This window comes from Oenanthe melanoleuca, chromosome 1, assembly GCF_029582105.1.
Source record: "Oenanthe melanoleuca isolate GR-GAL-2019-014 chromosome 1, OMel1.0, whole genome shotgun sequence".
Classification (NCBI taxonomy): Eukaryota; Metazoa; Chordata; class Aves; order Passeriformes; family Muscicapidae; genus Oenanthe; species Oenanthe melanoleuca.
Window position 1 is genome coordinate 26,866,492 of NC_079333.1, and position 68,356 is coordinate 26,934,847.

Consider the following 68,356-nt stretch of genomic DNA (forward strand, 5'->3'; position numbering starts at 1 on the left):
TGGGACCACGGAAGCTAGCAGCTATCTCCAAGCACTGAGCAGAGCAAGTTCAGGCACCAGCAGCGAGACCTCCCCACACTGCGTGATGGCCAGGGCACACCACACCTGTATTTATCTCAGTGGCCACGAACAGCCCGGAGTTCATGGTCCAAGAGGCAGAGATGCAGTCATTACTGGTTTGGCAGCAGGAAGCATGAACCCCGGTGTTGGTGAAAAGGGGTTATGTATATGCCCTGCTGTATTCGGCTGGGTGGGGACAGGGAAAGGGCAAAATCCCAGAGCAGATGACCCAGGGAGACAATTCTGCTGCAATCGGAGGAGTTTTGGCAGCTGGGACTGTGAATCCGAATGCTGGTACCCTGGGGTGGAGATGCCAAGCCCATCCAGGGAAAAAGTTCCTGCTATGCATGGGGCTGGGGGCAGCACCTCCCAGAGCTGGCTGAATTTGGGGGCTGGTAGTTGGAATGCAGCGGCTCACGTCAGGCTGCTCTAGCTGATGTCTGAGGCTGAGAAGGTTGGTGGCAGCACCCTGGAGGATCCAGCAGGATCCTGGAGGGGCTGACACTGCTCGCCCTGAGTCAGTGCAGGTCCTGCAGCGTTCAGTGGCTTGCTGATAGGAATTCCCGTGCCAGGCTGCGAGGGTAAGCACTTATGGTAATTCTAGGCTGGGGCAGAATGCAGGGCTGTAAGAGTGATGCTGCATTTGGATGTTTTCATAGCAAAGGAATGGGTGTGTGAAAGCCCATCAATGGTCCTCTGAGCTTAAGTCTCCCTGCATTTGGGAACTGTAAATGTGGCCCCATTCCAAGAAGCACTCTAGGATGCCGGTCCCCTGCCATCTAGTGCCTGCCTGCAATACATGTCATGAGTCTGACAATCTTCTGCCTCCCAGTTTCCTACTGTTCCCGGGCATCCAAGTGCTTCAAGTGCTCAGTCTCCACATCTGAATTGCTCTCTTTTGCAGGGTGCACCCTTGGCCAGGTAGGAGGTGGGATTGACCCCTCTGTTTCCTTTCTCCAGCTGCGCCAATTTGGCTGAAGTCGCCTTCCTCAGCGCAGGCTCCAGTGCTCCAGCACAACAGGTCTGTGATGGAGCCCGGAGCTGGAGGGTAAGAGGCAGCGATCCCTCGGCTGTGCCCCCTCCCTCCCGGCCCCTCAGGCATCCCCTGCCCCCGACTAAAAGAGGAGGAAAAGGAGGGGGGAAGAAGGAGGCAGCCGGCTAGAAGGAGACAGAGCACCCAGATCGGGAAAGGGAAAAGAAAAAGGGGGAGAAAGGACACAGGGAAGGAGACGGGGAGAGATGACTTGGAGACGGGCACGCAGCTCCCCTCCTCCCCGCCCCTGCAGCCCCGTCCCCACTCTGTCCCCCAAGCCCGGGCCGAGAGGATGAACTTACCTTGCGGGGAGACGAGTGGGGCGCAGCCGGGGCGGCGGAGCAGAGGGCTGAGGGAGCACAGCTGCTGCTGCCCGTGCCTCTCATGGCCAGGACGAAGGAAGGAGAGGAGGAGGAGGAGGAGGAAGAGGAGGAGGAGGAGGAGGAAGGTTTGCTGAGGCTGAGCCTTGGCTGAGGGAGAGGGAGCGAGAGATGCCTTGAAATAAACAGCTGCCGAGGACTGGTCCAGCCCCTCTTTCTCTCTCTCTGTCTCTGTCTCTCTCGCTCGCTGCCTCCCGTTAACCCCATGGCTGCTGGCACGGGCGCGCCCGGCCCCGTGGCCCCCGCTGCAGCCCGTGGGAGCGCCGGGGCTCCTGGCGGGGGCAGCGGCCGGGCCGGGGCAGCGCGTCCCCCCGGCCCGGAGCCCCCTGCCCCGGCGGCGGGCGCGACGGCTCCTCCCGCTCCCTCCCGCCCCGCCGCGCTCCCGCAGCCCCGCGCCCGCCGGACCTGCCCCCCGCCGCCGCCCGCCGCTGCCCGCACGGCGCGGCTCCGCTCGGCTCCGCTCCGCTCCGCTCCCCCGTCTCGTCGGTTATTTCGGGATCTTCACAGGAAGCGATTAGGTTGCCATGGAGAGAGGTGTCTCCAAGGGACCCGTCGCTCCAGCTCGCTCCGGCGAATGCCACCCCCGGACCGGTCCGTCCTTGGGGGCGGAGGCCCCCCGGGATCCCCCTCCCCCGGGCTGCCCTCCGGGGCTCATCCCCGCCGCCCCTCGCCTTCCGCCCCGCAGCAGTGCCCTCGGGGAGATGCTACCCCTCGGGCCCGCCCCCCGTCCCCGTCCCCGCATCCATCATCCCCGGGCTTCGGGCCCCCGGGCCCCCGTGGCCGCCGCGATACCGGGAGGGGGGCGGCAGAGCGGCGGCCCCGGCGAGGCGCACCCTCGGCGGGGGCTCGGTCGAGCCTGACGGGCAGAGCCCGTGGGACACATGGGTGAGGTAGGAGCGATGGGGAAGCGGCGGGGGGAGGAGGGGGATCCGTCCAAGGTGTGTTTTACCCGCTGAGAGATCACCCAGGTCTTTTGAGCGTGTCCCCAAGCGCGTTTCTGCCAGGGATCGATGGGATGCGTCTGGAAATGGTGGGGATGTGACAGCAAAATTAAAGAAAGAAGCTGATGTGCCTTTGAGGGGCCCTGTTTCACAGGGAACATCTCCCTCCACCATCAAGAACCAAACAGAAAGCACAGACCAAATCAGAAGGGAGCAGCTGAGCAACCAACGGGCAAGAGAAGAAAGTCAATGACAGAGAGACAGTTTCCACTCCAGGGCCTGAAATATGAGGAAGCAAGAAAGTAATTTCCTCAGATCCTCGAAAACAATCAAACTTGTCATCATAAAGTGATGAGGAAAGACTGTGACTGACCCTGGGAAAAAAAAATACCAGAAAGAAATAGTAGAGACAGCACTGAGCTGTAAAGCAACCTGCCACTGCATCAGGGATGCACGCAGGTGACAAATGGACACACAGTACTAAGCCTGAGCATGACAGGATGGCCAGAACAGGTCATGCCAACTTAGGACAGATGTCTGAAGGGTCTGAGTCTGTTCTTCACCAGGCCTCCTGCGATCTGTGCTCTTGAACCAGGCTGCTCTGAGCTTTCCAATGCCAGGATATTTGAGTCTTGTGTGTGAAATTGTGAACATGTTCAGGAGAGTCAACAGGTTTTTCACGTTTGGGAGTGATGTTGGTGCGTGTTTGGAGGGCTGGCACAGGGATGGGGATGTGTTAAGGCTCGCTGTCACTGGGAGGTCATGGTGGGGGAGGAGGACACTGCGGGCAGTGGTGTCACGGCCGAGGTTTGTGTGAGACACCACTGTGTGTCACCAGGCACGCACACGTCAAACCCCCCGGCTTTTGTCCCGTTCGTGTACATGGGGTTTTATGTCAGAGATTATCCTGGCTCCTGTCCCACTCCAGCCTTTTCATCTCCAGCTCTCAAAGGACTTGTACAAATCATCTGCGCAAACCTTGCTCAGTGATCCCTCACACTCTCATCCCAAGAAACCCCCTGTACAGATATGGTGGAGCAGCACAAGTCAGTGTTCAGCTTCTCTCACTCTCTGCATTTCTTTTCCCTTTCTCACCTGGGAATAGCAGAGGATAGAAAGCTCTGGAAGGGGCTGCATCAGGCACATAGGCTCTCTCTGACCTTTTCAAATCCTGACGAATGTGTTTAGTATAATTGGGAAGCACAAAACAGAGGAGAAATTTCAACCAGGGAAAGGTCAACTAAAGGGTGAAAATCCAAATGACGCAAACACTGAAAATCCCCCTGAAGAGTAAAACTACAGAAGGAAGCAAAAGGAGTCAGAAATGTGAGAGAGGACAAGGAGCAGGATTTTTTTAGGGACCAAGGAAACCTTCGTAGATGTCGTGGGGAGAGTCAGGAAAGCCGTCAAGATGATGGGAACAGAGAGCTCAAGGGCTGATGTCACCTGTACCTCACTCTTACTTGATACAAATGGAATGGCTTGTTTAGTTTCCTTTTCAAAGGAAAGCTAATGTGAAATTACATGGAAATTTGAGGGGAGAGATGGAATCAGGTGTTACTGGCTGTTATTTCTGTCTGGCAGTGATCACATACAGATCATTTACACCCAGGAGTCCTGAGCCCAGGCAGGCCACTGCTGCTGGTTTTACTGTTGTTTCCTAAGGGAAGAGAGACCCATGTTGTTGCCTTGCTACCTGCAGAATCCTGTCTGTCTGTCTTTCTGTTAGTTGCCATGGATTTGACAAAATGACCAGATTCTAAAAGGTAAATAAGCTCCAACAAATTGTATGAAAACCAGCAGCCTGACAGAGGAAAGAAATGCTTCCAATGCCTGTGCTGGAATAGAGCCTGTAGCCATGCTGCTGGGCAAAGCCCCACAGGTCAGAGTAGTCCATCCAGCAGGCCAAAAGAATTAAGCAGAAAATGTTGGAAAAGCTGTGTTGTTTCAGAAACAAATCAAAAAGCTATGAACTATGTAAAAAAAGCTGTGTAATGTTAGAGAGTGGAGGGGGAGCCCAGTGATGCAGACTGTAGAAGAAATTGCCCCTCAGAGACGTGGCAAGCTGTGGAAAGGGTACCATCAACAGACTCCAGCTGAGGGTACGGTAGTGGAAAGTACAGAACATACAGGAGAAAAGTCCACAGAGAATCCAGTTTCCTCTGCCCTATTGCTCACCAAACAAGGGGTTAATAAGCTTTGGAATATCAGAGGCATCCCAGAAGACTAGAAGAGAACTGTGCCCTGTGAATATTTGTAAAGAGCAAACAGAAGACCTGAAAAATTCTAGGCAAAGCAACAAAGAGCCGATATGAGATTCTTCAGTTAATGCCAATCAGCCTGGTTTGGAGGAAACTGATCTTGCTGCATAAACTTGTTTTGTTCTTGTCAGTCTTTGATGTGACTACAGGTTTGTTTGGGAAAGGTGATGGCTTAGATCTATCCAGGCTTCTGGAAGTGTTAATTTCCCAAAGCATGCTGATAAGAAAAAAAAAAGCGTTATGCAACATTAACAGAGCAGGAGGTTAAGTGAGCTGGTTAACTCCATTTAACGCCCTGTAAACACAAAGGAGGTCATCCCTGGAAGCCCACCATTAAGTGGCAGTGTTTCTTACGTGGATGCCCAGGAACGAGCCCTGGGTCAGGTATGACTCACCATTTTATTCATGGTGAGCAGATATAGTTCATCCTGACACAATTTACTGAGGGCACAAATATTGTTAGAGTGTTAAAAATAATGAGGATAGGACCAGGACAGAGTGACCTGCCCCTTTCAGTAAGGTGGTCATTCTCATAAAACTTCTTATAAGACTGTTGAGACCAAATTGTACAGCCATGAACAGGAAAAAAATGCCCATGTCTACAGAGAACAACTTCCAGTCTCAAAAAGAAGTGCGCTGAAAAAGATATGGGGATTATAACAGGCAGAAAACTGAACACAGAATCAGTGGTCCAGGATGCAGCAATGAATCTGAAGTGATGATCCCTGTCTGTGTAAAAACAGAAGTAAGGATGGGAAGCAAGGAAACTATTAAACCTCTCTCTGTGTCTGAGTAAGTCTCATGCTGGAAAACTGTACAGTGCTTTATGCTCCATATTTAAAAATAACTTTGAATCAAAGGTGATATGAAGGCTGGAGATCTCAGTAATTTAAAGAGGTCAACCTGTTTAATATATCAAAAGGCAGAACGAGACATGACTTGCTTGCAGTATCACTCCTTTCCTGGAGAAAAGTCTACCAAATATTCTGGCAGAGAATAACAAGAGCCAGTCACTGGAGAGTGATTAATCACAGAAACAAACTACCTAGTGAAGTGCAAGATCCTCTCTATTCTGGAGTCTTTGAATCACAACCAGAGGCCTGTCTGGAGCACAGTTCCTGGTCTGCAAAATCCTGAGGACTGTAAGAGCAGATGAGAAGAAGAATCATTGTGCAGTTACCCTCAAGCAGCTGATACTGGGCTGACTTTAGGTGCAAGCCCTGTGTGCCTTAGCCCAGTACAAACTAAAGGGTTAAAAGCCTTTAGTATCCAAGAGAGTCATGTCCTTTGTCCTTACAGTGATTCTGTCTCAGAGTCTGTGTTACACACAGTTGTGAAAAATCATCTCATGAGATGTGACTCTGCTATGTTTGGAGAAGGACTGGTGAAAAAAAACATCTTCAGCGTTTTGACAAGTTATTTGGATTCTGTGGTGGTGAAGAAAGGAACAACCTAGAATGAGCCCGTACAGCTCTAGAGCTTTAAAGTGGGACAGTGAGCACAGAGGAAAGAAAGTGGATCTATGGCACAAAGAGAATGGAGGTTCCCTTCTGTAAAGATCAGAGCAAGATCAGAAGAGAAGGATGATGCTAGGGGGTGGTTACAGCTAGGATCAGAAATCCCAAACATTCAGAAATAACAACACAGAACGTCTCCATGTCACAAGATTTATCTTAAAATTATGAAATGCTGTACAGACTTGCTTTCATCTGCACTCTTCACCTCCTACTTTCAGCTCTTTTGGTTACATGAAAATCACATTTCACAGTTTCCCTGTGACCATAAAGATAGGTGTCTGCTTTGTGAGGAAAGCAAAAGCATGGAAGTTACTGACTCCAGGAGGCTGAAATTTAATTTCAACACCCAGCACTCCAATCTAGGGATGAGGCCAAAGTTTTGCAAAGTTGTGGAGATGTCACCCATAACTTGCACTCGTGAGGACAGTGACTTTCTCATTTGGAGAGTGCAGGATTTGAGTAGTTCAAAGGACCTTCCCCTTGATGCAGGACAAAAAAGTTGCAGACAAAAACATAGGGACCCTGCACACAGGACATAGGAACTGGGCCTGAAGTGGAGAAGGAGAGAGCAAGCATCATGTAGCTAGGATGCTCAGGCTGCCAGGCTTTATCTAACTAATAATGAAAGGCAGCAAGCGTGTCAGAGAGTGTGAGAGAAACAGATCGATAGAGATAAAACTGAGATGGAAGGAGCTGGCAAGGGGGTGGGGAAGAGAGTAATAAAACACTACAAATCAGCAAGGTTATGTTTGAACCTGATTTGGATGCACTCTGCACTACTGTAAGTGAAGACAGCAGGTGTGAGGCTATGGTGAATCGGCCTAAATACAGGAACAGAGAGGGAAAAGCAGCGAGGAGATGGTGCCCTTGTCAATATTGCCCTGCAACCTGCCTTCATAGCTCTCAGCCAACCTTGCCTGCCTTGCCTCTCCTTTCATTCTGCTGTATGGAGAAGCCCAAATGCTGCTGGCTCTGAGAATACAGACTCATAGACTCTCCGGCTTCCCTGGATCATCATGGTCTTCCTGAAGAAATGTCTGTTGGGTAAAATGTGTCTTGGTCCCATTTTACCTGACTTGAGCGTAGGAAATGCTCCTTACTACTGTATTAATTGAGGACCCAGGGAAGCTTCCAACAAAGCCCACAACATGCTGGGTGTGAGGAACTTTCCTAGGAGAGCTCATTGACTACTGACTCATTGCCTACACTTAGTTACCAATGGAAGATGAAGTTTCTTTGCTCAGCTTCAGATTTTTGAGGCAAAGGAGACTGTGACATCTCAAAGCTAAGATCATCAGAACACATAAATGAAAGTGTGCCCTATAAGAGCAGAGCTGAGGGTTTCGGTACCTTCCCCTCTCAGGGCACATATTTGCTTCTCTAACCCTGCACTCAGAGCTGTTTTGCTCCTTATGCCTGGAATTAGTTTGAAGTGATGTCCACCTAATCTTCGTGTCATGATCATTAATGTTAAAAGTTCAGTTTTTCACACTGACCATTGCTGTCCACATCCTTTCCTCCTTCTGTCAGCAGCCTCAGTGAGGAGAACAAACACTAAAGGAGCCTTAGGGACTGAAGAGGATGACCCTGAGAAGGAGTAGTGACAATCCATATAGTTGTACAAATGAGCTTGGGAGACAACGGTCAAACTCCCCAAGGCAGCCACGGGTTGTATTTTCCAGCTCCAAAATGGTGTTTGGAGCAGAACTGTACCCCAAAGGAACCTTCTCCATGACTCAGCCACAGCAGCTGTGTGACAAGAACTAGAGTCAAAGCAAGAGAAGAGAGTTGTTGATACTGGCAAGTAAAAGCTTAACAAACGTAGACTTTACCCAGATGAAGATTTCAAGATGTTACACTCATTTCAAGATGTTATGCTTACAGAAGTCTGGCAAAGCACAAGTCAACTGCCTTTAATATGCACTAAACTGATACAGCTGAAGACCAAATCTCTCGCTGGCAATCATGTGCTGGAGTGCAAACTTGCCCTGATAGCTCTGCAATTTTATCATGCTAAAACCATACTGCCTGCATAGACTGTATCAGGCTCCTATCAATCTGTTGCCTCTTTTTCTTTCATGGAAAATCATTGTGGATTTCTGAAGAAGCCAGCCATGGGGAAACTCTTGGTCAAACAGCTTAATGTGGCTTATTGAAATGCACACTGGCTGCACCCCTCCCAGTCCCCTCAGACCTCACCTCTGATTTGTACCCTGTGATTTGTACAAGATGAGAAGAATCCAAAATTTTGGGGTTTTCTCCCCAAATGACCCCCACTTTTTATCCTCTCTCACCTGGCACAGGGAACTGCGCTCTCAACAATGACTGCATTGCTGCAGCTCATACACCCACGAAGAGGTACTTAAGGTGCACTACAAACATTTCTATCCTTGTGGAGCGTTTAAACTATCTTTTTATGGCCATACCCTGCCTGCATCAGGGATGCATTTCTTGAGAAGTGCGATGGTTAATGATTCAGCAGATAGTAAAGTCATTTTTTTTGTAAAAATTAATGCAGTAGAGGAATGGAGGCATGCAGGGATTTAAGAAATGCTCAGCTTAAGTACATAAGTACGGTTCTTTGCAACATAAGATTTTTTACATTTACATATCTCCAAAATACTGCCCAAAATAGTGAGATCTTAATGGTGTGAAAGCAAAAATGAGAGTGATGTGTGGGCACACACAAGGTATTCCATGCACCTCTTTTAGTTCTGGTGTGATGCTTATAGAATAGATCATTGAGATGTGAAAAACACCATGCCATATAGTAGTGCATCTCTTTTCTCAACAGTTATTTCATCATTAATCATAGAATCACAGAATGGTTTGGGTTGGAAGGGATCTTAAAAATAATCTTTTTCCATCACCCCTGCTGGAGGCAGGGAGGTGTGCTATAAGACCACGTGTCCCAGAGCTCCATCTATCCTGGCTTTGAACATTTCCAGGTGTATGGATGAAAAGCAGATATTCACCAGACTGGCAAGACCCATAAACACGTGGATATTCATCTGGCACTGATTCCTTTTTGGGACATACCTCACTATGGCTGAGCAGCCTGGGGGAGTTTTGACCGAGGATGGGTCATGAAAAATTAAAGATCCGTGAGCAGACGCTGCTGGTGAGCAAGGCAAGGCATGGAAAAAGTGCAGAACGGAGCTGAGGACTGGCTGCGCCTGTGACCAGCAGGACCAAGGCTGCGATCAGCCGGTGGCCGATGTCTGCCTGGGCAGAGGCTGCGCTCCCCTGGCACACCGCAGCCCAGGCTGGCCCGGGGACATGAACGCTGCCGCGGCAGGGTGACAAGGGCGGCCGGGAGTGGCCGGGAGTGGCCTGGGATGGCCGGGAATGGCCTGGGATGGCCTGGGATGGCTGCAGGACGCGGCAGACGGAGCGGACGCACCCGGGACGGACGAGGCGCCGCCGCGACCCGCAGCTCTCGGCCCCGCCAGAGGGGGGCGCCCTGGCGGCTCGACTGCGCCGCCGCGCTGCGCCCGGCCCGGCCAATGAGGAGGCGGCGGGGGCGGGACGAGCCGCGGCTCCGCCAATGGGCGGCGGGTGCGCGTCACACGCGGAAGCGGCCGCCGTGCGCGGCGGTGTGGGGCGGTGCGCGGGGCCGGCCGGGAGCGCCGGGGCCGCGGCCGGGGTGCGGGGGGCGAGCGAGCGGCCGGGCCGGGCCCGCCCGCCATGGCGGCCGAGGGGAAGCTGACGGGGCAGAGCCAGGAGCAGTTCCTGCTGCTGGCCAAGGCGGCCCGCGGCGCCGCGCTCGCCAGCCTGATCCACCAGGTGCTGGAGGCCCCGGGCATCTACGTGTTCGGGGAGCTGCTGGACATGCCCGCCGTCCGCGAGGTGAGAGCCGCCCGGCCCCGCGGCCCCGCCGGGCCCTGCCCGCGGCCCGCCGGCGCCGCCTGACCCTCTGTCCCCGCAGCTGGCCGACGGCGAGTTCTCCCCCGTGTTCCGCCTCCTCACCATCTTCGCCTACGGCACCTACGCGGACTACCTGGGTGAGGCCGGACCCGGCGGCGGGGACGGATCCCGCGGGGCGGGGAACGCGCCGGAGAGCCGGGGCGCGGAGGGCCTCCCTCCCCCGGGGCACCCCCTGCAGCCGGGGCCCACACACTGTGCCTGGCTGTGCTTGGGCCCCAGACTAGGGAGGTACCTGGCTGTAGTTAACGCTGCCATTTGCCACCTGCCAAAGAGCATCCTGACAAAGACGTTTTTGAGGGACCAGGGGAAAGGCTTAGGTATCCATTGGGATGCACATAAATAACGTGTGGGACAGCTAGAAAGGCTCAGTTGAGGGTCGCGGGAAGAAAAGCTGCTCAGAAAAGGTCTTTTGAGCTGAGAATTGATGGGGACAGCTTGGCAAGACGAAGCACCACTTGGGGGATTGGTGTGCAGACGTTTTAAGAGACGGGTGTGGTACAGATGCTTCTGTGCAGAACTGGGAAACGACGCGTAAATTCTAATATCCCATTCTTTCCCCTGAGCACAGCTGAAGCAGCAAACCTCCCTCCCTTGACAGAGGCCCAGAAGAACAAACTGAGGCACCTGTCAGTCGTCACTCTGGCCGCCAAGATCAAGGTAGTGGCCCTGTTTTTCCCGAGTTCTCCTCCCTCTGGGACTATCTCCTGCTAGTTACCATTGTGTTTCCACAGTGCATCCCCTACTCGGTGCTGCTGGAGCAGTTACAGCTGAAGAATGTCCGGCAGCTGGAAGACCTGGTGATTGAGGCTGTGTATGCAGATGTGCTGCGAGGGAGCTTGGATCAACGGAACCAGCGCCTGGAGGTGGATTACAGCATTGGGAGGGACATCCGGAGGGAGGAGCTTAGCACCATCACCCGCACATTGCAGGAGTGGTGAGGAGGAAGCCCCCAGTACTAACACCCAAAAAAGGTTGCAGGAGTGGCTGGTGGCTTCCCTGGATCCTTTGTGTGTCACTAAGGATGGGTGGTGTTGGGAGGTGACCCACTCGATCCCCTTTCCCATACTCCAATGTGTTTTCCAAAAATAATTTACCCAATTCCCCTGTTTGTGTTTAGAGGCGTTATGGGGATACAGCAGTCTTTGCATAGTGCTGGCTGCTGGCAGAAGACTTCCTGAGTGTTTATCTGTAGTTCTTAACCCAGCATGGCTTTGTTACCTGTCTCCTTCCCAGATAATAACATAATTCCCAGTGTTATTACATCAGACTCCTGCCCCTGTATCTTCCCTGCCTGGCATAGCTGTCACCTCCCAGTGTTTTTGGCCTCTGGAGTTGAAATGTGCTGTCTTTCACATTTCTGTCTAATCTGTGCCAATTCCCTGGCCCGTTCAGTTGTGGGTCTCCTCTCCAGGTGCCAGGGCTGTGAGGTTGTCCTGTCGGGCATCGAGGAGCAGGTGAGCCGGGCCAACCAGCACAAAGAGCAACAGCTGGCCCTGAAGCAGCAGATTGAGAGCGAGGTGAGTGAGTGCAGCAGGGAGCCCCAGTGCCCCTCGCCTTAGAACAACTAGAACCAGTACCCTGTGATTGTTACAGTCTTTGCTGAAGTGAGGCATTGCCTTTTCCCGAGGCCAGAACCCCCAGGGACTTGTGCCTGAAGAAGAGTCCTAAATCAGCTTAATACTCCTCTGCAGTGCAGGGGCCTGGACAGATGTTGGCTCGTTTACTTGATCTGAGCTTGCAGCTCTTAGCTCCAGGGCTTCCTTTAGAAACAAATTCTAAAAAAAATCCAAAGCAAACCTAAAAACACCCTTAGCCAAAAAACCCCCAGCTTTGGGAAACCCATTCATTCTTGCATTGCTGCAATTTGCAGGTGGCAAACCTGAAGAAAACCATTAAGGTGACAACAGCAGCTGCTGCAGCAGCCACATCCCAAGACCCAGAGCAGCACCTCACGGAGCTCAGGGAGCCGGCCCCTGGCACCAACCAGCGCCAGGCGAGCAAGAAAACCTCCAAAGCCAAAGGGTGAGCAGTGTGGGCAGACAGAGCATGTGTCTGGGGAACATCAGTGCACTTTTCTCTGTGCGCTTAGGAAGGAAGTGAGATATGAACCTGAGTGTCCACTTGGAACTTCTATTTTTCTTTTTTTTCCCCTGTGCCCGCAGGCTCCGGAGCAGCGCGAAGATTTGGTCTAAATCGAACTAGTTGGATCTCCCTTCACAGCTGGGAGGGTGAGAGGAAGAGGTTTGGGGGATGGAGGGGTAGCAGGGGTTCCAAGTGTGATGCTTCCGAGCTCTTCTGTGAGATACATCTTGCCAACCAACTCTCCTGCATGTTTGTTCTCTTTCCTGTCTTCCTTACCGGTGTTCCTTTTCATCGCAGCATTTCACACTCTGAGCTTCAGGTTGTACGCGTTGCTGTTTCCCCAACCGCTCAAGCCCCCATCACCACGGCCACGTGTTTCTCTCTTTCTTTCTCCCTGTCTTTTGACAGGTCAATTTCAGGAGCCATAAAGGTGTGACAGTCACCTTGGCACCCCCAGGGCATCACAAAAGCTTGGAAAGAGGGTGCTGGTGCTCAGCAGTTGTTTTTGCTCTATGAGACCCCTGGGATACTTTGCTCCAGGACACCGTCTTTGATTGTTTAATCTTTGTTTTGCTAGGTGGGAGGGTAGTTTTTGAAGGGATTCTTTTAAAAAATATATAAATATATTATAAATATATATAAAATAATAAAAATATAGATCTATGGACATATCTGTACAAACCTGTGCTCCTGTGGATAGTAGTGTCTCTTTGCCTCATACACTGATTCTGGAGGTTCCAAAATAAGCTGTGATATTAAGAGCCTTTGTCCCATTTTGGAGTGGAATATCCTCAAAATACTAGGTCCTCTTTTTAAAGGTAGTGCCACAGTATCTCTATTGGGATAAGAGTCCATAAAACAAATTAATTATAAATCTTATTTAAAGTGTTTCTTGTGTGGTTGATTTTCCTCTAGACTCTTCAGAAGGATTTTCAGGTGGTGTCAGAGGAAGGTGGAGAGACTGAGGAAAAAGTCCCTATTTGTGTCAATACTGTGTGTCCTGTGATCCTGGACAGAATGGGAAGTGATGTGGGGACTTGCCTGACAGGTGAAGGTAGCAGAGTCAATGCCCACATGTGTGAGTTCTCACAGGATAGATACTGCACAAGCTGTTCTTGGGTGGTGGTGGTGTCTGGTTGGTAAAAAAAAATCCGAATCAGTGAAAGTGACTCCTGTGAGATGCCCAGGAAAAAAACTAACTCAGATTCTTCAAAGGATGCCTCCTCGAGGCTGGCTTGGAGCCGAGTCAGATGGATGTCAGTGTCACACTGCCTCTCCACGACGTGTAGCTGATGTAAATGTAAATTGACACCATGACTCCCACCCCCGCTTGGTTCTGTGCCTTGTGCCAAGACTGAAATTTGATTCCCTGAACCTGTGTTTCTGTGTGTGAGCAAACCATGGAAAAAATAATCCTGTGAAGGAAATCTGTGAGCTTTGTCTCTGGAGCCTTGTTGGGTTCACTGGCTGGGGTGGGTTTTCTCCTGGGTCAGCTCCCTGTGCAGACAGGTGAGAGTTGGAGCTGAGGTGCTGTAGGTGTGAGCAAGTCTTGTGAAGGGGGTGGGGAGGGGCGTGAGTCTGTGCCTGTTTTGGTGGTAGCAAGGTGCCATCTCAGATCTTAAGCCCCACAAAATGCAGGTTTAATGCCGTATCACTGCTTTGCTGATTCCAGGCTGCTATAATACAGATCTGACTGTCGATGGAAAGCCCCATCAGCCGAACCCACGAATTCCTAAAACTTGCAAGCAGCTTTGTTTGTTCCTCTGTGTGTGGTCGCAGGGCTGGGCGTGCCAGCTGGCTCCGCTGGGGACAGGATGTGCCAGCCGTCCTGGAGTGATGTTGTCACTGGATGGGGTCTTCCAAGGGCTCAAGCAGCCCCACACCTTGCCCCCTTCTGCTGCATGAGGCATTGAGCACCTTGGCTGTAGTTGCCTGGCACAGAAGTGCCAAACAGGAGAGTTTTGGTATGAAGGTGTCCAGATGGGAGACGCAAATCTGGCTGCTGGAACAGCAGGGGACAGCGGAGCCAGGGTTGTGTACACCCACCTAGAGAGACCTAACGAATTTGCAGCCAAAGGGAGCCTACCTGATGAATCCTGCTCTCCATAAGTTGTTGGGAGGGATTGTGACAAAGCTTCCAGCTTTTATTGAAATTACCTGAACCTTCCTCCTTCTGCGTCACGTCACATCACCTTCATCTCTGTGTCAGGGAGGAGAGGCACTGTGCTTGCGGTTGTCTGCAAGAAACGAAAGTGTCCATGTGTATCAGATCTTCAGCTCCCTGGGAAGGGCTAGTCTGGGACGAGATGTCAACAGGGGAGGAGATACCTGTCAAGCACCTGCCAGATGTCTGGCACCTCGCACCCTTTGAAAGATTTGCTGCTTGCAAAGCCATTGGGGTGTGATGAGGAAGACAGACTGAGGAGAACGGGCTGGGGATGGAGCTGAGCAGCCGGACAAAGCACGTGTCCTAACAGCCGCTGGCTGACGTCCAGCGGGAGCTGGGCTGGAGCAGTGTCACCTCCAGGGAGAGCTGAAGTTGCCAGTAATGGACGAGGATATTTGTGTCCCACAAGAACCTGCTGCTTAGGAAGAGCAGCTGTAACAGCTCTTTGCCTTGAGTGTCTCATCTCCTCTCTGGTCTGTTGGGCTTTGCTATCTTCAACCTAACTGTGGCTATTAGACACAGAGGGTCTGTTTCAGTGCCCTGAACCCACAGTTTAAACCCAGGCTGCAGCTCCCAGGAGTGGAGCTGGAAGCCAGCACTGAGAGTTCCAGGCTGGTTGTGTGTGACAGCGCTCATGTGCCGTCCTGTGCAGCAAAGGCCAGGCAGATCAGTGCCTGAGCTTTGTGCCACACTCTGCCAGCTGCCTTGGGAGCACAAACTCCCCAGGGGTGACAGCAGCCAGCATGTGGACCAGTGTGGGTCTGGAGGGGCTTGCCACTCCAGCCCCAGGCTGTGCTGAAGCCCCAGGCTCGGATCCTCACAGCTCAGTCACAGCTGGCACAAGTCCGGCTGTGTCCTTCTGCCGTAACTTTGTTAGGTGACATCTGGCTCACCCCAATCTCCCAGGGTCAGCTTGTCCCTCTGGAAGCAGCATTTGCCAAGCAGAGCCATAGATAGGCTTTGCTCCCCCATCCCATTTGCCTACCTCTCAAGGCGGGCTGTGCTACGGATTTTAGGAGAGTTTGGGATTAAACATGGCTCTGAAAGTCTTCCATTTTGTTTACTTTTCAAAGGGAACACCTTTTAAGACCTCCATTAAGAAAAGGAAAGCTGGAGGTAGCACATAAAATTACTTCAGACCTTTGGTAAGACTGAAAAATAAATGAGAGGGTTGCAGTGCAGAATGAAAGTATTGCTGCAAATTGCCTTGCTGGATGGCAAACAGAGGGCAGGAGCATAGGTTTGCCTTTGCCCTTCACCTGAAAACCACGCTTTTTATTTTTCTGCTCACTTCAGCCGTGACTTGAAATTCAGTTGGAGAAGATGTAAAGATTAATTAATTAGTTAACATTTATAAATCACTTTGAAGATAGCAATAGTGAGGTAAGTACTGAAGCATTATTATAAGTTTTAGTTTATAGAAGTCTTTGTGTTTTAACCCATTTTTGTCCAAAGGAAAGACTGAGAAAACAGACCCTGAGTAGAGGAGAACAGAAATACCTGGATATATTAAGCCATGCAAAGGAACCAGGTTTAGGAGGCTGTAGAAGAGAGGGTACAGAGAAATGTCCATCCCAAAATGAGGAGCAGATCTGCCATCCCCAGCACAGAAAGTCTAAGAGCTCTTGTGCAGTGATTCATTGCAACCCCCTCTTTGGGTATCTACATGGGGCTTTCACATGGGTTCAGAAGAGGGAGGAGGTAGGAGAGGACTTGAATTGCTCTATCACTGATGTCCAACTTTTGCCAGCCACCTCCAGCTGCCCCGTGCCAAGAGATAACCAGGGATTGGAGTTAGTGATGGTAATTACTGCATTCCTGGGGCACAATTTCTTCTGGAAAGCTTGCTGCTCCCCTTCTTGAAGGTGGTGAAGGTGCTGAAGGTGCTGGACAGCTGCTGCAGTGCCCATCCATACCTGGTGAGTGAGAGGAAGTGTCACAGCCGGGCAAATACCCTGCAGGACTTTTGTAAGGTTCTCCCCACCCTCCACTGCTCTGTGCTGAGGTACCTCTGGAGTCAGAGGTGGTCTTTGTGTGCTCAGGAGTCAATATTTTATTTAGTGGGGCTGCTGAGGCTGCCCTTGCCTCTGCTCTCCAAAGGAGACCTTTGGCAGGGTGGTTTGTTTCCTGATGAATGGCTGGGCTGGTGTGTGCCCAAGTGCTATTACACATCACCAAGTCTCCTTTGCACCAGGACACTGGCTGGGGGGCACATCTCTGGACAGCAGGTTTCCTCAGGCCTGTCTGGGGGGAGCAGGATGTGCCCACCACCTCCATGCTGCTGTGAGCTCTGGTGCCAGCTGAGGAGTGGCGCTGCAGGGCTGTGGCGATGCCAGCCAGACTGCATCTGCTGGTCTGCAGGGTGATCAGCACCTGTGGTCCCCCAGAGCTCCATGCAGGGATGCCTTGGCTCTGCTCCACCAGGGCAGTGGCTCAGTGCTCCTCTGAAGGCCCCTTGTGCCAGGTGGATGCCTGCAGTCTGGTCTGTTGGGAGGGCTGGCACAGATGATGTGTGTCCCTCCCTGCTGCTCATGGGGCTGTACTTTTGCACAAAGACCCCCTAGCAACAGCAGCCACTGAGGGCTGAGCCTGCTGCTTGCCACAGCTGGACCATCCTTCCTGGGATGAGGCCGTGGCTCTGCAGGATTCTGATGCAGAGATAGGTAGAGTAGACAGAAGAATCTCACAGTTCATGTCAGCTGCTGCAAATGTGTCTCTCAGATCTCTGACATCTTTCTTGTCTCCTTTGTATGCCCCGGAATAGCTGCTCATTTTCCTTCTGTGACCCCTTTCCCTTTTTGCCATCCTCTCCATGGGAATCTGTCTGTGTTCCCACCTGCAGGGCTCTTCTTTCCTCATCTCCTTTCCCAGTACTAGTCATTGCTTAGCTGAAATACTCATATAAAAACCACCTGTTTTCTCTACTGGTTCCACAGGCACCCCATCACTTGGGCGTTTTTCTCTCATCTTCTGCAGTTTTCCAGGAGCATCCCTCTTGGTCCAGTGTGGAACTAGGCTGGACTATTGTCTGCCTCCTCTGCTGGTGGCAGGCTCTTGTCCTGCCAAGGAAAGGAGTTCATTTGCAAAATTCTTTGTGCAGTGTGCAATTATATTCCTGTTGTGATGAATTCAATAGGCGGCAAAATGTCAGCTGGATTTGAGAGCTGTGACCCCTTTACAGTAACAGGAATGTTCAGAATTCCTGTAGCACTTGTGCACGTGTTAAAAGCAACCCTGTACCCTCCTCTTCTGAGGACAGTAAAGCCCCAGTCCCTTCAGATCAGGAGAAAAATGTTACTGGGGAGACTTTGCCTGTATCTGCCTCTGAAACATTCAGCACCGGTTTAAGGATATGGGAAGATGGATAATCTCTTTGGTGGGAGTAAAAGCGAGGAGACTCCTGGTGACCAAGTGTGATCTCTCACCACTATGGTCTCACAATTCCTTGCAAAAGATTCTCAGGTGCCAACCCAAAACTGGTTACTTTTATTGTCCCCACTAGTTCCCTTAGCAGGCTGCCCCAGAACCCAACTGCTGTAGTGGTTAAATTTTTTTAATTTCCAGTTTAAATGAATTCCCTGCTAGTTTATATTTTCTTGTGCCTGTGCCAGCGTGGCTCTAGCTGAAGCTGTACTTCCTCCCTGGTGTTTATTTCCCTTGAGTACAGATTTCACTTTGCTTAACTAACCGAATCAGCCCCCTCGTGCATTGTGAGCCCTCCATACTCTCTTACTTGCTCTTCAAATAGAGTGCAAAAGTGCTCTCTTACCTGCACTTCAAATTAAGCTTTCTTGGCTAGAAATGAGCACAGTTCTCTTCCACAGGTGAAGTCTGATCAGCATCTCTCACAGGCACCGTAGCACACACCTACAGCTACCAGAAATGCCTCCTGGATTTCATGTCTTCTCCTCTGGTGATCCAGAGTACTTCTTCTTTTCTGATGGTTATAGTCAAAGAAGCTCCAGTTTATAGCTAAAATCTTGATTTTTAGGTCCTATGCTCCTTTTCCCTTTAACTTTGTGCTACAAAGTTCAGCCCTTTTTTCTTTTACTGACACCTTCAAGGCCACCTACATCCTCCTGCGTGATACCCTCATCCAATTTGGCAATGCTGCTGGGTTTTATTTATTTACTCAAGCATTTATTCTTTTGCAATCTCAGTTGTCCTTTTCTGTCATTAGTAAGGGATAGAGATTGTGAGGCTAGTGTCTAATCTTCCATCTTACCTCTGGACATTACATCACCAGCAGCTGGAGATAGGTACTGTCTGTTCTATTTCCCTTCCTTTTATTACCTTTTCCCCCCATGCTAAGTTTGTATTAAGTGCCCTCAGGATTTAAAAAGCCAACCAGATGTGAGGAGATAGTGGAAGTAATAATAACCAAAGTGAAGTTTCCCCATGGGAACAGTTTTTGAAGTGCTGTCTTTAAAAAGGAAAATTCCCAGGAGGGAAAAAAATTCCAGTTATATTTAAGACAGGGCTGAAAAATAAAATCAAGTCCATTTTTTAGAGTGCTATGGAAAGTAAAAAAAAATAAAATTATTGCAAATCAAACAAGTCAATTTTAAGTTATACACTGGATTGAGGTCTATTTTAAATCCTTTTGTTCATCAGCACTGGAGCCAGTGCCTGTAGGATTTTCCAGGCAGTGCCTGTTTGTTTCCTGAACAAACCATTCTGCCCACAGAGAGCTCTGTTTCCTGCAGCTCTTTGTGGTCCCACCTGCTTTGAAGCCCTCATCAAGTCAAGAGGTCTCTTCTTTGCCTTTCCCACCTTTCCCTTCAGTCTAGCCCTGTGCCAGTCTGTTTCCCTCTCCTGCTCACAGATTTCTGAAGCCCAAAGGGATCGGTATAATCGCATCGCTTGGCCTCTCAATTGGCCAAGAACTCCCTCACCCCGCTCCTTACGCACTCCCCAAATTCTCTTTGGGACACCCCATGGTGGGGTTTGGAGTAGGGAGAGCTGGGAGAGGGAGGTGTGCCCTACTGCTCTCACACAAGGTCTGCATTCATTCCCAGTTCCATCGTGAGGTCGCTGCAGGTTTTCTGCTGGGCTGAAGAGCCCTCTGCTGTCAGAAGCCTCCTTCCCGTTTAGGCAATGCCAGCCTCTGCTCCAGAGGAGTGAACTCAGGCACAGGAGTCTTGAGCTCATGTTAACCTGTGGTGCTAAGGCAGTGTTTCCAGGCTTCCAGTCATCCTTGTTTCACCCTTCTTGAGTCTTCTTTGATTTCATTTTTAGTCTCCAATACCCATACTTCCTACAAGTTTGTAGGAGTTTGTAGGAGCAGCTCTCCTACAAAGAAAGGCTGAGAAAATGAAAGAGAATTTGGATTGTTCTGGAGAAGATAAGGTTTTGGGCTGATGTAATTGCAGCCTTCTGTACCTGAACGGCATCTACAAGAAAGATGGAGAAAGGCTATTTACAAGAGCACATAGTGAAAGGAGAAGGGGAATGGCTTCAAACTAAAAGAGAGCAGGTTTAGGCTGGATGTTAGGATGAAATTCTTTGCTGTGACAATGCTGAGTCACTGGCACAGGTTGCCCAGGGAAGCTGTGGGTGCTCCATCCCTGGCAGTGTTCAAGGCCAGCCTGGGTGAGCTCTGAGCAAACCTGGTCTAGTGGAAGGTGCCCCTGCCTGTGGCAGGGAGGCTGGGACTGGATGATCTTTAAGGTCTCCTCCAACCCAAACCATTCTGTGATTCTTCAAAGAGGAGAATTTTTACCTCTGTTGTCAGTGAACCCAGGCTAATGCATCCCAGTGTAACCCATCTGCACAGAGGAAGAATTATGCAAGTACCATTCATTTCCTTGGTTGTCTTCCAATCGCAATTCCTTTTGGAGTTCTCCATCTTGAAAGAGCACACTATGTTTATGTCCCTGGGTGAATGCCTTTTCTGCATTCAGTGCAGCCAAAAATACCTACTATTTATAAATAAAAACACCAATAGTTACTGACTGTTCAGTACATCTGCTCTTTTTCCAACATTTATTACTTGCATTGTTCTTTGGATCTTCTGAAAGCTTCATCAGCATTGGTTTAATACCTTTTTTCAGATCATTAATCAAGTTACTAATGAGCATTAGTTTCAGAACAACATCCTACTGGAAATAATTTCACATTCTACAGTCTCTTTTCTCCCTCATTACTTGAAATCTATCAGTGAACTAAAATTTATAATATTGGCCCTTTTGTTGTTTCAATAATTACTAGCTTATTTTACATCAGAACACAGTCTTGTGTGGCCAGATAAAATGCCTTGTGCTATTGTAACCTCTGACTCTGGGTTGCTGTAGTGCCTTAGTTAATGCAACCCATAATTTAATCAGAAATTATCACAGTTGTTGGACAGGAACAATTTCGAGAAGTGAGAGCACATATTATAAACACTGAGACAAATATTTGTTTACCTAGTTTAGAGGTGTGGATATAATCTAATTTTTTATTTACAAGTATTCGCACCACATTAACTTTCCCAGACTTGTTTCTCCCCAGTATTCTATAATTCCCCCAGTATTTTACAATACTTCAAAAAGTACAGTGAAAGATGCACAGCCCTTCAGGCCCACCCACAAAAACCTCTAAGGACAAAGTTCCCACTAGCCATAATGGGTTTGATTTTCATGATATATTTTCAATTATGGAAAACTGAATATATAACAAACAAAACCACCACAGTTTCTGGTTTATTTGTGTGTAGCTGCTGCATTTTCACCCAAGGTTATACTATCCATCTTCCTAGTAGTATTTCCAGCCTCCCTCCACCTCATTCTACCCACCTCCCCTTTCCTGTGTCCCTTTAAAGCGTGTCAGGCCCTTCTGTCTCATTCCAGGTGCCTTACTTGCTCCTTAGGAAGGTACTTGGTACCACTGAACTGCACTGATCTGGTGCTTCAATTCGTCTGATATAAAGGTGACAGCTATGGGAGAAGGAGCAAGAAGGGATTTTGTCTCTCATGGAACTATGCCCTGCCCATCTGAAATAAATACTGTTTCATTTTCATGTTGAGAACACCCAACCTTCTCTTTCTCCATCCTGTTGGCATAGCTGATGAAATGGAAAAGTCAGAAATGGAAAAGTCTCATCCCACCCTTTCCCATGCCCTGATACAGGAGGTAGAGTGCTTTTAAGGGAAACCATTTCACTTGAAACTGTAATTAATAGGGAAAAAACTAACCCCAGGTAGGCATGCTCCCTTCTTTGGAAACAACCCTCCTGCTTTCTGAAGTCAGAAGTCCATGCACTATGTCAGCCTGGGACAAGCAAAGGGGTCGCCCTCTCAATAAACTTCCCCTACTTCCTGGTTTGGGATCTCTAAAACTCTCCCCTGGGCTCCTGTCTTAACACAAAGTTCTCCTCTCACTGACCTTCTTTTGCCTATTCCTAGACCACCAGTGCGTTGCTGCCCCGGGAGAAGGCTGAGACCTTGGGAATGGCTGTGCAGCAATTAGCATGGCTCAGGCAGCCAGGTAAATCACCCTCCCACTGTGGAATGGAAGAGCACGCAAGAGTGCTACCTAAATCCGTAAGCAGGACAGCACCCAACAGGGAGCAAAGGCTGAATCCAGATAAAAGGATTTGGGATTAGACCAAGATTAGGAAATCCATGCCCAAAGAGGAATGGATCCTCACGATCAAAGGTCAGTGCTAATCCCCACCACCAACACCTTCCTTCCTGTTCTCTATCTCAGACATCTCCTCAAAATCCGGCCAGGACTGGGCAGCTGGTTACTGCCACCATCTCCCTGCAGTAAGCACCTTTCTGAGCTCAGATGGTTCTCCACTGGGTCAAAGCACCAAGTGTCACATCTTGCACTGGCTCAAGACTGCCAGAGGGCTGCTGCTGTTGCAGTCCCTTCTTTCACAGTCTGGCACCCCCAAGATGACTTCCACGAAACCTCCTAAGCCCTGCTCTTTTCTGTGTTGCTCCTCCTTCAGCCTTGCTCTCTTCAGGGCTTGCCTTGACTATGACACCTCCAGAAAGTCACTCCACTGCCAAGGGCAGCAGGTTGAAGTCTTTGAAGTCCCTTCCAAACCTAACTATTCTATGACTCCTACTGGGATTTGCCGTGGGACAAAACAGCACAGGGGACAGAGCTGGCAGCAGCCACAGCTCTGTTCTGCACTTCCTTGAAGGGTGGAACACATGCAAACTCTGCCCTGAGCTTCCAGACGGTGGATGCTGCATCCATTTTTTAGGGCAGGACAGTCAGTCCCCAGCAAGGTGCGTCTCTCTGTTAGTGCCCACACATACAGGACAGGGATACACCGCAAGATCCCAGCACACCACTTCCAAGTGTCAGTCACGCACTGATTTCCTGCCTTCTGTTCCAAATAAACTGATGAAAAGGTTTGTGTAAGGGTGTGTGCCAAGAGCATGAAACTGGCCAAGAACCCAGGAGATCTTCCCTGGTCCTATATTCCTAATGCCTCTCAATTTTCAGGTAATACTGAAGAAGTTAAGAAAAGGTCATTCATAACATCAGCTGTAGTTGCAGTGATATAATAAGAAAATAATGGAAGTATTCCCTGTCTGTGCAGGAACCCCAGAGGCCTAATTCAGGGCTGCACAGCTGACCAGGCAGCAAGAAAGACCAACCAATTTCCCTTGAGTGCACAGCAAAACTACAGCAATTAGAGGGCATTTTTTGCAAATGTTGAGTTCTTGGGTCTTCTTTCACAATTTCCATGTTGAGCATCATCTTGGTCTGTGACTACAAGGGGAGGCTATCAGGCTATTTTCTGTAAGAAAACAAAGCCTTAGAATCTAACACCAAGCTTCTCAGCAATTTTCCAAGGATGTGAAAGAGGATACTTAATTCCACAGCAGGCACAATTAGGTCGGCTGAAGGTAAAGACTGATCCACCAATTCTTTACAGTTTGTTTCTTTATTCAGTAAACATCTAGTTACAAGTTTCACAAATTAAAAAAGTGGGGAGAGCTGATTGAAGAGGGGTCAGGGGGCCCACAGGCTGATCCAGCTTTTGTTCTGCTCCTCCCTTCTCCAATGCACACATCCTTCTGCTTCTCCACAGATACGCCAAGGAGCAGCAGGGGAATCGAAGTCTCCGTCCCAGTGAGGGGACTGACAGGGGGTTCTAGCAGAATTCCCTCATATTCCTTTCACAGGGGACTAAACACAAACTTCAGAACCAGCCCAACCCAGCACAGAAAGAGTGGAAAGGATGGAAGAGGCAAGGTGGCAGCTCCTCATGCCCAGCACTACTGGCAGAAAGAACAGAGCCAAGGGACAGCAGAGGGAATGGGCAATTAATGCGTTCCTTGCACATCAGTGAGATTTCCCCATGCCCCACTGCAGCACCCAAATGGGGTGAAAAAGAGCAATGCAGAAGATTAGTTGCTTTGTCTTAATTCTTAAGTGGGAGGGAGGTTAATACTAAATTTGAGGAGGGTCCAAGTGGTGCTTTGAAGGGGCTTCAGAGTTTCACTGTCTGTACCTGGGAGGAAAGGAAACAGGAAACATAAAAAGAGTAAGCAGTGCCTAGAAAGCAGAAGACCGATAAAGACATGCTTAAACCTGATGTCTAGACATCAAAAAAAAAGAGGAAAATGTCCCCTTTCAAGCACTAGATCACATCCTAGTGAGCTCTATTCAAAGCACAGGAGAGCAGACACCAGCGCTTACTTGTATTTCAAACTGGATGGACAGTAAATGGTCTCCAAGTTCCATACAATGACAATATAAACACTCCACAGATTGCAATCCTACATCACATCATACTATCTCAGCCATCAGTTAAGGCTGACACCTTCTTTTGTTCGTGACAAAGCCAACTTAAACAGCTTCCATCTTCCTGTTCAGCTCAGCATCTCAAAATTCACACCTGCTCTCTCAGAGTGGGAAAACCCCTTTGCAACCGGAACTTCAAAATAATGTGAGATTAGTGCAAAGAAACAAAATAACCCTATGGCTAAGGCAGCCCCACAGCAGAAGAGAGGGAAGGAACTTGTTAAGACTTACAAGAGCGTGTAGGTCGGTTTGGGGGTGGCCACGCCGCACCCCCCACAGGTCTGCTCCGCCTTCACCAGTCGTACCGGCGGGACTGTCGGGAGGGAGAGTCCTCGGGGCCCTGGATGGCCAGCCGAGTGCCCTCGGCACGCCGGGCGGCGCCGCCCTCGTGGCGCCGGTACTCCAGGCCCCGCTGCGGCCGGAACCGGGACGTCTCCCGCCGCCACTCGTCATCAAACGCGGCCGCGTCGCCTGCAGGGAGACGAGCTCAGCTGGGGAGGGGCGGGGGGAAGGGGCACCCGGCTTTGCGGGAGGAGGACACGGGCACCACTCACTTTCATCCATGTTGATGTAGTCCTGCCTCTCCTCCTGGTCACCCGTGCGATGGTTCCGGGAGCGCTGCATGATGTGGGCCCTCTCCCTGATGTGGTGTCCAATCGACATCTGTTCCAAGCCGCTGTCCGAGTCCCTCACGGTTCGTCTCGTCTCACGGATCTGGGGGCAGAATCCCACGTGGAATCAACATTCCCACTCCTTCTCCCAGCCCCCTAAGGCACCCTGATTCCTGCCTCCAGTATTTCAGCCAATCTGCACTGCCACCACTCCCAGGATGCCAAACGCAATGCTACAAAGAGGGAAGAATGGATTCCCCACTGCCAGCACTTCCCATTTCCTCCCAGGGGCCCTTGGCATGGTTCAGTGAGTCACAAGAGCACAATGTGCTCCTCAAACTGCAGCTGACTGCAAAGCCAAAGTGCTGTAGGTGGCCACCCACAAAGCCACCAAACGAAGCTCACCCTCTGACAGCAAAGCCAGCAGCCTCCTCCTTACCCCGCCAGGTGCTGAACGCATCTCTGAGGTCTCCTGGTAGACTTTGGGCCCATCACCCAGGTTGGAATAAGAGATGACGGTTGAGGAGGTAAATGTCTGGCAGTTAGCACCATTTGTCATATGCTCCTGCAAGAAGGAATGGGGAATGGTGGAAAGAAGGGATGGGAGGGAAGAAGAGATGGCATTTAATTCTCTCTATACAATGAAATAAGAAGAAACACAATAGGAAGAATATAATCCCCATGGGTCCATTTTTCTGGAGAATACATCTTTCTGTTAAATCAATACTTATTTCTTGCTAAACAAGTCTACCTCCGCACTTCCTTCCCCACCCCTCTCCTCTCCCTGCACTCAGGAACAAGCTCTGTCACTGTCACCCAGCAGTGAAGCAAAGCTTACAGCCTCTGCCACCTTGGCAGGTGTGGCTCAGTCCATCCCAAGTAGCACAGTAAGATAAGAGATATTAGAGGGATGGCAGAAGCACCCTCCATAGAGAATGGCTCATGGAGGCCTCTTACCATGTTTCCAATCATGTCATTCATCATCCCAAACATATCCATAAAGCCACCCGCCTGAGAAAAGGGAAAGAGAACAAAGAGTAGTCACTCTGGGAAGAGACACGAAGAAAGAACAACAAAGTATCTGCAAAAAACCTGCTGCCTAAGAAGAACCTTGAGTTTTTTCACATTCTTTCAGCAATGCAGAAAAAAAAAACCACCCAGCATTTAGGGTTGCTGTTCTTTCCACTCTCTCAGGTTGCATTGCCCAACGATCTGGAAAAGGTTGTTCTTTTAGTTTGGATCCAACTGCCGATGCCCTGGGGTTTGTGAGCCTGGGGACTCAGAAAAGTTAGGAGAAGAAATCTCAGCACATGCACTAACAGTGATCTTAAGAAAGTTTCCACTGATAGTTTTTTTTCTGAGCATAACAACAAATTTGCTTATTTTCCCCTACAAACACCTGCCTTTCCCATCCTGTAAACCTGAATGCTGCAGTAACACCCTGGGCCAGCAGGTCTCACAGGTTAATTGTGCAATATGTAAACAAAATTACAATGTCAGTTCAAACTTGCTGATTTCTTTTTTTTCGTTTCCTCGAGTAGCCTCTTGCTCTCGTTTCCAGCAGAGCAGTACTCACATGCAATGTTATTATGCTTTGAAGTCTATGTGTTTGTAGTCTTATTAATCCTCCTCTGAGCTACAAAAATTCCAGGACGCTGAAGTCTCTTTCATTGAGGCAATTCTGCAGAGCAAGGCAGCTGAAGTTGCTGGATCTGGAATAACCTATTTCCACTGTGTTATTTCAGTGGAAGACGGAGACTGGCACGCTCCAAGCACGCTGTTCTCACGTACACACAGCCATTCTCATTCCAGCCCTGTTTACCTGAAGTATTCTGTGGCTTCTCCAGCTGCCACCACTGGAAAGGAGGTGCAATAATCCCCTCTGCCTACTGATGGCCAAGTCCTTTCCTCGCATCCTCACAGTTCCTCCATTACCTCCAGATCTGCAGCTTCTTTTCAGACATATGAGGTTATTAAGGGACTACCTGCTCTTCCCAGATATTAACTGTCCCAATTCCCATGAAATACTGGGCTATAACAGCTTTATGGTTTTTCTCTGGTCAAGGTCCAAATGCAGCTTTCCCCATAGACACAGGGTTAGATTCCCTCTTCAAAAACAGCTCACAGACAGGATTATAACATTAGAGGGGAAACAGGCCTGAAGTCATAAAGCAACTCAATGAGAGGTCCAAGAGAAACCAGATGCTTCCAGTTTCAGTTCAATACCCTCTTCCCTATTCCACTCACTATAAATCTAAAGCTCATCCTAGTCTTCTCACACATTCCCATCCTCCCTACCTGGTAGGAATAGCTGGTCATGCTCACAGATGGCTACATTTTAGCACTGGTTGCAGGCAGTGCTGATGAATCTCAGTATGGAGCCACTATTTGGAAAGCCTCTAATCTGACCCAGAAAAACAGAAAACTTACCATGCCGAGCATCCCAAAGGGTGAAACAGCTCCTGCCTGCCAGGAGAACAGAAAAACAGAACAGAGAATGACATTGCAACAGCCAAACACTAGATCCTCATCAGAACATGCTAATCCTTCTCAGAAACAGAACTGGGAACACTCAGGCTCTACAAACAGATCAAAAAAGCGCCCAATGGATTGCTGGGGGTTCAAGCCACATCACCCCTAACAAACCAGACATGAGGTGATGCTCCTACATTTCTCCCTGTTATATGAATTCACATACTTGAGAAACAACACATATTTATTCCCTTCCTCCCGTCCAACCTAGAATGAAGTTGTATTCAACACCTTAATACAGGTGGAATAGAGAGAAGGACCAGAACACCACTGCCCAAGAGATTTACTCTGCACCTACCACCTGCGTGGAGGCGAGGGAGGTGCCCAACCCAGGAAGGGTGGGAGACAGAAGCTGACAGGGCAGTTTGAGAAGTTCTAGCCTGCACTTAGCCCCTGTGTTACCTGCATCCTGCGGCCAGCCTGGCGAGCCCCTGGTGTGGTCCCGTCCGTGATGCCGAGGAGCGGCCCGAACCCGAAACTCCCAGACAGCATGCGGTTCATGTGCTGCCGGTGGATGGCAAAAGGATCCCTTTTGGAAAGGTGGAGACAGCAATGGTAAGGACAAAGCCCCATATAATCCACTCCTCCCATCTCTTCTTACACAACTGTACATTCCTTCCCAATCCGAAAATTCGGAATCCTGAGAATTCTGTGTTGTCTATGGTGATTACTGGGGCTGGAAGGGACCTCTGGATCCATCAAATTTCTTGTGATAGAAGGTTTTATACCACAGAAGATGTCTCAGGTACTAATTTCTGTACTCAGAACCTATGAAGTAGGTCAGTGTTCTGCTTCCAGTACTGCTCTGGAGCCAAGCATGGCCAAGGCCACTCCAGAACCTCACTGGTCTAACACCTTTTGTAGGGAAGTGCAGGAAGACCTTCCTGGCTGCAAAGTGAGGACTACACTTAACGGCATCAGGGAGCAGGAGACCCTACATCATCCTCTCACCCCTCCATGTACAGAGACATAAAAAGTGACCTGCAAGACTGGAACCTCCAGAATGGACTGCATGGGCTGACATCCCTCTGTCCCCCGGGGTTGAGACCACATACAGCTTTTCCAGATTTGATGGGGAAAGGGAACAATAACTGCAATCCCTAACTGGTTTTCCCTCTTTTGCACGCATTCACACATGTTGGTGAAGCACAAGAAGGAAAAGGAGGGTAAGGACAAACAGTCACAGAATACGGTGGCCACAATAAGAAACTTCTGGGAAATACCATAGATTTTTTCCTGCACATCTTATAGTCTGCAATTATCCCTCTTGAGCATTAATGACCTCTATAGCATAGACTACTCCTGAGATCACAGAAGTACCCACTACAAACCAATACTTTTCTGTCTCTACTGGAAATGCTTCCCATAATAAAAGTTAGACTCATACCTGCCATGTTAATGAGAACACTGTCATTCAGTGACTAACTGGGACATCAAGGTCTCCTCTCCTGCTAATTTGCTCACAGCTGATAGAATTCTTGCTTACTACTGATTTCATAAGCAAAAAGCAGATTGTTCTTCTACATGCATAAATTTCACCAAATTTCTAGTAGTGTCCTGTTTAACATAATCAAATTCTTCCTGTATTACAGTCTATTCCTTATGCACATTGGCGAGGACTGCCAACTTGGTGTCACTGCCAAAATTTATCAATAGCATCCAATTTCTGTACTGAGGATGGAAACAAAAAGATTCAGTGAAAGGAATCCCAGGAAGAGTTCTTGGGACCTTTGTTAGATTTCAATACTCGTGTTTCAAAACTGCTCGTTGTCTTCTCTTTACTTTGTTCCTCTCAACTTGACAACTGCCTCAGCAGCCTTCTCCAGCTCCATTAATGACTTCCTGTGCAGAACAGCAACAAACACTGGACAGAGCAGCAGATTTTATCTATCTCGACTGCAACTCTACTCTGCGTAAGAAAAAAAAATCCCATCCTTGCGCAAAGAAAAAGATTAGTTATTCCAGCCCTCTCATCCTCTCAGACAGCTGCGATGCCTTTTGGCCTACTTTATTACGCTTTCCTGCAAGACCACGCTCCAGTATCGCAAGACCGAGACGGACGCGGTCCCTGCAGTTGGCGCTGCCCCTCGGGCGGATGTTTGTGTCCGTCCCCGCCAGCCGCGCTGCCGCGGCGCTCCCGGGCCCGGCCGCCTCTGCCCGCCCGCCGGGAGCGGGGCAGCGCTCCGCCCGGGCACGGTGCTTGCCGCAGCCCTCCCTCCTTCCCCCGCTCCCCCGCAGGGCGCCCAGCCCGACTCACATGGCGAACATGGGGTCCTCCGGCTCGCCATCCCTCATCAGCCGGAACATGCTTCCCTCGCTCGGGGGCGGCTCTGCGGAGGGGAGAGGGCGGTGAGCGCAGCCGGGGCTGAGGGCGGGGCGGGGCGGGGCGCGGCGGCGAAACCGGCCCCCCCGCCCCGCCGCTAGCCCGGCAGGTGATGGCAGCGCTGCCCCCCGCCCCCGGCCCCGGTCCCGACCCCTGCCCGGCCGTGCCTGCCGGTGTCGCGGTCCCGGTTCGGCGCAGCCGAGCCCTCGGGCCGCTCACGCCTCCGCGCCCATCGCGCCCCGGCCCCGCTGCCTCCGCCCGCCCGCGCCGCGCATGCGTGGCCGCCCCGCGGGGTGGCTCGGGCGAGGCGGGGCCGCGCGGCACGGCGCCCCCTGGCGGCCCCCGCGGGCGGCGCCTCCCGCCGGGAAAGGGAACGGGAACGGGAGGATGCGGCGATAACACAGGACAGCGCAGGCCCCATCGCTTCCCCACAGCCTCCTCACCAGGGGCACTGATCGCTGCTCTCCGCGGACAGCACCCGTGGGAATGGCCTGAAGCTGTGTCAGGGGAGGTCTAGGCTGTCTATCAAGAAAAGGTTTTTCATACCCGCGGTAGCTGGACACTGGAACAGGCTCCCCAGGAAAGTAGCCACAGCACTGTTATAGATAAGAAAGAGATTAAACCGAATTGAATATAATAAAAAATAAGCGATAATTTATTTCGTGACCGGGATACGGTCCAGGATAGCCACAATGGCAAAGGACAGCGCCGAGCCCGGGATCGGCGCCGGGTGAACACGCTATGACCCGAACTCTAACGCTCCGGATCGCTCAATGTTCACAAAGCCGCCTTGGTCAGCCCAGTTTTGATACAGTCTTTCCTAGCCCGGAGCAGAGGTCTTTGTCTCCTTTCGTCATTCCGCATATTCATGTGGTTTTCTTTCACTGCGTTGGGCTGGACAAAACTATATTCTGGGAGACGATGAATTCTGATGAAGGCAGGTCTTGGTTTATGGAAGCCGTCATTGAGATGTATATCATTGAGATGTATCTTTCCCGATGGCTCTGGTTATCTTAATCGCGGGTGCTTGTCGGGCGCTCATCCTTTGGGTAGAGAGAGCCATCTCCACCTAGGCCACGTCTATTTACTTGTTAATCTGGGCTGTCCTGCTTTTGTTGGCTGTTAAAATGCTGTGATGAAGCAGCCTGTGTCCTTTCGTCCGTGGTTCTCTTTTTGGTTTCTATTATTTTATTCATACAAACATTACTTATTCTACATTAATTTACAAACTTACACGAATTACATTTTTACATATATTACAGCACCAAGCCTGACAGAGTTCAAAATGTGTTTGGACAATACTCTCAGGCAATACTCTTTTGGTAATGGTCCTATGCAGGGCCAGGAACTGGACTCGATGATCCTGATGGGTCCCTTCCAAATCAGAATATTCTGCGATTCTGTAGTAACCCCTGTGGCTCGCAGCCAGTTGATTCCCGGCCAGAGTCCACAGCCATGCCTGGCCGCTGCAGAGGCAGCACTTATGTCATGCTTCCTGCACGGCATGGGCATGTAGGAGGCACCCACTGAGCTGCTCGGCTGTGCTGAGCACACGGACAGTGTGTGCATGCAGGGCTCTGCTGGCGGAGGCAGGGAGGATACTTTGTGAGCCAGCTGTGGGTCATCACTGATCCTGGACAGCCACTGGGAATCACAGGCAAAGTGTAGGTACTTGTGTGCACCTACAGCAGTGGTGGGGAATCTCCAGAAAGTGGGGGGATGGCACCTCTGTCACCATCTCTGGGGAATGCTGGCTGCCTTCAGCTACAGTCAGCTCCACTGGATTACAGGGAAGAGAGCAGATTGACTCATCCCAGCTCCAGCCCAGGGCACGCTTCCTCAGTGGTGCTTCTGTTGACTGTTGCATCCGGCCCACCATGTGCAGGAGCCAGACTGGACCTGTGCCAGAGGACTGGAAATAGCAGGTTGCAAGAAGTGGTTGAGAAATCGAGCTCCTGAGCTGTGGCAGGAGCCACGTCCTTGGATTTCAGAGTCTGACGGAGGAAAATGACCCAGTAGCATGCTTCATGTGTTGAATACATAGAGGACTTGGCAGCACTTCTTGCTACAGCAGATCTCAAAACTGCTTGGTATTGAGAAAGAAGACCTCTCATGGGAAGCCCATGCCTGTGTGCATGCAGAGGGCTCTTCAGAAGTCCCTTCTGTACACAGTAATTGCATTCTGCAGAGGCTGAAACGAAAACATCCACATTAGGGGAACTGTAGACAGCACAATGGTGCAGGATCATGAGGTGGACACAAGTTCTATGGGCAGGGCCAAACCTCCCAGAGGGAGGTTGTTCATAAGTGAGCTGCTGAAACAGCCTCCTATCACCAGCTCAGAGCTCATCTGTGAGTGCTGAAGTTCACACAAAGCCCTTGTTGGCGCTGCCTCAGCCTCTCCAATGCTGCTTCTGCAAACCTGAATCATCCTTCAGAGACCTCCAGTCTGGAAAGCCTTTCCTGTCTGGTGTCTTTTCCTTTTGTTCTGAGGCTCTTTTGGTGTTTGATTGGAGTGTGGAGTTGACCTCAAGTGTCAGGATGCAAAGGGAGGTAAAAGAGCTTCTAGGGCAGAAATGTAAACATCTCTTTGAGTTTTTTTCTTTTTTATGTTCTTCTTTTCCCCAGATCTGGGATAAAATAAATGCTGTCCCTTTGATACTAGTGATCCTCCCACAACTGCAATGTCCCAGAGATGGCAGGGCTCTCTCAGTTTTTCCAAATCATAAGTCAGGCATTGCTGCCTTCAAACACAGAAGGGAAAGGAACAGAAGAGAGTCTGGAAAAAACACTGCTTTGCAGATCCTTTTTCTGTTCCTAATGCTGCTCCTCTGCAAGTGCAACCCAATGTTTGTGAGACTGGGGGCTGAGGCTGTGGCTCTCCCTGAGTATTTCTGCAGCCTTACAGACAGTCTTTGCACCTGATGGACACCTTACCAAAGCCCATATTTCCGGGGCCATTGCCAGTTCAGCAAACCTTGAGGGAGCCTTTCTTGCAGAGAGTCAGGTTGGTGGCAAATGCTGTGTGAAACCCTGAAAGGAGGAATTGGAATGGCAACCTTTTTGTGGAATGTGGACAAGGCCACAGTTCTGAGGAATGCAGGATCTGTTGCTGCAGTATTCTTAGGAGAGGTTTCTGCACAGCACTCACTGTGTTGTGCCCGACGTGCTCCCGACGTGGGGCTGCGAATGAAAAGCAAGGCTCCCATCTTGGTCCTCTCACACCCTCTATTCAGGCCACTTCTCTTTTCACCATGAATAAAAACCATTATGTCTTTCTTTTTTCTTTTTCTTTTTCTTTTTCTTTTTCTTTTTCTTTTTCTTTTTCTTTTTCTTTTTCTTTTTCTTTTTCTTTTTCTTTTTCTTTTTCTTTTTCTTTTTCTTTTTCTTTTTGTCTTCTCATTGAGCTGCCCAGGTTGTGCTGGGGGCGGCGGGGACGGGGGGAAGGGGAGGGAGGAGGCGCTCAGCAGGCGGCCGGGAGGAGGTGGGCGAAGGGCAGAACGCGGAGCGATGAGCGGCGCCGCTGCCCTCGGCTCCGCCTCGTCGCTGCTGCCGCCGGCTGCTGCCCGCGGCCCCCCCGGCATCCCGGCACGGCACGGCACTGCCCGGCACGGCACCGGGAAAGCAAACCGAGCATCACGCGGTGAAGGTAAACAAAGGGCACGGTGAGAAACCGTGCCTTGCTACCTGCTGCTGGCACGGAGCGGGAAGGCAGAAACAGCTTCCTAAGGAGCCCGAATGTTCCAGGGCCCCTGTGGACGCCTGGAAGACAAAGAAATCCTCGTTACCAGAAGTCAGAGCTACCCACAGCCATTTCCTCATTGGTTCCCTTCATCCGTGCCTCTTACGTAATCCTCACCCAACAACTAACAGTGACCTCAGATGAAGGGCACGCTGAGTGAAGGACAGCTCTGATTTGATCCTCGAATGTGACAATTCATATTTGGGATGCTACAGCCAGCTTGTGGTGGCTGCAGCTTGCGTTGTGCGGCAGCGATTACTTTCAGAATATTTTGCTCGTGTTAAGAGTGTGTCTGTCACACTGTGAGTAAGAACCACGACCTCCATCTGTGCTGTGTTAGCAAAGTGAGGCTCACGTAAAATCACGATTGAAAACATCCCTCCCCTTTCCAGTCTTCTGACAGGCTTGTTACCCCTCATCATTCCCTTCTACTCCTCTTGCTTCCTCTCCTTGTGTTACCTAGCCTGCTTCCCAGCCTTCCTGCAGGGCTTATTTAAATTTGCTGCCTCTCAGGAAGCCATTTCCCAATGCAAAGTTGGCCAGTGGTCGAATTCTTGGGTATTTCCTCTTAACTTCAGTATATGGCATCGCGAAAGAACAAAGTGGATTATCTGCTGGGATTTTTAATGGACACAGTACAGAAAGATGAACAGTGTGGGTTAAATACATAAATGCATTCAAACACGTTCCCTCTGCACATTGAGATTTTGCTAGTTTTGCTGCAAGTGGAAGCAAAGATATTCTCTGTTTCTGGATTTATGTAAATCTAAGAAAATTTAATGCAAATACACATCCTTCTGCTCCTTTGTTATTCAACAAACAGTTTGGAAGAGGTTTGGAACCACTTAGAAGTTAGCTCAGCAAATATAATTCTTAAAATACCCAGTTATTGTGCTTTGCTTTTGCTCAGAAAATGGCTCATAGTTAGTTAGTTCAGCCTTCAAAATAAACACAAAAGTCACCATCCCCTTTGCCCCCCATCAGAACACGGTGACATGACTAGCAAGGTAATAGACCAAAATGCATAAATAATTGCTTCTAGGTGCATTCACCCTGTATTTGCTGGGAGCAGAAAAACAGACACCACGCATGAAAGCCCAAACACATCCCAACCACGTGCTCACGTATGATGGCGCACGCCTCAGTAGAAAAGTACCACACTTTCTACTCACAAAAGTAAAAGCATGTAACAGAGGGAAAATATACCCTCTGTACTCAAACAGGTATGTACTGCACCTGAACACATGCACACACCTGCATAAATACCAAGCACAAACAGGGTACAGGACCAAAATTGTGACACTCTGAGGAGAAAATGACATTAACATTGTTGTCTGGGCTGCAGGCAGACACGGACAGTGTCTGTTCCACACAGCGATCTGTCATGTAACTTCTGCACATCCCTCATTTTGTGTAAGGACATAAGCCCCCAAAAAGGATGGAATATATTCTGCTGAGTTGGCAAAGCAACTACAGACAAAGACCACAGAACATACTGAGCAGGGACTGGCATCTGCAGAGCGCACAATGAGTGTACTTGCGTTTGCAACAAAGGGGAAAGCACAGATGGGAGAGAGGAGCAGAGAATAGCTGCAGATCGATCTGGCAGGCAGAATGCAGAGTGGCACAGATCAGGTGGAGCAGCAGAAGTCACAGGGAAGAGCTAGGTGAGACAGTCAATGGATACCCTCAGGGCTTGAGGGAAGCAGCTGCACACTAGAAGCCCAGGGAATCTCACCACCGGGATCCAAAGAGCAAGAAGAGTCGGAATGCAGAAACAGGCAGGTCACAAGGAATGAAGAAGAGTTTCACGTTGGATTTGACGGGAAAAGCATAGTTGATACAACCATGGGGGCAAAATGGGACACGTGGAAAACAAAGGAGAGGATGTGAGATGAATTTTTTACACAAGATACAGATTTCACAAAGAGAAGCAGGGAGAGGGTGATGGGAAGCGTGCTGCCAAGAACACAGGTAGGAGACAAATGCCAAGAAGCAGCAGATGTGGTAAAAATTGCAAAGGGGATGTGGTGGGGAGGGTGGGAGGGACAATGTGAGGTTGTACACTGCAAGTGCTGGGGAGGAAAGGAGAGGTCGCTGCTGCCATGCCAGTTTGCAGTGCTGACCCAACAGCTCCATCCCACAGGTTGCTGGAAACAAGCTCCCCTTGCACAAACAAGTGTTTGTCTGTCTGCATCTGTTGGTGCGCAGTCTTTGTCAACACGGAGCTTTGGGCATGGGAACATCTCAGAACATAATCCTTTGCTTTCTTCCCTCTAGGATGTTGTGTCAAGGCCTGTTTGTGAATTAATGTGAGGATGTCTTTGCCAAAGGATATGTGTCGATGTAATTTTTTGTTTTCAGCAGTTGAGTGTGTAAAGGAAAAGGATGAAATCCTGGATTGGTGAGAACAACAGAGCAATGAGCCACGCACCTTCTGACAAGTAGAAACAGAGAGGAACAACATCCAGCCACTCTATAGATTTTTTTGGGGGGTCCTATTCTTAGGTATATATCTAGAAATTAAGATTTTCTTCTTGAAAAAGAGACAGAAGAAGGAGGGGTACTTGAACCAAACCAGGGCTGGAATGCTGATAGCAGCTAGACCTGAGAAATTGGCCAGATGGGTTTTGAGAAACAGTAGGGGGAAAAAAAATTAGTGCATGCATTTTCATAATTTGGTTTATTTTGGTACTAGTCTAGATCTGTGTGTCTGAGTTACAGGACTGTTTTTTGGGGCAGGCACTCTGCACTCTGTGTAGCTGGGAAGAACGTCAATTAGTCAGATCATGAGAGAAGCAGCTGTAACTGTGGAGGAGACGAGATGACAAGGTGGGGACCTTCTACCTCCCTGTCACACAGATTATAATTTATCCAATCTCTTTCATACTTCCCTTCAGGAGATACGTACCCAGTGCCCTCTGTTCCACGAATACCAATAGCTTTTGCTGTTAAATGCTCAAACTGAGCCACATTCTATTAAACTCAAAAAGCAGCAGCTCTAAATCCTGACTTTGCACAGAGGTTGAGTTTGTATCTGAAGGACAGGAAGGGCTTGTGTACCCCAATGCACATTCCAACCAGATGGATAAATAACCTTGCCTTGTACCTGTGAGAATGCGTACATCTGTATGTGCACGCTTAGTTCTATATGTAGGTAGGCCTGCAAACGTGTGCAGATTTATTTTCTTTTTTCTTTTGTATGAGCCTGTGACTAAGACTGGGACAATATAAACCTTCTGAGGAAGGTGAAGGGAATTTAGTCATCCCAGTCTCCTCAAGCTGATAAACAACGGGCACAAGCAGTTACAGGAACATCTGTTTCACTAGCAACAAATCCCTGCAGCTGCAAGTGACCACTTGCGGTTCTGCAGGAACGACCTTTGCCTAAAGGGAGACTCGGAGTCGGGCGGTGATCCCTCCCAATCCGGAGGGAGGCACCGGCAGAGTGCCTGCCAGAGCCCGGGTTCGAGGCGGGCGGGCAGCAGGGGTCAGTGTTGCACACTGTGCAGTGCCGGCCGGTGGCCCGGAGCGGGAGGTCGGTCCCGGGAGAGTGGGAGCCGAGCCCTGCGGGACAATGCCCGCGCCACAGCAACGGGAGCGGCGCGATGCCCGCGCCCTCGCGCGCCTTCCCGCGCCCCACGTGCCAGCGGCCCCTCCCACCTCGCACTGCACCAAACGGCCCCGCGCCCCCGCCAGCCAATGGCGAACCTGTTGCCAGGCAGAGAGCTCATTTGAATGGTCCAATCAGGAGCCCCAGCCCGAGCCCCTCCTTATATGGGGACCGGGGGATGCGACTGCTAATCCGCCCCCCGCCAGCGCCGGCTGCCCCGCCCACCCCTGCCCGAGACCCCGCCCACTGCTTCCGCGCACGCTGAGCGCGGGAAAAGCGCCCGGCGCCGGGCGGGCAGGCAGGGGGAGGAAGAAGGGGAGGGGCGGGAGGAGCCCCGCCGCCGGGAGCGCTTCCAGCGGGAGGAAGGGCGGGCAGCTGGAGTGGAAAATTCCAGGCAGGAGGCCGCGTGTCGCCAGCGCTGCCCTCCCACACGGCCCCGCAACGTCGCTTCTCGCCTCCCCCGGATTCCTCCTGGAGAGCCAGCCTGCCTGTACGGGCGGCTCCCCGGGTGTGCTGCAGGCAGAGGGCTGGGCTCCCCTCCCCGGACGCTGCCCGTCGGAGCCGCAGCTCCCCGGTGCGGAGCGGGGCTCTCAGCTGGCCTCGACGGGGCCGTGCGGCGCCGCGCAGCGACCCGCGGTGCGCCCCCGCCGCCGGGCGGCCGCGGCTGAGCGCACATTGTTCTAGCGGCCCGTCCCCTCCCTCCTCCGCCTCCCGTCCCTCTCTCCTCCCTCCCCAGGTCCCTCCTTCCCTCGTCACCGGCGCTGTATAAATCCCCTGCCCCGGCGGATCCCCCCACCGCGGGAGACCCTGGTACTTTGGCCCCCGGGGCGGGATCCTGCCGCCGCCTACGGACCGCGGGGACTTTGCGCTCCCGCCGCTGACCCCTCCTCGCTCTCTCCCCCCCTCGCACGGTTCCCACCGGCCTCTTCCCTTCGCAACCGGGGGGCCAGGATGTCGGAAAAACGCATCGAGGAAGCACCGGCGGAGCTGAGCGCTAAGGTGAGACACCTTCCTCCCCACCCGCTGCCCTCTTCCCATCCCCGGACCGGCCGCGCTCCCGGCTGGAGGGGCGGGAACGGGCTCGGCGGGGAAGGGGGGGGGGGCCGAGCGCTCCGTGAGGCGCCCCGGCGGCGGGGGGCGCGCGCGGCCCCTCGCGCGCTGCCCGGCCAATGGGGGGGCGGGGGCGGGGCGGGGAGGGGGGCCCCGAGGGGCCGCGCGCCCCCCGCCCCGCCCCCGCCCCCCATTGGCCGGGCGGCGCGAGCGCGCGCGGGGTTCGGCTCCGCTCGGCTCCGCTCGGGGCCGGGGCCGGGGGGCGGGAAGCGGTGTCACGGCGGAGCAGGAGGAAAGTTGTGTGGACACAAAGCGCGGGCCCTCGGATGGCGGGGGGAGGAGGAGGGAGGGGTGGAATGGAGAGAGAGAGAGAGGTCCGGAAACGCCTCGATCCTACTAGCAAGGTTGCCTTTTTTTTTTTTTTTTTTTTTTTTTTTTTTTTTTTTTTTTTTTTTTAATAAATCGTTAAAACTCTTCCGTGCCACTTTGGTTTCCAGACGCGTGTGCGGGCTAAAAGTAGCTGTGACGCGCGTTCGCTGCTGTTTTCCTTTGTCAGGCGGGCGGATTTAACGCCTAATATGTCTCCTCGCCCGCTATTCCGCCTCTCCTCCAAGCCTCCTTTGTTTAGGCATCTCCGTCTTTTATTGCCGCTGACCGCCGGAATGTTTTTGGTTTTCCCCCCCCTCCCCCCGCACCGCATTTCATATATAGGAAAGGAAAGAAAAGAAGGAGAAAGTCGAAGAGAAAGCAGTCCACAAAGAAAAGAAGAAGGAGATAGTAGAGGTGAGGCCCTTCTGAGGGACAGGTTTGGAGACGTCGGGGAGATTTTTGTGCTCGCTGTGGATAAAGAATATGAAGGGAATATGGGAGATAAGAAAGAGGGCAGGCCAGGGGAGCTCCAGCATAGAGGTAAAGGGAGAGTGAGCTCTTGTGTAAATGTGGAGAATGAGCCTTGAAGGACTCAGTGTAGTCAGCACAGCCTATCAGGGAGAAAACAAGGTCAGAGAAGGGAATGGGGATGAGAGCAAGTGGGAGAATGTGGCACCGGAGATGTGGCCCTGCGCCCGCTGAGATATCCCGATGTGCACAAGGAGCATGTGTTGGGGAAGGTGGGGGGAGGAACAGTGAGGAAATGCACAGATTGATGGAGGTCGGGAGGGATCTGGAAGCAGATGTACCATGAGCCTCGGCTAAGTCATTAGCCTGTAATCACAGAGATGCTTTGGTTGTTGGGAGGGATGGCGGCAGCTCATCAGGATGTAAGCTCGTGGGAGACACAGAGCTTCATGTTGGGGATGGACTGGAAGGATTGGCTTTGTGAAGGAAGGCTGGCTGGGAGGAGTGTTCGGCAGTGGGAATAACAGTGTTGGAGTAACAATGCACCTGAAGTGGCTGGAGCTTTGGAAATTGTGCTTGTAGCAGAGAGCATGTGCAGATGTCATCCTGGCACCAGTTTCTGCTCTGACCAATTTGTCTTATCCAGGATGAGGAAAACGGAGCTGATGAAGATGATGAAGAAAATCCTGATGATGTGGATGAAGAAGAAGGTGGTGATGAGGATGAAGGTAGGGAAAATTGAAGGAATAGGAAGCTGCAGAGGAGCAGAGGATTGTGGAAGGAAATTCCTTCTCTGAGCCCTCTTGACTGTGAGATTACATTCCCTTAAATGCTGCTTCAGTTTAACCCGTGATTTTCCTTTCTTGGTTGTGTTTAGAAGCAGATGAGAATGGGCAAGAGCAGGATGGCCATGCAGAGAAACGATCTGCAGAGGAGGAGGAGGTGAGTAGTAGTGTGAGGATAATGGTGGGGAGAAGGAATGAGGCTACTTGCTGTTTGTTGATCAAGTCCATGTGGACGCTGCTGCTGAGAATCTCAAATTGGCCTCGGGTCTCATTGCTTCAGCAGCAGACAGGTAAACAAATGTGATGTGGCGAGGGGTTAGTAAATCACAGTATGCTCCTTGTGGGATCCAGGTCCTTCCACCAGCAGTTGTGGTGCTGAGTAAGCGAGAGAGAGTCGAGGTGCTGGTGCTACCTGTGTTTTCTGGGCTTCAGGCTAGGACTTGTAAGGATGGACCCTGGGGTCTCTCTGGAGTGGTGTGAGCCTTGGCTTCTTACACCTCCTGGAAGTACCAGCATGGGTGTGGTGTCCCTCTGAATGGAACTGTCCACATCTTAACCACGACCAGCAGAACAGCTGTGTCAGGCACTCCAGGGTGCTTTAGAGGGGAGTGGATTTAGGGTGGGCCTAATGGAGATATCCATATGGAGGAAAGAGCAGCAGTTAAGAGTTTTGTGGAAAAGTTACGTACCTTGGGGTGGTGACTGATAGGAAATCCTTCTTTTTACTCCCCATGGCTGATGCAGGATGAAGTGGATCCAAAGAGACAGAAGACAGAAAACGGCTCTTCAGCTTGAGTCCTCCCCTCCCGTCCCCCCTGTTCCGTCCATCTCTCCTCCTCCATCCCAGCCTGTGCTTGCACTGCCCGTTAGCCTCTGGCTTCACACAATCTCAGATGAGGAAAGATTAGAAACGCTCTCAAACAGGGAAGACAGCAGTTCCCTCCTCGCCCAAAGACCTAACCCGTCCATGACATTCCCCAGCTGAAGTTCCCCAGCCCCCTGTGTCCCTTCACCGTGCCCTGCTGTGCTCCTCTTCCCTCAGGAATCTCATGGCTTCCTGGGCACACAGCCTCTCCAGGCGCTTCACGTGGCAAAGCACCTCCCAGCCCCTTGTCACCTGCCCGCCTGTTTTGTCACAGGCGTGAGATTCTTGAGAGCTCCTGCTCCCCAGCCCTGCTGCCAGAGCTCCTCCCTGAGCCAGGAGGTGCGGGCACAGATCTCATGGTGCGTTCCCAGTCCCAGGCCTCTTCTCATCCGCTTTCCCGCTGAACCCTGAGAGACAAAGAATATTACAAGCAAATAATGGTTCTATTAAGCAACACACGGAGACAGGATTTGTTTTAAGCTTTTCTTTTGGTTTTTTTTTTCCAAGTTTACATGACAGCAAGCTGGCCCTCGTGAATTTTTCGGAAGATAAGGGTTGCTTTTATATACGAATTTCATCTGAGCTGTGTATTTTTTTTAATTTGGAGGCTTTTTTAAAACAAATCAAGAGAGAAACAATTGGGGACCAAACTTTGATTTCCATTTTTTCCCTTCAGATTTTCTTGTGACCATTTTTTGTAAATTAAAGGCAATATAGCCACAGCGTTTTCTATGGCACAGACATCACGAGGATGATAGATATAAATATATATATTGTTTTCAACAAGCACTGTAAATAAAAGCGTTTAAAAATGTTTCAGACCTCTGGCGTGGATGGCTGTGTCTTCACATCCTGCAGGGGTCGGTGGGAGTTGGCTGGTGGGAAGAGGGGGTGGCTTGCCCAGCAGTGGGTGGGGAGGGGAGCCGAGGTTGATCCAAGGGCATCTGTTGGTTATTCAAGGGCCCCTTGGGGCAGCGAGTTTGGGTCCTGCTTCCCCTGTCCCGCTGCAGTTACAGCGAGGGCATGGCGCAAACAGGATGAAGCTTCAGGGCTGTCCTGAATCTCCTGAAGCTGCTGTTGGGGCTCAGCACTGGGCAGAAGGGTGTGGGAAGGGAAACCAAGCTGTCGCTGCTGGATGCAGCCCGGCGCTGCTGCCCCGTGGCGCCGTGCCCGGGCTGGCTTCAGCCGTGACTCACACGGCACCAGGAGCGCTTGGCCAGGCAAGAGCTCCAGCTCTTTGTCCCGCCAGCTGCCTCGGGGAGAGCTGTCGAGCATTTGTCTTTTTATCTCTGCAGACCTTTAAAGCTGCTGTTCGTGTTTCTTCTCTTTAAACCCGCGCTTTGGCAGTCTCGCCACCGGGGGCTGTAAATAACAAACACCAACTTCTGTGTGAGCGTCCGCGGCTTCGTGCAGGTCCGGCCGCAGCAGCGGGCCGGCACCGGGAGCGCTAGCACTCGTCTCCAGAGGCGCAAGGCACCCGCAGTCATTTTCTCCCAACGCCGGTGCGGGGCTCTGCAGAGGGACAAAGCTGCTGCCGAGCCCGCTGCCCGTGGGTGCTCCCGGTGGGATCGCTGCGCCTCGCCCCGTTCCTGCTGGAGCCACGCCCGGCTTGGCTCCTTCCCCCAGAGCCACGATCCGGGAGCAGGTCGCTGCTGCCTGAGAGACGGGCAGCACCCCTCCCTGCTCGCAGCCTGGGATCAAGGGATGCTCCAGCCTGCGCGCCTCGGAGCTGCGCTGCTGCCGTTGGGTATTCCCAGCACCGCTCCGTTTAAAAAAATTACAGATTCCAGTCTCTGTTCCGGATTTGGGCAAGTCCTCAGAACTTCCCCAAACAAACCTTCTGCTCGGCAGCGAGCTTTTACTGCTCGGTACTGACGACAAATTATCAGCGGATGATACAATCTCTGCACAGGCAGATTACAGTCTTCATACTTCCTCCCCACCACTGCTGCAGTGCTTGGCTAGGGGTGGTGAAGAATGTGCTTGCCGAAGAGAAGTTATGGAAGCATAATTCCATCCCTGCTTCCTATGTGGATGCAACACCAGTACCACTGGCTCTATCTAGGCAGTCATCCAGAAGGAAGTGGGGCAGCAGCTAATTTTTAGACCAGCACTAGCAATGTGAGCAGCCACCCTTCCTTTCCTTTGAGGGAAATATTGCAGGTTAGAGGGAAGTGACAAGGGGCTGCCAGACAGCTTCTTCATGTCTCTATGGACCCCTTGATTTCACAGTTTCTGCTATTTCTTCCATCTTACTTATTTTTATTGAACACCTTTGTCGGTGTCCATGGATAGTTAGAAGATACATCTAGAGATACAGAAACAGAAGAATTTCTGCTTTGGGTTTTTTTTCATGTTGGTGACCTGCAGGGCATCATCTCTGACTTGAGGTGGGGGCTACAGATAACACTGTAGAAAATCACACCGTTTCTTCCTTTCCTGTAAATCTGCAAAGATTCGTGCTGTATCCAGTGGTATTTTGGCTGACAGGGTGAGCTCAGCAAGCACTTGCATAGGTTTCCAGAAAAAGTTGAGAATCCAGGGCTTTGCACTGTGCTTCATCTCAAACTTGCCCGTGTGTTTGTTTTGTGTCTGAGCCTGCAGGTTTACTCATCTTTCAGCCTAATTCTTCTTCCACAATGAGATCAATGCTGGTGTCATCCAGGTAAGAACAAAGCCTGTCTTCACCAGTGATTCCTCAGAAATGATGATATCTTTTCGGGGCCTTATTTGCCTTTCTCAGCTTGTGCTAATTCTCCTCTCGTTTCATTTAATTCCCGTGACCATCTGTTAACCTCATCAGCTGGGGGCAGAGCTCCCTCAGCTGTGCCTTCCTTGCTTCCGATGTAACCTGCTGCAAGCTTACAGCAGATCTGGTCCTGCCAGCCAAGCAGTGCTGCAGATTTCCTTCTTCCTCCTCCTCCAGGTCTGCTTGCTTTGAGGGAATTGTGGAGGTGTCACAGTCGTGCTCTTGCAGGCTCTGCTAAACTTCCCTCTAGACTCACAGTTTCTGCTTCTGATGGCCCTTTTGTGTGGTCTGGAAAAGCAAACGCTGACACCAGTGCAGAGAGCAGGCAGAGCCACCTATGAGGTCTCAGCTGGGTCCCTGTCCTAGCTTGGATGAGTGAGTGACCCCTGGCTCCTTGGCAGGGATCACCAGGGAGGTGGCACCTGGGCCCACCAGAGTGATGAGCAAACCTCCTGAAGGCTGTGGTTGTGGAAGGAATGCCAAACCTTTTGGGACAGCTCTGCCTTGCTGGGCAAATAAAACCAGATTATGCTTCTGGTTAAGCAACCTGATGTGGCTCTGGAATCAGTTATGATGTGACCAAAAGAGCTGGGGTGATCTTCCACCTACCAATTTCTGTGATATATGAAGAAATAGAGGCCTGCCATGGAAAATGTGAGCTTGAGTGAGAAGATATTTTGAAGTGCTGAGCCCAGAAATGAATGCTCTCCGTATCTTGTAGCTGTCACCTTCTAGTTTCCCCTTAGACAAATGATCCCCTCTGCCCAGCTCCTTTTATCTTTCACACTGGTTTTAACTCAATAGAAGATACAAGACTGGACTAATCAAAACCATCACATGGGCAGAGTGAACCCTCTTTCAGACCTAGAAAAAGTGAGCCCTCCAGCCCCTGCTGGTCTGGGGGGAAAATCCTACTTGCTTCAGGAAAGTTCATAATCACTTTGTTGCACTAGTTTTTAAAAAACAGTGGGACCAATCATTTCTCCTCTCCCCCACCGCTCCCCCTGGGATCAGGGACATCTTTAGTCCCTCTGGTTAGGAGACACATTGCTCCACCACTTCCTATATGCCATATGGGAAACTGAAACAACTTGCCTTCCCAGATCCTTAGGAAGCCCGTGTACTTTTCCCTCCCACCTCTCTCCCTTATTTCAAACAAATGGAGTCAAAGACAGCCATGCTCATGGCTGCTGCAGTCTGTTTACCCAGGGAAGGAATCTGTGTTTATGTGTGTGGGCTCAGGCTCAGGACATATTGCAGATATGGACAGGACGTCTCATCACTGGGTGAATTTGGGATTTCCTTCTGTGGTGAGCTGACCCCAGCTGGACCTCAGAAGTCCACGAAAGCTGCTCTAATGCTCCCCTTCTCAGCAGGATGGGGAACAGAAAATACAGTAAAGGTTCATGGGTCAAGATCAGGACAGGGAGAGATCATTCACCAATTACTGTCACAGGCAAAACAGGCTTGACTTGGGGAAAATTTAATTTAGTTTATTAATAATCAGATCAGAACAAGATAATGAGAAAATAAAGCCAAATCTTAAAACACCTTTTTCTCACCCCTCCTTTCTTCCTGGGCTCAATTTCACTCCCAATTTTCTCTACCTCCTCCCCTCTAGCAGTGCAGGGATTTGCAGCCAGTCCATCACCTATAGCTTCTCACAGAAACCACCCCTGGAGCCCCTCCATGACTGACTAAAACCCTGCCATGCAAACCCAGTACTATTTCCTGGTGAGTTTTCATGGTTTTAGCAAAGGACAGTCACAGGGGTGAGGAGAGACATAAGGTCTCTAAGTGTTCAAGGGTCTCAGCCACACAACATGGCTCATGGGCCCAGCGTGGTGCCACCAAGCACAGCTTTGCTCTTGTGGGAGGCATTTCCTATCAGAAACAGAAGAAGATCCTTTCTTGTCTCAGGCTGTTCAGGAAGTCTGAGTCCCAGCTGGAAGTATCTGTGCACAACAGCATCCTCAGCTGAGCCTCACAGAACTGGGATACCAGAGTAGACAAGGTTCACCTTGCTGCACATCACCCATGGAAGGGGGCAGAAGAGCACATGGCTCGTGTGTGTGCTGTGGGTGACTTCTGACTGATGCTACTTGTCACCAGGGGGCTGTAGGAGCTGTATGTTCTCTAGACCTCCAGTGTGTTTTGAAATGATGTGTATTGCTCCCATTCTCTGCCATGGATCTTAAATTCTGCATCTCAAAAAGTCCAGGTCAGCTTTTCCAGTGCCCTGTCTGAGTACAAGATGCTTTACTCCCTGTTCAGTGCCTTAAGTCACACAGTAGTGTCATGTCAGCAGGGTGTTTGGCTACATGCCCTGCCATGAAGGATCCTGTCCCAAAGTCCAAAATGTTACCAGGGCTCCCTGCATCCAAGACAGAAGATACTGCAACCAGTAAAGGATGTAAGATGTAACAAAAATAGCCAGTTTCCAGCCCTGCAGTTACCTGTGTCTGCCAATACCTCCCTGGCAGCTCAGGTAGAGTCATGGCTTAGACTTTCCAAGTCTTACAGCAATTCATGCATCATTTTAGGATGCATTTATTAGGCTGCACAATTTGTAATGAAAACTTTCAAAGCCCCTCGCCTGAAGCATCCTTCAACAGCTTTTCTGTTCTTATCCAAATAACTTGATAAAAAGGTCTTTTCTGGACAGCACTTCCCAGCATGACCTGAGGCAGACTTGTCCATAAGCACACCAGAAATCCCACTGGAAAACATATAGCTGGTTGCTATTTTCTTTTGGAAAGTTTCTTGGTACTTACACATTTTTCCTGTGTTAGATCCAGTTTTGAAAGGAGCTGAAACTATCGAATATGGCTCCAACAAACCTCCTGAGCTTCCAGAACAGCAGCATGGTAAATATGGACCCAGATTTGAGCTGGGAATTTGATGTTTCTTCACAAGGTAAATTTCACAGAAGATTCAGTAGGGATGTTTGGAAAAGCCAGCCTTGTAATTCAAATGAGTCAGGAGGTTTTGCTCATAACTAGAGAAAATACAGACTGCTTCAGGGTCTGTGAATCCCTTTCCATAGCTGTGGAAATAAGCATTCTGGTATAGCACTGCTAATAGTGTGCCATGCTGACTGGCTGGGAGAGGATCCTGTTCTGCCTTGGTTTCTCTGTGCTTTAAAGGCCTTTCCTGACTTCAGACCAAATCTTCCATCTGTGGCAAGATCCCTATAGTTGTTCCCAGTACCCCCCAGGGCTGCTTTTGCTTCTACTTCCAAGTGTGAAAAGCCTCCAGATGGGATTCTAGACTGCAGCCAAAAGGGAAGCCAGGTGTCATGGAGCTGGGATAGAGTGGTGACACCTGTGGTGTCCCAGCTGCTGGACACCTCAGTGCTGTGCATGTTCTCATTGCTGAGGGGTGACCTCCAGCAGGACCAAATCCTTCTGCCTCGACTCGGGGCACAAAGGCTGAGCCCTAATCTCGTTTTTAAGACTTCTGCTTGTGCTGAAAAAGAGGAGCAGCCTGGGAGCACAGGCAGCACAACCCAGCACGGCTCAGACTGGTCCCTCAGAGGAGGATGCACCTCAGGCTGCTTTTCTGATCCCCTGGGACAGATGCAGCATCTCCGGGAGAGGCATGGCTGGAGCCCTTCAGGCACAGCTTTCCTGCCTGACAAGGGCCCCCTGGTGGCACCAAACCCGCCGTGGTCGGGAATACACGACTAGAAAACAGACTTCATCCCACCCAAAATGCCGGGCTGTGAGCTGCCTCCCAGCCTGGAGCAGCCAGGAATGGCTCTGATCACACCAGTGCTCAACCTGGAGAACTGAGAAGTCCCTCTGTGGTCAGGTTGGTCTTGGCTGCTTGTCCATAGGTTGATTTGAGGGCACACAGGTGTCTCTCTGTCTTCCAGGAGACACGGCCCTTTGCCTGGAGAGTCCAAGGGACCTCCACTAGAAAAGGCACATTTGGATTTTGGACCCTCTCCCAGCAGTGTTCCTTCCCTTATTGGATCCCTGGAGTTTTACTGTCCCACCCTTAGGAAGTAGGGGCCTGTTTTTCTCACTGACTACAGCTTCAGTTCTACATGGCAGCAATAGCATTTTAAAAGTTTCCTGTCCCTTCCACCTCAGAGCAGTTTATCATCCAGGCAGTCGTGCTCAGACAGCAATCTGTAGGAACCTGCCAGGAAGCATTTTTAGTTATTACCTATTCTAGTTACACACTCACATTTTCTTGTCCTTCTCCTTCTAAACCAAAATTTTACATTGGTCTGTCTTGGAACCTCATGAAGGACCATATTATCAGAAATGGTGCCAGTGAATATGTAGCCAGGGGCTGTCATTCCCTGTGGCATTGAGACAGGAAGGCAAGCTTGGAAGAGCATCTCTTGGATCAGTTTCCTCATGAGAACAGCTGTAAGGTGGAATCCCAGCCTGAAGAACCTGGGAAGGTTTACAGATCATCTTCACTTTGAGAATTTCTGGTTTTTATATTGACCTCAAACATTTGTTTTTCACAGACCTGGAAATGCTGTTACTATTGGCTTGGTTTATTTATTTTTTTCTTTTGAATAACTACTCTTGTGCCAGTAGGACTGTAGACTCCTTTTCCATTATTAAGGCTTCTGAACTTTACCTTGGTTCATGCCTGGACCATTTTGCCCATATTTCCTCCTCTGCACAAGCTGATCTGGTTTTACAGTTCAGACAGGGAGTACACAGAGCACTTGGGGTTACCAGTCCTCCAGAGTGACTTTTATTTTGATTTGATAAGCAACACACAGAAGAAAAGTATAGTAATTAAAAAAACAAAACAAAAAAAAAACCAAAAAAAAACCCAAACAAACAAAAAACATAGAAACCCCTGTATCTCCTTCAGGGCTGGAACAAATGAGCTCTCTGAGCACCTGTAGCTAGGGAAAAAACAGGCAGTCCCTGCCAAACTCAGGGGAAAGTCCCCACACCCACATGCCACTGCCACCTCACTTCATTTGAATCCAGGAGCTTTTTCCTTCCTTTTCCCTGTGGCTTGTGTGCCTCAGCTCAGCCGTCATGCTCATCCACTATTTCCCTCCACTGGAGTCTTGCAAAGCAAGGCAAGCTGGCTTTTACTTCTGAGTGCTAAAAAGGGCACACACAAACTCCTAGAGAGGCCCTCCAGTCAGGGCTGGGAGTAAGGGAAAAGCCTGGAGAAACCTGAGCAGATTCTGTTTTATTCTTATGATGGTGATCACCTGGCTCAGCTTCCTTAATCCTGCAGTGTCCCACATCCTAGGGCTGAGCAAGAGGATGCGATGGACCATTTTTCATGTTAACAGTCTGCAGGTGGTGAAGAGGCCACAACAAGAATTCTTCCTGTGTCAGTGCCTTTCTGAGAGAAACATGCACCTCCTTTCCAGACTGATTTTGGGGTTTGATTTTGAGCCTCTGGTCATCTTTGTGTTCCTCTGCTGCAGTGGAGAGCCTGCTTCTAGCTCACATCTTCTGCTCATGGGAAAAAAACACCAAAGATGGATTGTGCAAGAGTCAAGGACATCCTAAGCTGCCACTCATACCAGGTCAGCGTATTTGAAAGCCAGAGAGGAAGTGATTCTCACAAATAACCCAATCTGTATTTGAACTCATTTATACTCCTGGCCTCCTCTAACAAGAATTATACCATCTTTCTGACACGGAAAATAAATTTCCTTTTGTTTGCAGTAAAGTTGCTGCCTGAGCTCAATGCTGTTTTCTTCAGATTAGGTAGAAGAAATCAAACACCTCAAGTTCATTCATTTCAAAGCAAGATCCCCAGGCTCTCAAGTGAGATTTTTTTTTTTGGTACCACTCTTCTAAATCCTTTTCCGTTTTTCCACATCCTTTTTCGAAATATGGACACATTCCAGTAACTTGTGCTGTAAACAGAGGTAACACAATCTGTTCACTCTTTGAGATCCATTTTATGCAGCATGTTATCATCTAGCTCCCTCCCTGGAGTCTTGTCTTCCCAGGATACTGTATTCTGTTCTGGAAGTGTGATCCACATACTTTTTTCCTCAACATGGAACCTTATGTTTGAATTCTAAGTGTGACTTTACCAGGGGTCTTAGGAGGCAGTGGCTTCCCATTAACCTTGCCAAATATATGCACCATGCCAGGAGAGACAGTCACACCTGCAGAGCTCTCAAACCCTCCTAACCATGTTTTGGCAGCAGAAGGCTCCATGGGCATTTGGATGTTGAACAAACCCTGTAGCAGCCTAGCACTGGAAGCTCACATAGTCTGAATTTCTAGGATACTTTCATCTCATCAGCAAAGGGTCTGAAGTATTTACACAGGACACAAAAGCATTATCTGCTTTATCTTCTACTCTGTCCCATGCTGTGCAGCTAAAGAGAGTCCTTTGGTCTTTTGTGGCTTTCAGAGGAGAACCTGGCAGAGAGACCTGTTACAGTGGAGAGAACTCTTCTCAGCATGTATTCCTCCTGGAGAATGGAATCTGATGTCTGCAAACAGAAAGTTCTTAGAACCAGGAAAAAATTATAAATGGCACCAAAAAAAATAAATAAATCAAGCTTAAACTCGTGTTTGCTTTATGTCACCTCAATTGTACCCCAGCTCCTGGCAGAACTTTTTAATATTTAGTTTGGTTTATTCTCCATTTTGGGAGCCCAGATCTCTCCCAGCCCTCATCATGACACAGGAGACCCCACCCTTCGCTGGGAATTTTAAATTTCATTTACAGTTCCAACTCTTTGGTGCCAGCCTCCTTTAAGGGTGAGGAAGGATCAGCCTCACACCAAGAAAGCCTGTTGTATGTGCCAGGCATCTTCCAGCATGGTGAGAATGGGGGCACTCCAGAGCTAGCCAGCTCTCTGCAGTGCTGAAGGCAAGAGCTCAGCAGGCAGTGATTATCCACAACTGGGGGTGTTCAGGGATTGCCTGAGCAGCCCAGTCTAGTCTGAGAATCACCCTGCTGGGAGCAGAGCCTGGAGTGGAGACCCAGAGGTGCCTTCCCACCTGAGTCTTGCTGTGATGCTGTGAATAAACAGGTGGGTTCCTTGGGTTTTGTGGGGCTTTTTCTTAGTGGGGCTGTCTCACAGAAGTATACAGAGTGCTACCTGCCATGAGGTGCCAAGTGGAGAGGAAATTGAAAAAACAGCTCAGCTGCCAGCACCCTCTGAATTGCAGTCTGGCACACAATCCTGTTAAGCCAGCACAAATGCACAGTGCTGCAGAGAGGGGAAACCCCATCCTCCCTTTCATCTCTCCTGCTGCCTCTCTTTTGTCAACACTGATGAGCAGTGGAGAATTGATCCAGCTGAAAACTAAACTATAAAGGAATATATCCATTTTGATTTACAATGAGCCCTTTCAGTTTAAAAATGCACCATCTCCTTCCCTAGCAATTCTTTGTTCAGAGCAAAGTGGCTGGGGATCACCAAATCAGAGCCTTTATTCTCTTCAGGACTATTCTGGAGCACTGCTGTGCTCTTCCTTGCTGTGCCATCACCCACAGCAGCCTTCCCTGTGGCTGTACCCTCCTGCAAATGATTTCTCATAGCATCACATGCTCCTTTAGTTACCCTACACTTTTTCATACCTAGCTTTTACACTAGGAAAGAAACAACATATTCTCTAAACACATTTACTGAGTGTTTGCCTGCAGCTTCCAGAGATCCAGTGCACCATGAGACACGGGCTCCTGTTCTCCTGCCATGATGCACCATGAAAACACAGCACATGGGTCAGATCTACTTTTCACAGCTCCTGAGGATGCATGCAACTAAGCCTAGAGACCCCTCTGTGCCCTGAACACCAGTAGAGACCCATGGTACTGCCCAGAGAAGGACACAGAAAGGGTTTGAGCCCCAGGAGCAGAAAGCAGAACCTTTTGTGGTGATTTTTATACTGTCAGTCAAGAGAAACAGCAGCAATAAGGATATGAGCTGAAATATGTGGATCAAGCTTTCTCTCTTGGCATCAGGAGAAATATTATTGTTCCCCCAGATCTGCAGCTGGGTCTTAAGGCCAGCAGACACAACCCCCATCTATTCTGGGGGTCCCATAGGACAAAACATCTCCAGGAGAAGCAGCTGTACAGTCTTCTTGCAAAACTGAAGAGACTGAAAGTTGCACATAAGAAGGGGCTTTTTTGCAGCCTGTTGGGGGAATCTGGGTGCCCTGGTTTTTGCTGTCTGTCCAGCATCAGCCTCACAGCCTGCCCTGCCACCACCTGGCCAGCATGTGCTGAGCTCCTGGGTGCCTCTTTGCTCTTGAGAAAACCCACTGCAGCCCTGAGGTGTTTGGGAGGCTATTGCATATTTTTCCATTGGATTAAAAGCACAAATGCTGCAATGAGAGATGAGTCAAAATGTAACCTAGCCTGCTGCATGGATTTTTGTAGTTAATCCACCTCACCCTCTGTGTTGCCAAACACAGGGCCTGTGGCATCAATCACTTAGCTAGATCCAGGGTACTGATAAGCCATCACCATCTCCACAGGTAGTTTTGGACGGCCAAAGGGGATCCTGCAGCATCCCATCTTTCCTGCAGGAAGGATCTTTTGAAAGAGAATAGTTACACACTTCTCCACAGCGACTGCTGGCCAGATACAAGATGCCAGCTGCCAAATATGCCCATGAATGCCACAGATTCCCTTCATTAATTAAATCACCAGGGTGTTTTTTAGAAGAAATGCAGCCTACACCTTCAGTCACCACCCCCCAGTGCTGTTCCTGACTTTCTAATTCAGGTTTCTCTGGGATATTCAGCCGTCTGCTGAGGATTGCTATTCAAAGGATGCTCACCTTTTCGTACTGCAGAAAGAGGCTGCAGATTTGTCTAAAACCCCCATCAAGCTAAGCTTTCCTAAAGGTTTTCCTGTGGGATTCTGAGAAGCAGGCCACCACATCAGCAGCCTGGAGCCACTGCCTCCCTCAAAAAAGGAAGTTTGTACCCACCCTCAATTCCATGCGCAGAATGCATCTGGGGTTGGTGCCTTGGTAGAAACCACCATGGCCCTCTGTGTGGCCCTCTGCCCCAGGGGGGCTCTTTGGATGTTTCCCCACTGTGCATTTCACACTAAGCCTGCCAAGATGTGGGCAGTGCCTCTCTCTGCTTCAGTGCTCTGCTGCCTGACCGTGTTGGCTGGGGAGCCACTGCATCTGTCCAGGAAAGGGCTCACTCCTTCCCCTCTGCAGCTGACCTTAGACCTCTTCTGACTCCCTCAGCTTCCCAGGCAGTGCCAGAAGTCCTGCAGCTAATCCCAGTCTGATCCCTGGAAACCCTGCTGCCTGTGCAGGTGCCTGCTGAGCACCAACCTGCCCAGCAGCTCTTGCTCACACCACAGCCCTGCCAGACTTTCCCTTCTGTTTCCCCAGGTGTGGCTGCTTGATGTTTACAATTCCTTGCCACGGAGTTATTAGTTATCTCTTATTAGTAAGTAACTTGTTTTTGCTTGCTGTGTTTGCTTTTGCACTGGGCAAACAGCAGTCAGGATGTTTTACATGAGGTCCTTCTGGTGAGCACTTTATCTCAGGAACACCCAGACCAGCTGATAACCCAGGCTACAAGCCACAGTGTGGTTTCCCAGATCAGCTATAGTCCGCAAATAAATTCTGGAGCACCTCAGAAAGACAGCATAAAGCAGAAGTGACCAGCTTCAGACTGGATGCTGCAAGGACCAAAATGTGAAAGTGGAATCTCTCAGAGAAAAACATGGTGTCACAGTAATCTGGAAACACGACCAAAAAGTCCTTCAGTGACACTAACTCGATGATACTGCAGAATAGTGTTTTCTATTCCTGTTTTTCTTGCTAAGGGCAGCTGCATCTGTAAGACAAGGCAAGGCAGACGAGAAAAGCAATGTGCTAAGGTTGTGCACAGGGTCTCTGCCGTGGGTGCGCCTGGATCCTGGCTGAACCTACTAATGCCTGACACAGACAAAGGAGCTTTCAGTGAGCCGGGCTCCCGTCTCCCTGCCCCTGGCCACTCCCTTTGGAGCCTGCCTGTCGTTTCCCAGGGCTCTGCCAGGGTCCCACAGGTGCTTGCCAGCCAGGGGACCCAGGCAGGCGCTTCTGAGAAGACGCTCCCTGCTGATCTCTCTCCGGTCACTGCTATCTCTGCGCCGGGGTCCTGTTCTGGGAGATGACGAAAATGCCATTCGAGGGAGTCAGCATTTAAAGTGGGTCGCTAGCCAGAAACGTCACCGTGCCTTTGCTAAAGATAGCCTGGTGCTGAGTAAAACGGCGCCTCCAAACCCTTCATTTCACGACGTGCTCACTCAGCACAATAAGCCCTGGGTCCCAAATGCCCCCCCAGCGCCAGGCGATGCCTGTCCTTTTCCCGGGCTGCCCGTCAGTCCCGTGGGACCGCCTCTCGGGAAGCGGCAGCGGCATGGAAACACATCCTCTGCTTCGCTGGTCCCTACAGGAGACAAGCATTTCCCAGAGCACGGATTCCACTAAGGATGTTTTGGGGGGCGAGAGGGGGATGGCCAGGGTGCCAAGGCTATGAGTGCAGGGAGGATTGAAATGAAGGGGGACAGCAGCGAGCTCGGTGTGCCCCCGAAAAAAGCCCGGAGAAGGGGAGCAGAGGGTGCTGGACTGTGGAGCCATACGTGTCTCCCCACCACAGTTCCAGCTCCCCCCTCTCTCTCTCGTCTTCACCCACACACTCACACCATTCTTGCGCTGCTGATTCAAGGGAAAGAGATGTTGATGTTTTCTGCTTGAACTGGTCACCACAAACTGTTTTTCTTGAGCAGGAGGAAAAAACACCCCCTGACAGCTGTCACAAGTTCTCCCCTATCTTCACTTGTCTCTTCCTCTCTCATGCAGTACCCGAGGCTCTGTCACACAGGAGGGCATGAAGGGGCATGGGGGCACCTGTACAAGGTTGCACCTGTATACCAGCCCCACTACTCCAGAGCCACGTGGGATGAAAGACCTGAGAGCTGACCCTGCAACAGAGGTCTGCTGAAGAGAAGCACAGCACTAGCTCTCTTTTGTCCCCCACCTTCACCACACAGCTAAGGAAAACAAGAGGGCAAGCAAGAGTTCCTTCTACAGTCAAGAGGTGGCCACTATGAGTCACCTCCCTTCCCTCAGCCTCAGAAAAAGCCCAAGCCCTTGATGGATGAGCCACATGAGGGGCTTGGGTGTTTGACACCCATCACAAAGGGCTGATAAATCCGAAAGACTCAGAGCCAGTGGGTTGCTGGAAACTGTGAACCACAACAGTGGGGGTTCTCTGAGACAAAAAAGGGGGCCCAGGATGAGGCACATGGATGGAAACATATTGCCCTGTGCAAAGGCCAGCAGCTGCATGGGGGCTAGGATGAGCCCCCTCAGCACATGGGCTTGAGTGGGTTTCCCCCAGAGCTGCTGGAGCAGGAGGTTTCCTTCCTCTCACCCCTCAGAGTGCAACAGCACACAGCCCCTCTTTTCAGTGCTTATTTCTTCTCTCTGGATGCTCCTCTCTGTCTCCTTGGACCACCTCAGCGGTGTCCCATACTAGCCCAGACTCTGGATTAGTGAGTCACATGTGTCCTGGTTGGAGCTCAGCACAGACCGTTTCCTCATGCTGCCTGTGAACTGACCAGTGAGAAAAAAACACTAAATCAGCACGTTTGAAAGATTAAAGAAGGAGAAAAATTATCATAATGAGAAAAACAACAAAAGAACAAACAGCAGACAAAAGAGACCAACATGTTCTCAAAAGCCCTGAAACAAAGAGAGAATCTGTAAGAGACGGGAAGATCAAACCAAAAAAGGTAAGAGATGAAAGAAAAACATGAAGGGCACTTGCTGGGAAGTGTCTTCTACACTTTTTCCACTGGCTATATAGAAGCGAAACTTGTAAGAAAAACAACAGCGACCCAAAGAATTTCCACTGAAAGATGCTTAGAGCAGTGTCTCTGGTCCCTCCCTCCTCTGCCCTCACGTGCCTCAGGCTCCCACTGGTTTCTTGCTCGTGACGCATCTTCTTAGTGATACGAGGAAATTCGCTGCCCACCTGCAATATAAAGGCATTTAGGGAAATGCTTTGATCACAGAGAGAGAGAGAGCATGAGGGCAAGCACATCCCACTGACCCCTCTGTGCTCACCCACCCACTCTAACAACCTTCTGTGCCCATGCCTCATTTGTGCTGATCTCTTCAAGCTTTGGACCTCATCAAGCACACAACTGAGTGAGAAGCAGCCCCTCCTCTGGATGCCACCATGAGACCGGTGTCTCTGGGGCTGTTCCTCACCTTCACTCTGCTGCCTTTCACTGGTAAGAGGGGCTGAACACATAGGGGAGGGCAGAATAGCTCCATGATTGGAATTTGGGTGTAACTTGATCCCTGGAAAGGCTGGAAGGGAGAATTTCTGCCCTTCCAACTTCACAAAAGGTGGCCAGATATCATGCTGTATTTAAACCATCCTGACAAAGATGGCATCCCCATCCCAGGGTGGGATAACATTGAATCCCACTCTTTGCTCAACTCTCCATCTTGTTACAGCTGGCTCCATCCTACCAGGATTATTGGAGGGGAGAAGCAGGGAGCAGAAAGTGTGGGTCAGAGAGGGCAGTTCAGCCGTGCTGCCCTGCCACTTGAACCCCAGAAAGACGGGGGAGAGCCCAAGGCAGCTGTCTGACAAGACATCTGTGCTGTGGAAGCGGCAAGGGGGAAGGTATGCCAGCGCCAAAAGGGATACGAGTCCTTCTGGGGGAATGGAGGGGTTGGAAGCCCTCTGAGCCCCTTTCCTCCTTCCTGCGCCCTCCCTTGCTCTCATGTTTGCCTCGGCACGTGCTGCTCACTTGTCCTGCTTCCAGTGTGCCCCAGGAGCCGCACGTGGTGCTGGAGTTCGGCTACTCGGGCCTGCAGAAGACAGCGCTGCGCATGAAGCCCCGGGTGTCGCTCCAGGACTCCAGCCTAGGCAGCGGCAACTTCTCCCTGCGGATCGACCCCGTGCGGAGCCGGGACGCTGGGCTGTACGAGGCACAGGTGAAATACAAAACAGAGGTCCACAGCTGCCACGTGGAGCTGGGGGTGATCACAGGTAGGAGAGGGCGGAAAACCTGGAGAATGTTGATTTTGAGGCCGGGGAGGTTTTAAAGGTGGGATAGGGTGGGGATGCCGTGTTTGGCAGGGCAGGTGAGGGCACAGGCAGAACCCTCTGGAAAGTGCAGTTTCCTGCTGTCTGCCCTCAGCTCTGAAGGGAGACCTGCCTGAGGGACAAGTGGGGACACAGCACAGGCACAAAGGGCTGGTTTGGTAGCTCCCCTGTGACCTTAGCTCACAACCCTCACTCAAAACCTTCTTTTTGCAGTAACCCTCAGTCCACCCAATCCGGTGATAGGAAATGAGCTGCTCTTGATAAACTGCAACTCCAGCCACCGGGCCAGCCTTGTGGAGACATGCTGGTTCCATGACAAGCACCCAGGCCCCACCTCCAGGACCTTCTGCTCCTTGTCCAGGACTCTCTCCATCCTCCATCCAACCATGAGTGATGCGGGCTCCTGGCGCTGCCAGCTTCGGTACTCTGATAAGGAGATAATTTCTGCTGCATTCAACCTGCAAATTCTAGGTCAGCTCAACCTCTGTGTTGATACCCCAGCACCCCCAAGCTGATACCTTTGATGTGCTGGCTAACCCCAGTGGCCCCAGCTTCCCAGCTCCCACCTTGTCCTCACTTCCCAGGTCAGTCACCTCTCTGAGAAGCTCTTTCCAGGCACCAGCCCACATTGTCTTCTTTCCCTGGCTCAGGTTTTGATGGCCCATCCAACCCTGTGGTCTATGCAGCAGCTGGCTCTGCAGCCGACCTACCCTGCAGTCTGAGCTACCTTCCCAGTGCCTTTGGCATGGGTGTGGTGACAGCCCACTGGAGCCACCTTGCAGGAGGACATTTGCAAGACCGGGGCATCTCCCAGAATGTGAGCAGCAGAAGCTTCCCGCTGCATCTCCCGGCTGTGGGGCTGGGTGATGCAGGGCAGTACCGCTGCACTGTCTCTCTGGGACACAGGACAATCAGCAGGGACGTGACCTTGGCCGTGGTTACAGGTGAGAGGAGGTGCTTCACCCCTCTGGGGTCCTTCACTGCATGTCTGGGGAGCAATGGGCAATGAGCATGGGCAGCTCCTGGTCATGGGTTCCCACCCCAGGGCAGGAAACAAGATCTCTGTTCAGGGCATTGCACTGCATTGGACTCTGTTGGAATCAGGGAGTTTCCTGGGTGGCTTGATTATTCCTCTTAAGAATGAGAAAGACAAAGAAAATAATTTAGAGGAAATAATAAAGAAGAGATGCAATAGAAGAAGGATGGATGAGGAAGAGATGTGGACATGCCAGTAGTCTTTCCTGAGGTTACTTTTTTCCCTTTGCCACAGTGACTCCGAGCATCCAAGGGCCAGTTTCTGAGGGGAGTCGTTTGCTGCTCATCTGCATCCTCACACACACCCAGGGACACGAGCGTTTCCAGTGGACACACCTTGACTCAGCCCCCACTAAGAGCAAGCTGGCTCTGGCTGCTCCCCGGATGGGACCTACCTTGGAAATACCCCAAGTGTCACAGCAGGACACAGGCACCTGGGAATGCAGTGTGTATGGCCCAGAAGGCAGACTGGGAGCAGTGGAATATGACCTGCAGATCACAGGTACTGTCCCCCATTGGTCTGCAAACAACTTCTTCCTCTCACCCTACTTAGCTCTCTGGTGCCCTTTCTTCTTTCAACCTCATCCTGTCCTTCTCCCCTTGGACCACTTGGATCCCATCTTCTTGTCATCTTCTCTTAGCTTTCACAGTTCCTTATGCTGCTCCTTCCAGTTCCCCACACACTCTCCCATTTTGTCTGTTGTGCAGTCCCACCCTTTCCTTGCTGCCAAACCAACCATCCCTTCCTCCCTAACTCTGTTTCCTCCTCACAGGTGCCCAGGTCTCCAGCGCTCCCTCCATCTTCAGTGGGCAGATTACTTTTGGGCTCACACTCAGCCTCTTTTTTCTGCTTGCTGTTTGTGTTCTGGCTCTGGCCCTACAAAGAAGGGTAAGTGTCTATCACCCCATTTCTGTTATTTTTCCTGTACATCCACCCTTATCTGACCTTCCCCAGATTACTCCTGAGACAGCAGTGAAAGGTCCTGGGGACACAGTGGCCAGAGGAGGTATGGGGGTGGAGCAACCTGCTGATGGTGTCATGGACACACAGGGAAAGCTGTACCCTGGGCATTGGCAGGTCTGGCTAACCATGGCATTCCTCTGGGGGCAGGTCAGACACCTCAGACGAGGAAGAAAACCTCCTAAAGGACAATCACAGCCCAGCTTTGAAAAGCTTCATGCTTATTCTCTCAGAAATCAAGACCTGCTGTACTAGAGGAGGGCCAATTGCCAAGCTTTTGTAGATGTCCTCTCTCATTCCTTAGCTGGATGCTTTAATGTAACCATCTCCTGTTCTGTATCAGTGCCTGCAGGTGCCCAGACACTGATATTGATGCTGTTGTTTCTGGCTCAGCCCTCACACCTCAGCTCTCAGCTTCTGGCAACTTAATGCCCTTCATTTGCTCAGCTTGTTCCAGTACCTCGACCTCTGAAAACTCTGCCCCATACCTTGCCTTTTTGATACTCCAAGACCAGGCCAGGACTAATTCTTCCCCAGCACGTCACTGGAAAGAACCGTGCAAACAAGTCAGACCGTTTCTCTGCAGTTTTCATATTACTGCTCTGCAAATTAATAACATGGCAAAATCGTCCTTCAGGGTTTCCTTTTGCAGTCAAGGGACACCTTTCAGGAGGAGCTGTGATACAGCTGCCTCCTACTGAACCTCATGGAAAGGGGCCACGATGACAATTCTAGTGGGGAAGGGGCTGGGTGATCAGAGCAAAGTAAGTTGAGCCTGGTGAAAGAGCTGGGAGCCTTGAAACTGCCTTGAGCTGAAGGCGAGGGATGTGACAAAATTGATGAAAAGTCTTAGTAAGTCCCAGCGGCTGGAGACTGAAGGCAGGCAGCATCACAAAAGAAGCAAGCTGGAAATTTTTTAAAAACCACTGTGGGTAGTGCAAGAGCAGCTTGTGACAGGTTCTTTGTCATCTGTCCTTAATCAGCACTGATGGTAAAGGATAATATGAGGCAGAAATCTACAGTTTCTGTGTGACTCTCTGAAGTGTGCAAGTCCAGGGCAAGGTGATCAGAACCAACCTTTCTGGCCCATAACTTGGTCTGGAACCCTCTGACAGTGTACCTGTAAAGTCTCAGCTAGCAGGAAATGGGATACCTGCATGTCCAGCTGTTTGCTTAAACAGTTCTCATCCCGCCAGGATATTCCCCACACCAAAGCATTCCCATATGTCCCCATGGCCCTGCTGTGCTGAGCAAGCCAGGCTCCCATGTTGCAGCATGGCTCCTCTATCCATGGGTGTTCCTCTGGATGGCCCTGCTTTAGCAGAGGGGTTGGACTGGATCATCTCCAAAGGTCCTTCCATCCCCAGCCAGCCTGGGATTCTGTGATTCACACTCTTCTCTGCACAGACTCCCCGCTGGGCTCATCCTCTGTCAGAGTGCAGATGAGGTGCCTGGAGCAGAGATATCAGCTCTTCTCTGGTTCTCTCCCTCTCTCTGCTGGCACCCTCTGAGATTGCATTTGCTGTTCCTGGGCTGGTTGGAAACTGGATGCTCCCCACAGTGTATCATGCACACCTGTTGGGCTGTTAGGAGCTCATTAGGAATTCCAGTTCCCTGATCCTACCAATGTCTGATAGGTACTGTTGCATTCCATTGATCCTGTCATTCAGGTTAGTGCTCCCTTCTCCTAAAATATTTGTGTCTGTCTTGCATGATATTCTCATCCTTTTTCTTCCAAATGAGGCTTCTCAACTTTATCAGCTGCCTGACTCATTAGCACTTTCACACTCTCTGTGCCAATAATGACTGGTCTTTGAAGACTTGTGCTTTTCATTTCCCTTCAGCCTGGCAGAAACCTGTCAGCAAGACCCCAGTTCCTTCCTCTTAGCTGAGATCACACCTACCATGCCATTCTCTAACTAATCTCATCCTTCTTGCTGTACTGTCTGTGTGTAACCCTATACTGCTATCAGGAGCCCTGAGATCTGCCCTCGTTTTCACTATCTAGAAAGTCACTTGAGATAGTGGTTCTGTCTTTAATTTGTTCTTACCTCATTTTGAGTGGGCCTTCATGCCTTTATTGCCTCTGTCTGAAAAGGTGGTGTAAAATCTGACATATCATCAAACCTGACAGTGGCCTGACCATTGCCCAGATCAGCCTTTGCTCTCCCTTAGGCATGTGCTGCCTTTGTTACTCCTTATGCCCATGACACGGAGGATGGTGTTGAGGGAGCCTTCCCCAGAAGAAGTTGCATGTCCCAGAGAGTGTCTTTTTCCCTGGCTCTGGGAGGGAATGGGAGCCTTGTGGTTGCAAGCATTAGGACTGTCCTCCATGGCAGGGAGAAGGCCAGACTCGTGCCATTCAGTCTCTCTCCTGTGTCTGATGCAGCCTCTGCTTCCCTTTCAGGCACGGGCTCCTGCCTTCCCAGCACTGGAAGGGATGTGTGCAGTCAGTGTGCCGTGGAAGTCCATGGAGGAAAGCCAGAAAGGGAAGATCCAGCAAACAGAGTGCTGATGGAAGCAGGGGGCATTGGGGCTGGTCTGCATGGGAGGATGAAACTCTGTGTGCCACGAGAGTGAGATGGGCACCATGCAGACCTGTCAGGAGGGATGAGGGATGGCACGAGCAGTGCAGGGGACCTTGGCAGCTCTACCTGCAGAGGGGCTGGCAGCTGCAGCCAGGGCAAGGCAGGTTACCACTGCAGTCAGGTGCCAGCAGCAGAGATGCTTTGGAGCTATTGGGAGTATCTGAGCCAGTAGCTACTGCCTGCTTTGGTGCCACATCTCTGTCCCACTCTTTGCCCCTCTTTCACAGCCTCTCTCTCAGCCTTTCTTGGGTGGAACCCTTGGATGCAGTATATGGCTGGAATCCACCTCCCCTGCAGTCTGACAATGTTTTTTTCCCCCATGCTCACTCTGTTCTCCTCTCCCTCTCCCTGCACTGCCCTGCTCACTGCCCTGTTGCACATTTTGAGCATTTTAATTTATTAGAAACTAATTTTAGAACTTAAAATAAATCCATATGACAAAAAACCCCACTGACCCCTGTGTGTGCTTGTGGAGGATCGTGCCTATTTGGAGCCAGGTACACTTCTGCCTGTGTGGAGCCAATTCTAAGGATTTTGCTGCCTTCTCTTTCTCTTTCAGTTCTGTTTTATTGAAGTTGCCTGTTCGCTTCTGACATTTTCACAGTGGGGAAGGGGAAATTAAATGTCACTAGAGAAGGAAGAATCACAGGTTCAGTCTCTCCTTTTTGCTGCATTTCAGAGCCTTCTTTTCTTTTTTTCTCCCGTCTGACTGTCCTTGTTCATTCATTCATTTATTCCTTTAGTCCTCACATTTTCCTGAAAGATCTACAAGTGGTATTATGGCTCTTTGTCACTCTTCCTGCTAAGGATGTACTTAGCAATGTAAGCCTGAGTCTGCCTCTCAAGACCTTCAATGCATCTAGGTTTCATGCAGTCAGGGAATGCTCTTCACGTCCCCTCTGAGCAGTGTGGAGGCCTGTGGTGCTGCTCCTGAGCAGCCATTGGAGGCTGCCCCAGAAGGAACACCTACTGCTAACAAGAGTCACAGTGTGATTTCTCCCATTTGGGTCCCCAGGCTGTGGCCGTTCCATGTTCATGATGGAAGATTCTCTTGACTTGAGAGGAGGTCACCACAGCCAGGCCAGCTTTTGGTTATTTCAGCAGGCACATGAACAGACCTTCTTACTGCCACCTTCCCTCCCCATAAGGTTCAGGCACTCAGGCAGTGAATGCACTCAGGTATCCTTAGACTGCAGGTAGTGCAGCAGCAGCCAAAAGTCACAACTACCCCACTCCAGGAAGCTCACCTGGACTCCACAGCTCTTCAGCTACTCAGCTCTCCATGTATTTTAGTGAAAATGACACCCCACTGAATCCTAGAGAAGTGCAGCAGAGCTGCAAGGTTGACTTGTCTGCTTCAACCATCCCATGCAATTTCAGGCAGACCCTGGAGCATGGTACCAGCATCTTCCTAGGCAAATGATAATGCTGCAATTTTTTTCCAGGTGGGAGTGATCTGCCTAGCTCGATCACCTCTCTCTGCCAGATGCTTTGGAGGTAGAGAAAAGGTTGGTTAACCCCCATGGGGCTGAGGGGCAATCCAATATCCATCAGGATCACGTAATATTCTCAGTGCCTGACAGTGTTCTCTCTTCTCACACACGATGGGATGCTCTCTCCTCTGTGGGTAACATTTTCAGCACTGCCTGTTACCAGCCTGGATGTTCTCATTGCTCAGATGTGGGCCTGGTCTGCCTTTAAACCCCTCTGCTTCCTTGTACTCTGACTTCCTCTGCCAATCTCAGATCTGCTTATTCACTGTGTGAAATTGGTTCCTCTCTCAGTTTTGAACTGAAAGCTTTCCACTTTCACTGTTTTCTTTTCTCCCATCACAAAGGCTGGGAAAAGAGGGACTCCCAAATCTATCATACCTTGGATGGCAATTATTTTACCACGTTTTATCACATCCCCTTTTATGTAATTTCCCCATCCCCTCCTGACTCACTGCCTTTCAGGTGCAAATCCCAAATTTTGGGACTTTCTCTCTTGTCAGTTTGCATAGGCCCATGTCCATGCATGGTCAGCTCTGCTCTGGAAGAGGAGGCAGCAGCCCAGCAGGGGAGCAGTGCTGGTTTACAAGGAGACACAGAGCCTTTCTCTGCTTTACTTCCAGGCAGCCCTTTGGTGTTTTGTCTGCTCCTCTGAAAGAAGTTCAACAACACTGATCTTGTACCCAGCTGTTCACTGTGCCTGTCGTGATAGGCAGATGCCTGGCATGGTGCAGTTACAGTGAGCAGAAGCCTGGAAGTATTTATGCAGTTTAGATTTTCCTTCCTATAAACTATTCCTATATATAGGAAACTATTTCCAAATCAAGATGGCACAAGGCAAGTCAGTAGAGTTGAGGTGGAAGGACCAAGAGTCTGTACAATAAAGCAAACAAATTTGGAAACCTGTTTCAAGTGGAGTCAGTAAATAGAAACAGGAAGTAAAGCAAATGATATATGAAGGAAAGAGACCTGATGCTTTTCCATAAGGATACAGCTACAGGTGCAAAACTCAGATAAATATTTTCAGCATACCAGAATGTGGTATCATTCCATCACTCCTTTCTCTAACTGGAAGGGAGACAAAGTATAACAAGAGGCTTGTTGGTGCAGATAAGGACAGGGAGAGATCACTCACTGATTATCATCACATCAAAACAGACTCGCCATGGGGAAATTATTTTAATTTATTACCAATAAAATCAAAGCAAAGCAAGATACTGAGAAAATTAATTAAAATCTTAAAAAACCTCCATCCCACCCTCCATTTTTCCAAGGCTTAATTTCACTCCCAGTTTTCTCTACCTTATTCCCCACAGCAACACAGGAGGACAGAGAATGTGGGCTGCACTCAGTTCATCACGTGTTATCTCTGCCACTCATTCCTTCTCAGAGGAAGGACTCCTCACACTCTCTCCTGCTCCAGTGTGGGGTCCCTCCCACAGGAGAGAGCCCTCCATGAACTTCTCCAATTTGATCCATCCCATAGGCTGCAGTTTTTCAAAGACTGCTCCAGCATGGGTCCCTCTGGGGTCACCAGTCCCGCCTGCAAACCTGCTCCAGCATGGGCCCACAGGTGCCAGGGCTCTGCTGCAGTGTGGGCTTCCCATGGGGTCACAGACTCCTTTGGGAATCCCCCTGCTCTGATTTGGGCTCCTCCATGGGCTGCAGGAGAGTGTCCTGCTCACCTTGATCTGTACCATGGGCTGCAGGGAATCTGTGCTCTGGCACCTGGAGCACGTCCTGCCCTTCCTTCTGCACTGACCTTGGTGTCTGCAGGGCTGATTCTCTCACGTATTCTCACTCCTCTCCCTGGCTGCAGCTGTTCATTTTTTTTCCATCCCACTTGACTGTGTTATCCCAGAGGCTCTACCACCATCACTGGTGGCTCATCCTTGGCCATCAGTGTCCTGGAGCCAGCTGGCATTGGCTGTATCAGACATGGGGGAAGCTTCTGGCAGCTCCTCACAGAACCCAACTCTGTAGCTCCCCAGCTATCTAGACCTTGCCATGAAAAACTCATTGCACAGTGGATGAAAACTTAAAAAAAACCACAGGAAATCCAGTGGATTCCCTTTTAGCAGACACAAGGGTTTAAGGAATGCAAAGAAAGTATTATGCATGCAAATTCCTTTGCGTAGGACTCCTCCAAAAGGGATAGGAAGAAAATCTTTCATCCTAAACTAATCTTTTTTCAGTAAGAAAGATCAACATCATTAGAAAAAAATCGTAACGAGGTCCAGATGTTCTGCAACCCAGACTTCTGAGGGATTTACAGTGAGAGGCTAAGTGCTAGCAAATAGCATAATCTGACAAAAGAACAATAAGAAAAATACACCTATTGTGGTCTTTGTGCATTCTGCACAGCTTTTTAAAAACAAATGTTAAAACCAGATCTCAAATTATGTAGGCTACTAAGGCACACTGAGTTTTATATTTGCTTGTCAAATTTCTGGGAACAATATCAGCACCAATCCTGCAAAAAATTCCCATAACTTAGTACTCTGCTTCTATTTCTTCAACACTTTGATGAACAAACCCAAAACACACAGGGTTTTTACTTTTGCCTTCTAAAGGCAAAACTGTCAAACCAAGCTCCTTATGGGAACGCTGTTGTGGGTAGTGAATCTTGTGCCTCCCACTAAGTTCTAAAGCATTTGTGACAGTCCCTTCATAGTTGTGGATTCCATCATGCTCAAGAGTTTCTCTCCCAGGTTTCCATCCCGCTGGCCTGCCAGTTCCATGTGGCTCCCTCCAAAAGCTGTCATATGGTGTTCTCTGGAAAGGGTGTCACTCCCACCTGGACAGATGGGTCTCAGAAGGTCCCATGGCAGGAGGACACAGGACACTCCTGGTGCCCAGAGACACAGGAAGTCATGCACAAGGGCAGATTTTGCAAGGATTTGGTAATTCTCATTCTTACTGAGGTTTCTCACGTCCCTCTTCTTTTGCAAGCACTCTGTGTTTTCTTTCTTGCCAGCAGGTCAGCATTCCCCCTTTTTGTATGTAAAATGACACAGGTTTTGGACCAAGGAGGGCACACCAGCAAACTCCCTAACAAGCTTTGGGGGCTGTCAGGGGCTCAGTTAGGACCCTCCACTAAGGCACTCCCCAGCCCTTCAAAATCCTAAATGAGATATTAAGTAGAAATTCTTTCTTGTGAGGGTGGTGAGGCTGTCACAGGCTGCCTGGAGAAGTGGATGCCCCATCCCTGGAAGTGCTCACGGCCAGGTTGGTCCCTGGTCTATTGGAAGGCGTTCCTGCCCATGGCAGGATGTTGGACTGGATGATCTGTCGGGTTCCTTCCAACACAAACCTCCCTGTGATTCCATGAGCTCCCACGGCCGGCGGAGCTCTGCGGGACCCTGGGCTGCTCCTGGTCCCCGCCAGCTCCTTGTCCCGAGCCGATGCCGCCATCTAGTGCACTGTGCGGCGGATTCCGTGCCGATGGAGCACCTCCGGATGCGCATCCGAACAGCTGCTGCCACCAGCTGCTCCCCCTCGCTTTTGCCAAGGCCACTAACAGCGAATTAGTAAGCGATACGCATCCGATGTAGGTCCCTGAAAACGCCCCCAGCCACCTCTCTCCTGCCTGCTGCATTTCTCGCGTGTCCTTATCATGGGAGTGGTTTTGCTTAGGCTTGCTTTAGCCCCTGCCACTTTTGGCGACACACTTCTGCAGGTAGTTGATTATTGATTCCCCTGTCCAGTGCCCTCCAAGCAGTCCCTGATTTCCCAGCACACTTGGCTAGTCTTGCTCCATTAAGCTCCACCCTTCCTGACTAAACACAGGGGACCCCATGCTCATGAAGAACATCTATAGAGGGTTCCAAATTTTCCACTGTGATCAGCAAATTAATCTTTATGATATCTGCTATCTGCCACCACTGCTAAAAAGAAAATACTATCTCATGATATCTGAAGAGAGCCCTTTCTTCCCAATTCAGGCTTCCAAGTGCCTGCAGAGAGGTCTCTCTCCCCAGTTTCCCCCTTTTCTGAGAAAACAGCTGTGCTGGGGTGAATCACTGGGCCCCCTCAGCAGCCAGCTTGTTGTTTCTAGCATCTAGCATCGCATCTAGCATCAGAAATGCCACTGGAGAAGCTCATCAGGTGCCAGCAATTCTGTTGCAAAGAGAATGCTCCTGGCCTTTGAAGCTGCTGACAGTCAGGTGCCTGAAGATGCATCAAACACTTGTATTTCCTTCTCTCCAACACCACTGGGCAATCACTAACTTTCCAACATATCTGGGTATCTTTCAACTATCAGACTACAGAGGCACACCCGTAGCCCCCACTGATGGGCAGGGAACTTGGTTTTAAGGAGATGATCTCTGGAGGCATCTTGGCTTTCCAGTGAAGCCAGTTAAAAGGTCTTTCTCAACATCTGATTTCTGAGGCCCTTTTCTCCCTTTGTCTCTTGCTTCCTTGGAGAGCTTCAGAGTCTCTGCAGACTGTGGCCATCACCCAGCATAGCCTGGAAGCTTCTCTCTGCTGAGAGGATCTGTTTCTCTCCAACCCCAGGCTGCAAAAATATTGCTGGTGATGGGATTAGAGCAAAGAGAGGCAGCGCAGACTGTCTCTGCAGGGGATAAAGCAGGGAAACATGACAGCCACTGATTTGTGGGGGGAGAGCTCTGTGCAGTGCTCAGGCTGTTCTGGCTGTGCTGTGGGGTCAGTGTGTGATGCTGGATGAGACCCCTTTCCCCAGGGGTGCAGAACAGCAGCTGTCCCAGAGAGGTGAGAACCAGACTTGCAAAGAACTGAAAAACCAGTTAAATATTTATGAGGAATATTGTATTCGGAAGAGAGGCTGGCTGCCTAATATTATTCATCCCTTCTGGATTCTGATGTTTAATTAATGCTTGCAAAGTGCTTTGAGATGCTTGGATGAAAGTGATACAAAGACGTCACTGCACGCTGTGACCCTTGGTCCCAGAGGCACCTGTTCACTGCACAGCTGGAGCAGCTCCAAGAGATGGATCCCCACCCTAGGGTGACATGGACCCACAACAGGCATTCTCACAACATGACAAGCCTGCATCCTTGTCTCCTCAGACCCACAGCCCTGCTTCTCCTTGCAACTCTGCAGCAAGTTCAAGTTCATTTTGCAAGATTTACCCCTTCAGGGAATGCTATTTCTGGTAGATATTTGCAGTGACATAAACCAACTGTTTAAAAACAAGCCAATGTTTGTGCATTACAGAGTGCTGGGAGACAAAATGCAAGCCAAAATCTGCACAAACTGAAGCATCAGCTCAATGCCTCAGATTTCCAAGCACTGAGATGCCACAGCCTTACAATCCCAACCTGAGTTTTCTTAACATCTTTTTCCCCCCAGGACATCCCCTCTCTGGCAGCTGGGGACCAGAAAGGACACATGTGAGAAAGTTTTGATGATGCTGATGTGATATGTCAAGTTCTTGCAGAAGAACTGTGTTTCAGAAAAGGGCTTTCCCAAGTTCTGGACACTGGCAGAGTGCCCATCCCATCCCATCCCATCCCATCCCATCCCATCCCATCCCATCCCATCCCATCCCATCCCATCCCATCCCATCCCATCCCATCCCATCCCATCCCATCCCATCCCAGTTTGTATCCCACGCTGGGAAGCTTCTGTCTCATGCAGGTGACTTCCTCTCTGAAACAGGACATCTTCTTTCTCCAAAGTCACAATCAATGGAGAAGCTCTTTGCTGGAGGCCTGGTCACGGCTGTCCCTGTCACAGCTGGTGGCACAACGTGAACCTCGCTGCTGTGGCTGTCTGTCCCTGCTGCCCCCAAAGCCTGGTTGCATCTCACACCCCCATCCTCCAGACAAAGGGGCAAGCCAGTGCCAAAAGGAGAAGAGTGGGTGGCACAGAGATGCAATCTCAGCCATGTCTGGGGCTCGGTGGGTTTCCGCCACCTTGGCTGAGGCTGGGATTCAGAGAGAGAGAGAGAGAGACCAAATGTGGGTGGGAAACCACAAAAGCCCCCTCCTCCACCCTACAGAGAAGGGAAACAGCTGAG

The 68,356-nt window shown here is 50.4% G+C and overlaps 5 protein-coding genes across 8 annotated transcripts in view; 3 read left to right on the plus strand and 2 right to left on the minus strand.

The window, feature by feature from the left end:
* The window catches only part of PIANP (PILR alpha associated neural protein), a 13,430-nt gene extending 10,823 nt beyond the window's left edge, over positions 1 to 2,607 (minus strand). The window contains exons 1-2 of one of the 4 annotated variants that reach the window (XM_056482681.1): positions 1,879 to 1,978; positions 1,396 to 1,563 (exon numbers count right to left, since the gene is read on the minus strand). The gene's annotated coding sequence lies outside the window, so the exon portion shown is untranslated. Of the gene's footprint in view, positions 1 to 1,395; positions 1,620 to 1,878; positions 1,979 to 2,422 lie in introns of those variants that run through there. The other 3 variants (XM_056482765.1, XM_056482835.1, XM_056482911.1) reach the window with 3 other exon arrangements.
* Positions 2,608 to 9,841: 7,234 nt separating this feature from the next.
* Positions 9,842 to 13,080, plus strand: COPS7A (COP9 signalosome subunit 7A). The gene is made up of 8 exons (XM_056483313.1): positions 9,842 to 10,041; positions 10,121 to 10,196; positions 10,688 to 10,776; positions 10,851 to 11,053; positions 11,531 to 11,636; positions 11,990 to 12,141; positions 12,282 to 12,347; positions 12,610 to 13,080. The coding sequence occupies exons 1-7, from the start codon at positions 9,880 to 9,882 to the stop codon at positions 12,319 to 12,321; spliced, it is 828 nt and encodes a 275-aa protein (XP_056339288.1). The 5' UTR covers positions 9,842 to 9,879; the 3' UTR covers positions 12,322 to 12,347; positions 12,610 to 13,080.
* Positions 13,081 to 23,236: 10,156 nt separating this feature from the next.
* On the minus strand, positions 23,237 to 29,863 carry MLF2 (myeloid leukemia factor 2). The gene is made up of 9 exons (XM_056484052.1): positions 29,752 to 29,863; positions 29,519 to 29,591; positions 27,664 to 27,790; positions 27,160 to 27,195; positions 25,687 to 25,740; positions 25,169 to 25,294; positions 24,673 to 24,832; positions 24,350 to 24,589; positions 23,237 to 23,825 (listed from the first exon to the last, which is right to left on the minus strand). The coding sequence occupies exons 2-8, from the start codon at positions 29,566 to 29,568 to the stop codon at positions 24,411 to 24,413; spliced, it is 732 nt and encodes a 243-aa protein (XP_056340027.1). The 5' UTR covers positions 29,569 to 29,591; positions 29,752 to 29,863; the 3' UTR covers positions 23,237 to 23,825; positions 24,350 to 24,410.
* Positions 29,864 to 37,239: 7,376 nt separating this feature from the next.
* Positions 37,240 to 41,297, plus strand: PTMS (parathymosin). The gene is made up of 5 exons (XM_056484514.1): positions 37,240 to 37,938; positions 38,701 to 38,772; positions 39,473 to 39,554; positions 39,704 to 39,768; positions 40,356 to 41,297. The coding sequence occupies exons 1-5, from the start codon at positions 37,891 to 37,893 to the stop codon at positions 40,404 to 40,406; spliced, it is 318 nt and encodes a 105-aa protein (XP_056340489.1). The 5' UTR covers positions 37,240 to 37,890; the 3' UTR covers positions 40,407 to 41,297.
* A 13,960-nt stretch (positions 41,298 to 55,257) lies between these two features.
* Positions 55,258 to 61,285, plus strand: LAG3 (lymphocyte activating 3). The gene is made up of 8 exons (XM_056481991.1): positions 55,258 to 55,450; positions 55,680 to 55,851; positions 55,994 to 56,220; positions 56,491 to 56,748; positions 56,928 to 57,221; positions 57,548 to 57,814; positions 58,086 to 58,201; positions 60,681 to 61,285. Exons 1-8 carry the CDS (start codon positions 55,396 to 55,398, stop codon positions 60,786 to 60,788), a joined length of 1,497 nt encoding a protein of 498 aa, XP_056337966.1. The 5' UTR covers positions 55,258 to 55,395; the 3' UTR covers positions 60,789 to 61,285.
* Positions 61,286 to 68,356: the final 7,071 nt, after the last annotated feature.

Bases quoted from the DNA above. Each gene is read 5' to 3' on its own strand.
- PTMS (XM_056484514.1), top strand. From the start codon at position 37,891: ATGTCGGAAAAACGCATCGAGGAAGCACCGGCGGAGCTGAGCGCTAAG. The intron at 37,939-38,700 runs GTGAGACACCTT...TTTCATATATAG, and splicing joins CGGCGGAGCTGAGCGCTAAG to GAAAGGAAAGAAAAGAAGGA. The intron at 38,773-39,472 runs GTGAGGCCCTTC...TGTCTTATCCAG, and splicing joins AGAAGAAGGAGATAGTAGAG to GATGAGGAAAACGGAGCTGA.
- LAG3 (XM_056481991.1), top strand. From the start codon at position 55,396: ATGAGACCGGTGTCTCTGGGGCTGTTCCTCACCTTCACTCTGCTGCCT. The intron at 55,852-55,993 runs GTATGCCAGCGC...TCCTGCTTCCAG, and splicing joins TGGAAGCGGCAAGGGGGAAG to TGTGCCCCAGGAGCCGCACG. The intron at 57,222-57,547 runs GTGAGAGGAGGT...CCTTTGCCACAG, and splicing joins GACCTTGGCCGTGGTTACAG to TGACTCCGAGCATCCAAGGG.
- MLF2 (XM_056484052.1), bottom strand. From the start codon at position 29,568: ATGTTCCGGCTGATGAGGGATGGCGAGCCGGAGGACCCCATGTTCGCC. The intron at 27,791-29,518 runs GTGAGTCGGGCT...CCTTTCCAAAAG, and splicing joins GAGGACCCCATGTTCGCCAT to GGATCCTTTTGCCATCCACC. The intron at 27,196-27,663 runs GTAACACAGGGG...TTCTCCTGGCAG, and splicing joins AGGCTGGCCGCAGGATGCAG to GCAGGAGCTGTTTCACCCTT.
- COPS7A (XM_056483313.1), top strand. From the start codon at position 9,880: ATGGCGGCCGAGGGGAAGCTGACGGGGCAGAGCCAGGAGCAGTTCCTG. The intron at 10,042-10,120 runs GTGAGAGCCGCC...CTGTCCCCGCAG, and splicing joins ACATGCCCGCCGTCCGCGAG to CTGGCCGACGGCGAGTTCTC. The intron at 11,637-11,989 runs GTGAGTGAGTGC...TGCAATTTGCAG, and splicing joins AGCAGCAGATTGAGAGCGAG to GTGGCAAACCTGAAGAAAAC.